General features: G+C 37.4%; 1 protein-coding gene and 3 pseudogenes across 1 annotated transcript; 2 read left to right on the plus strand and 2 right to left on the minus strand.

Moving 5' to 3' along the window:
• Positions 22,487-23,433, plus strand: Olr626-ps (olfactory receptor pseudogene 626; annotated as a pseudogene).
• Or4c31f-ps1 (olfactory receptor family 4 subfamily C member 31F, pseudogene 1) lies at positions 31,890-32,801 on the plus strand (annotated as a pseudogene).
• On the minus strand, positions 52,992-53,872 carry Or8i7-ps1 (olfactory receptor family 8 subfamily I member 7, pseudogene 1; annotated as a pseudogene).
• On the minus strand, positions 66,350-67,300 carry Or4p18 (olfactory receptor family 4 subfamily P member 18). Its single transcript, NM_001001058.1, is given in 1 exon segment — positions 66,350-67,300. A coding segment is annotated over 1 exon segment (951 nt).
• Between the last annotated feature and the right edge of the window lie 4,789 nt (positions 67,301-72,089).

Here is a 72,089-nt window from a genome sequence, read left to right on the forward strand (position 1 = left end):
GCATAAAAACAAGGCTCAGGGAATCATAATGAAAGACATTATACAAAGATTGGAAGATCCAGAGGATTTAGACAATTTCTGCAGAATAGATTTTATAGATAGGACAAGGATGCTGCTTTTATGAATGCTTGACAGTATAGCTGCCTATAAAATACCTGAAAAGATTATACCAATCAAAATGTCAAAATGAATGGAGAAATTTTTTTCAGAAGGCCATTCACCAAGAAGAAAATGTATAAGGGACTTTCGTGCTGCCTTGCTCTCTTGCTCCTCTCTTGCTCTTCCTTTCTCCCCCCTCCTAATTCTCTTCCCTCTTTCTCTCCATATGTTCATGTCTGGCCTTTATTCCGCCCCTCCTCTACCTCCTCCTCCTCCTCCTCCTCCTCCTCCTCCTCCTCCTCCTCCTCCTCCTCCTCTTCTTCTTCCTCTTCCTCTCTCTCTCTCTCTCTCTCTCTCTCTCTCTCTCTCTCTGCCTTTCTCTGTTCCTACTACCCTCTTGACTTTCCTCCCCTGAATAATCTCTATTCTAAACTAAAAATAAAGAAAATCTATAAGGTATCAGTAGCTGATAAAAGAGGGAAATTCAGTATTTTTATTCCTCCTTCAGGCTGTAGAACTCAGTGTTAAAGAACCAATTCTCTCTCTCTCTCTCTCTCTCTCTCTCCATATATATATATACATATATATATATATATATATATATATATATATATATGAAGTAAAGGAATGAAAATTGAAATGTGAGATTAAAATAAGGAGGTAGAATAATAAGTTCATATGATTATAAAAATGGTGTTTTAACCTTTTTAAAAATGTTTTTTTATTTCCTTCAAACCTTCTCCCTGATGTCCTTCAAATTCATGACTTTGTTTTTTTTTTTACAGTAATCACTATGGCATGCATACATGTATTTGTATATCCATAGTCCTTCTGAAATGTAGCCTATTGATTCCACATGCATGTTTTCATAGGTGAATGTTTGGCTTTGGCCACATTTTGAATACAGATATCAAAAGCATAGGAATGGGAGATGTTTTGATGGTTAAAGTGCTTGTTGTACCAGCATGAAGAAGAAAGTTCAAACCTGAAGAATTCAAGGAAACATCTAGTATAGCAGATCTCCTAATTTCAGTCTCAGAAAGAAGAGAAAATGAATCCCCAAATACAACTTGACCAGCAAGGCTAATGACATCTCAATCTAATAGAAATGTTTCTATTTTTGTGTAGAAAAATTCAGTAGCAATCTTGGATGATTCCTAAAATTAACCAATTGTTTTCAAATGTACACTCAGTAGTCTACCCAGACAATGTAAAACAAGCACACATACTTGCTTACACTATGTATACATAACATGAAAATGACAAAATTAAGAATAATATAAACGCATTAGTAGTAAAAGAATAAAAAAATCCAGAACAGTGGACCAATAACTGCAGAATCTTAATAGTAAAGCAGTTTGTAGGCGCTGGCTATGCCTGGAATTGAAATGAACTGAACCAGCAGCTTCCTGCACCCAAATCCTGTGGGAGAGAAAGCTGAACAGTCAGAAGTTCAGATAATGCTGAGACCACAGGACAGTATCCCATATCTGCCCACCTCTCCCACCTGGCCCAAGAGAAAACTGCATAATGCCTCTGGATACAGGAATATAGGAGCACTCAGTGGCAGGTGCCTGCTGGGTCCAGCCTGCACGCAAAACTGAACTGAACCTGTCACACATCTCCCTGCTCCAAAATCCCACAGGGGAGAAAGCTGTACCCTCAGAAGTGCAGACACTTCTGAGAAATCAGAGAATAATACTATCTGCCCACATTTCCGACCCAAGAGGAAATTGCCTACTGCCATCTGTGCCCAATGGACACAGGCGAAGTCATGAGCAGGACTCTTCAGATTTCTGCCTGAGCTATAAGCTGAAAACCCTTTTGCCGGAGTGCCTTCACACCTGAAAGCAGAGCTCTCTGTTCCCAGATAAGGCTGAAAGAAAACCGGTCTACAGCAGTGCTGACATACAGGCCTATAGAAGGATGAAGCCACTGTCAGAGGCAGCAAGGCATACTAACACCAGAGACAACCAGATGGTGAGAGACAAGCTCAGGAATCTAAGCAACAAAAAACAAGACTACTTTGCATCATCAGAGCACAGTTCTCCCACCAAAGCTAATACTGGCTATCCAAACACACCAGAAAAGCAAGATTTAGATATAAAATCACATTTGATGATGAAAATGGAGGGCTTTAGGAAGGACACAAATACAGGGCAACACAAGTAAACAAATAGAAGCCTCTAAAGAGGAAACACTAAAATCCCATAAAGAGTTACAGGAAAACACAACCAAACAGGTGACAGAATTGAACAAAACAGGATTAAAAAATGGAAATATAAATAATAAAAAAGCACAAAGGGAGACAACCCTGAAGATAGAAAACCTAGGGAAGGTTTCAGGAGTCATAGATGGAAGCATCACCAACAAACTACAAGACATAGAAGAGAGAATCCCAGAAGCAAAAGATGCCATAGAAAATAATGACACAACCATCACATATAATGTAAAATGCAAAAAGCACCTAGCCCAAAACATCCAGGATACCCAGGATACAATGAAAAGATCAAACCTAAGGATAATAGATATAGAAGAGAATGAAGACTCCCAAATTAAAGAGCCAGTAAAAATCTTCAACAAAATAATAGAAAAACAAAACAAAACAAAACAAAACTTCCTTAACCTAAAGAAAGAGATGCCCATAAACCTGCAAGAAGCCTACTGAACTCCAAATAGATTGGACCAGAAAAGAAATTCCTCCCCATCACATAAGACTTAAAATAAAATGCACAAAACAAGGGAAGAACAATAATCGCATAAGGGGAAAAGTTCAAGTAACATATAAATTCAGATCTATAAGAATTACAATAGACTTCCCAAAGAGACTATGAAAGCCAGAAGATCATGGACAGATATCATAATGACCTTCAGAGAATACAAAGGTCAGCCCAGGCTACTGTATCCAGCAAAACTCTCAATTAACACAGGTGGAGAAACCAAGATATTCAATGGCAAAACCAAACTTACACAATATAGTTCTACAAATCCTAACCTACAAGGAACAATCAATGGAAAACTCCAACAAAGGAGGGAAACTGCATACTAGAAAAAGCAAGAAAGTAATCTTCTTGCAATGACACCAAAAGAAGAGAGACACAAACATAATTCCAACTCTAACAACGAAAAAAAAAAAAACAGGAAGCAACAATCACTATTCCTTAATATCCCTTAAAAACCAATGGACTCAATTCCCCCAATAAAAAGTCATGGACTACCAGACTGGATAAATAAAGAGGATTCAGCCCCTTGCTTATACAGGAAACACACATCAGAGACTAAGACAGACACTACCTCAGAGTGAAAAGCTGGAAAACAAATTTCTAAGCAAATGGTCTGAAGAAACAAGTTGCCGTAGCCATTCTAATATTAAATAAAATTGGCTTTCAATGAAAAGTCATCAAAAAAGATAAGAAAGGAAAAATCCACCAAGAAGAACTCTCAATCCTAAATACCTATGATCCAAAAGCAAGGGCACCTATATTCAAAAAAGAAACCTTATTAAAGCTCAAATCATACACTGCACCTCACCACAATAACAGTAGGAGATTTCAACACCCCACTCTCATTAATGGAGAGATATTAGAAACAGAAATTAAACCAAGACATAGAGAAACTAATAGAAGTTATGAACCAAGTAGACTTAACAGATACTTATAGAACATTTCATCCTAAAACAAAAGGATACATTTTCTTCTCAACACCTCAGGGTACCTTCTCCAAATTTGATCATATAATTGGTCACAAAACAGGCCTCAACAGATACAGGAAGGTAGAGATAATCCCATGAATCCTGTTGCATCACAAGCATTAAGGCTGGTCTTCCTTAATAATAACAATAGAAAGCCCACATATATATGGAAGTTGAACAACACTCTACTCAATGATAACTTGGTCAAGAAAGCAATAAAAAAATTTAAGGCTTCTTAGAATTTAATAAATATGAAGTCACAAAATACCCAAACTTATGGGACACAATGAAAGCAGTGCTAATAGGAAAACTCATAGCTCTGAGTGGCTGCAAAAAGAAACAAGAGAGAGCATACATCAGTAGCTTGACAGCACACCTTAAAGGCCTAGAACAAAAATAAGGAAAGACATCCAAGATGAGTAGAAGACAGGGAATAATCAAACTCAAGGCTGAAATCAAGCAAGTAGTAACAAAAAGGACTATACAAAGAATCAACAAAACCAGGAGATGGTTCTTTAAGAAAATCAGCAACATAGATAAACCCTTAGCCAGAATCACCAGTGGGCACAGATAGTGTATCCAAATCAACAAAATCAGAAATTAAAAGAGAGACATAACCATAGAATCTGAGTAAATTCAAAAAATCATCAGGTCCTACTATGAAAGCCTATATTAAATAAAACTGGAAAATCTGGAGGAAATGAACAATTTTCTAGACAAATACCAGGTACCAAAGTTCAATCAGAAACAGATAAACCATCTAAACAACCCCATAACTCCTAAAGAAATAGATGCAGTTATTAAAAGACCCAAGGGCCAGATGGGTATTACACAGAATTCTATCAGACCATCATAGGAGACCTCATACCGATACTGTCCAAACTGTTCCACAAAATAGTAACAGATGGAGCACTACCCAATTCCTTCTATGAAGCCACAATTCCACTTATAACTAAACAACATAAAGACCCAACAAAGAAATAGAACTTCAGACCAATTTCACTTATTAATATAGACACAAAAACACTCAATAAAACAAAATGTCACAAACCGAATCCAAGAATTCATCGAAATAATCTCCATCATGAACAAGTAGGCTTGTTCCAGGAATGCAGGGATAGTTCCATATAAGTAAATCCATCAACATAATCCACTATCTAAACAAACTCAAATAAAAAAAAAAACATGAACCATGATCATTTCATTAGATGGTAGGAGAACGTTTGACAAAATTCAACACTTTTTCATGATAAACGTCCTGGAAAGATTAGGAATCCAAGGCATATACTTAAATATAGTAAAAGCAAAATGCAACAAACCAGTAGCTAACATAAACTAAATGGAGAGAAACTTGAAGAAATCCCACTAAAATTAGGAACTAGATAAGGCTCACAACTCTCTTCCTGCTTACTCAATATAGTATTTAATGTCCTAGACAAAGCAATCAGAAAAATAAAAGAGGTCAAATGGATAGAAATTGGAAAGGAAGAAGTCAAAATATCACTATTTGCATGTGGTATGAGAGTATACATAAATGATCCCAAAATTTCACTAGAAAACTTCTAAGCCTGATGAACAACTTCCGCAAAGTGGCAAGGTACAAAATTAACTCAAACAAATCAGTAGCCTTCTTCTACACAAAAGATTAAAATGCTGAGAAAGAAATTAGTGAATGATACCCTTTACAATCGTCACAAATAATATAAAATTCCTTAGTGTGACTTTAACCAAGAAAGTGAAAGATCTGTATGACAAGAACTTCAAGTCTCTGAAGGAAGAAATTGAAGATCTCAGAAGATGGAAAGACCTCCCATGCTCGTGGATTGGCAGGGTTAACATAGCAAAAAGGGCAATTTTTCCAAAATCAATCTACAGATTCAATGCAATCCTCATCAAAATTCCAACTCAATTCTTAATAGGGTTAGAAAGAACTATTTGAAAATTCATTTGGAATAACAAAAAACGGAGAATAGGGACAACTGTATTCAACAACAAAAGAACTTCTGGGGGATTCACCATCCCTGACCCCAAGCAATATTACAGAGTAATAGTGATAAACACTGTATGGTATTGGTATGGAGACAGGTAGGTAGACCAGTGGAATGGAATTGAAAACCCAGAAATGAACCCACAAACCTATGGCCACTTGATCTTTCACAAAGGAAGCAAAACTATCTAATAGAAAAAAGATAGTGATTGCATTTTCAACAAATGGTGTTGGTTCAACTGGAGGTCAGCATGTAGAAGATCCTTTTTTATTAGCCCTGTACAAAGCTTAAGTTCAAGTGTATCAAGGACCTCTACATCAAACCAGATACACTCAAAAAATAGTAGAAAAAGTGGGGGAAGTGTCTTGATCACAGGGGCATTGGGAAAATTTTCTGAACAAAGCATTAGTGACTTATGGAGAGGAGGGGAATACCATATAAAAGGGGAGGGGGAGAGGTTAAGGGGATGTTGGCCCAGAAACCAGTAATGGGAATAACAATTGAAATGTAAATAATAAACATCCAAGTTAATAAAGATGGAGGGAAAAAAGAATTGATAAATGGGACCTCATAGTACTGCAAAGATTCTGAAAGGCAAAGGGCCCTGTTATTAGGGCAAAATGGCAACCAACAGATTGAGAAAACATCTTTACCAATCCTATATCTGATAGATGGATAATATCTGAAATATACAAAGAACTCAAGAAGTTAGACTCCAAAGAGCTAAACAACCCTATTAAAATGGGGTGTAGAATTAAACAAAAAATTCTCAGCTGAGGAATATTGAACGCCTGAGAAGTACCTAAAGAAATGCTCAGCATCCTTAGTCACCAGGGAAATGCAAAGCAAAACAACCCCTCAGTTTCCACCTCAAACCAGTCAGAATGGCTAGGATCAAGAACTTGGGTGACAACAGATGCTGGGAAGGAGGTGGAGAAAAAGGAACATTCCTCCATTGTTAGAGGGATTGTAAACTGGTACAACCATTCTGCAAATCAATCTGGATGTTCCTCAGAAAACTGGAAATTACACTACCTGAAGTCCCAGCTATACCTCTCCTGGGCAGGTAATCCAAAGATGTTCCAACATACAACAAGAACACATGTACCACTATGTTCATAGCAGCTTTATTTATAATAGCCTGAATCTGGAAAGAACCTAGATGACCTTTAAACAGAGGAATGGTACAGAAAATTTAATATTTAATCAATGGAGTTTTACTCAGCTATCAAAAAAATGATTTCACAAAATTCCTAGGGAAATGGATGGAGCTAGAAAATATCATCCTAAGTGAGGTAACCCAATCACAGAAAAACCCACATGGTATGCACTCACTGATAAGTGGATATTATCCCAAAAGCACAAATTACCCAAGAAACAATCCACAGACCACATGAAGCTCAAGGAGGATGAACAAAATGCGGATGCTTCGCTCCTTCTTAAAAGGGTAAACAAAAATATTCATAGGAGGGGATATGGAAGCAAAGTTGGGATCAGGGACAGAAGGATCACTCATTCAGAGCCTGCCCTACATGTCGCCCACACATAAACAGCCACCAAAACTAGATAAGATTGATGAAGCTAAGAAGTGCATGCTGACAGTAACCAGATATAGATGTCTCCTGAGAGACACAAGCAGAGCATGTCAAATACAGAGGCGAATGCTACAGCAAACCACTGAACTGAGAATGGGACCCCAGTTGGAGGAATAAGAGAAAGAATTGAAAGAGCTGAAGGGACTTACAACCCCACAAGAACAACAATGCCAACAAACCAGAGCTCCCAGGGGCTAAAGCACTATCCAAAGTCTATACATGGACTCACCCATGGCTCCTTCTGCATATGTAGCAGAGGATGACCTTGTTGGGTACCAATGGAAGAAGGAACCCTTGCTCCTTCCAAGGTTGGACCCCCCAGTGTTGGGGAATGTTGGGGGGTCGGGATGGGGAACACCTTTTTAGAGGAAGGGTAGGGGAATGGAATAAGGGGGCTTATGTACAGGAAACCAGGAAAGGGAATGACATTTGATATGTCAGTAAAAAAAAAAATCCAATAAAACCAAAGAATTGATGGTAAAAAAAAATAAGTTGGAAGGCACAGGTTCAGCTTTCTGCACAGTTAACGGTAAAATACAGAAAAATGTCAAAGAAAATATTTTTACATACTCACTAATTAAGTTAGCTGTCTCTTACTATCCAGCCGCAAACAATGCTTCATTCAAAGGCTCTCAGAAGATTTACCAAGAAACAGCAAAGTTTGACTCATGAGACATGCTTCAAATATTTTAAAAGACTTTTTGACCTGAATGTAATTCAGTAACATTACAATGAATCCTAAGACATACTCAAAACTTAGAAATTATGTATTTCTAAATTGTCCAAATGTTCAAAACCAAATCAATCTACATATTCACTGTAATCTCCATCAACATTTGGACCATTCTTTACAGAATTTGAAATGATGAGTCTCAATTTTTTTATGGAAAAGCAAAACAAACAAAGAAAATACAACATAACTATAACAAACCTGATTAGTTAAATAACTGTCAAAGTTATACTACAGAATTATTGTAATAAACTATATGATATTGGCATAAAAACAGATATAATCATCAATGGAATCAAATTGAACATCCAGTTATACATCCAATATTTTATTTTAAAAATGCCAGAAATACACACTGAAGAAAAAATATATCTTCAACAAATTATGTTGATTAAACTGGATGGCTGCATGTAAAATAAATGCAAATAGATACATATTTTTCACCCTTCACAAAACACAAGTCCAACTGGATCACAGACTTCAATAGGTACCTCAAAAACATGATAGAAAAGAAAGTGTGGAACACCCTTTAACTGATTTGCACAGGAAATGACTTCAGCATAGAACAGCAGGCAGTAAGAACAATTAATTCGTAAGAGTTCATGCATCTTAAAAGCCTCAAAAAGGCAAATGATATTGCAATTGGCACAAAGTGACAACCTACATAAAGGAAAAATATTTTTGCCAACAGTACTTCCCATGGAGGACTAATATCCAAACTACTTAAAATAACTCATGAAACTGTATATAAAACGACAAAAATGTCCAATTAAAAATGGGGTACAAATTTAAACAGAAAAGTCTCTTTAGAGGAAACACAAATTGCTGAAAAACTCTTAAATAATTCTCATCAACATTAAACATCGGGGAACTAAAAGTCAAATTACTTTAAAAATCCATCTTGTACCTGTCAAAATGGATAAGACCAATAGGTTTTGTTAAGGATGTTAGTAAGGGAAAGAGTCCTCCATTCCTGGTAAAAATACAAACTTGTTCAGCGACTGTTGAAAACAGGATGGGGGTTTCAAAGAAAGTTGGTAATTGATCTACCTAAAGATGTACTTATACCACTCTTGATTATATACCCAAATGAAGCCACATCTTATCACAAGCATACTTGCTTACCTATGTTTTACTGCTCTATTGAAAATAGAATAGCCTGAATCTGGAAACAACCTAGAAGTCATTCAACAGAAGAGTGGATAAAAAAAATGTGATGCTTTTGTACAATGAAATATACAGCTCTTAAAAAAAGAACAACCTCATCATATCTGTAGGCAACTGTATAGAACTAAGACAAATCATTCTGAGGGAAGTAACACAGAAACAGAAATATAAATGTGGTAATTAAATAATATGTGCATAATTGTCATAATTGTCAAACTACAATTCATGGAACCAGATTCATTAGGTACAGAGGAATGCATTTGGCATGATGAGGGGTTGCACATGGAGCTTTATGGGAGCAGAAAATAGAATATTTATTATGGATATATTAGGAGATGATGAGGTCATGAATAAGTATGGGGAGGGAAATATAGGTATGAAAGAGGGCATAAAAGGAAAGACAGCTAGAATTTAGGGGTATTTGAAGGAAGTTATGGAAATCTAGCACAGTGGAAACTCCCTACAATATATGAAGATGATCCTAGTGTTGTTTCCTCATAATGTAGGTGACAAAGCCACAATTGGCCATTTCTTGTCATAAAGGAGTCATCTAGTAGCAGGGCAGGGTTGCATTGTATTTAGTTGTTGAGTAAGGGGGTTCCATTGATGGATGTCTCTAAATATCTCAAGCTGCTTTTTCATAACAATGAATTACTCTCAGAAAATTAATTATAAGTCCCCATTGCTGAGGACAACACCAGCGCAAGTCATTGAACATGGAGATGCCAAGCTGAGGACCACATGGAGACTTTACTCCTAGTGTCTTTGGTGTGAGAAATTAATCTACAGAATAAGAAAAGAGAAATACCAAGCCATAAAACATTTTACATACAATGTGTTCTGTGTTAAAGATATACTAGGAAACGTGTGGCACACAATTTGTAGGGATAGCCCACCAATTATTTGAGTCAAGGATCACTACATGAGAAGGAAACATAAATGTTATTGTTTGGGTGAATGAGAACTAGAGAATAGATAATGAAATAGTTAAAAACCAAATACTTTTTTAAAAACTAGTAACAAAATAACCCCTTATGATATTTTGTTATAAGCATTTTTAAAACACTCTCTTTAATTAGCTACTTCAATGAAAAGAATAGCAGTGCATATCCACTAATACTATTTTGGTAAAATCCATAGATGGGAGTCGATTTCAACCATCACCAAAGAAGCTTTCTCCTTTAGCAGATGAGAAAGAGTGTAGAGACCCACACACAGATATTATGAAGACAGAGAACTTAGAACACACAGCTTTAAAGAGAAGCCTCCATCAAATCCCTCCCCACAGAACTCAGAGAATCATGCAGAAGAGGCAGAAATACTGTAAAGCCTGGAAGGAATGGAAGACAATATGGAAACAAGGGAATCAAGTGAGCAATATTCACTTGAACTCATACAGACTGAAACATCAGGAAATACACAGTTCTGTGCCAGTACTTTGTGTGTGTGTGTGTGTGTGTGTGTGTGTGTGTGTGTGTGTATAAAATTCTTGTGCCTGCTCTTGGTATTTTTTTCTTTCTTGTAGTTCTCTTGTTCAGCTTTAATATTTGTGTTTTCAAATTATGCTTTCTTTTTTCATGTTTGGTCATTATCTCTTATAAGCATGTTCTTTTCTATTGAGTGACAGAAAAAAATGGATCTGGAAGGGATAAGAAGCAAGAAGAGACTGTGAGGACTAGAGGCTGCAGAAACTCTAATCACAATAGATTTTATGAGGACAGAATCTATTTTTTAAAAGATTTCCTTATTATGTATAAGTACACTGCAGCTGTCTTCAGACACACCAGAAGAGGGCACCAGATCCCATTACAGATGGTTGTGACCCACCCTGTGGTCACTGGGATTTGAACTCAGGATCTCTGGAAGAACAGTCAATGCTCTTAACCACTGAGCCGTATCTTCAGCCCAGAATCCATTTTTAATAATGAAAAAAAATCAAAGAAACAAAAGGAAATCAAAACAATATTTTTCTTATTTTTTTCTGTTTATTTTGCAGTATGTTTCCTCTAAGATTAAATCCTCATACCTTTTTCCATATCCCTATGTACCCAAGTAATGTTCTCACTCTCTGCTCTCTGTCCTATAAGGTGAGGTTATAATACTAAATTCTAGTTCCCTAATTGGTTTTTAATTTTTCAATAAAGAAGTCCAGGAGACAATTGCTGGGATTCAGCCTGTAAAAGGTGGCATCTTTTTCTTTTTAAATTTATTGGTTATTTTGTTTATTTTGATTTATAATATTCTTTCCAGTTTTCCATTCTGAAAACCCCCTATTGCACCCCTCCCCCTGCTTCTATGAAGGTGCTCCTCAAAACAACCACCCACGCACCAACCCACTCCTGTCTCACTGCCCTAGCATTCTCTTACACTGAGGTATCAATCCTTCACAGGACCAAGAGCGCCCCCCCACTTGTACCAGACAAGGCCATCCTCTGCTACATATGCCTCTGCAGCCACCGGTCCCTCCATGTGTACTCTTTGCTTGATGGTTTAGTCCCTGGGAGCTCTCAGAGTTCTGGTTGGTTGAAATTGTTGCTCTTTCTATGGAGTTGCAAACCACTTCAGCTCCTTCAATCCTATGTAGCAATATCTTATTTTCAAACTTCATGAAACACTCTCCCTCTTTCAAAAGAAAATAATCTCCCCCCGCAACCACCCTAAAATTAAGCCAAACTAACTACAAACAGAAACAACTACAAACAAAATACAGCACAACAACAACAAAAACAGTAGACAAGAAATACCAACACAAAGCAGCAAAAGAAATTGTCCTAAAAATGAAATGAAAGAAATTTTCACTTAATGTAAATTAAAAGTGAATTCAACTGCTGGAACGCTAATCAGCTTGACAAAAGTCCATTCAATATTAAGAATATCGATATTAAGAATAAGATGCCAGGACTCTATTCTTTCTGTTTGTAGCTTTGATATGAGGACAGTTGTGAGAAGAATAGGGCTGCTGAGAACAGAGTCTATAAACTCAGGATGTGCCTATAACAACATCCAGGAGTTGTGATCTTGCTGCATGCTTCCCTAATGAAGAAATTTCTCTCCTATCTTATCTATCGTGCATAACCTTCTCTTATAATTGTCCTGCTGCATTCTTGAATCGTATTCCAGGTTCCTAGAGTATTTATTTTTTAATTAATTTTTATTGAATTTTTTATTTACATTTCAAATGTTTGTCCCTTTCCCAGTTTCCTGTCCATAAGCCTCCTCTCCCCACCACTTCCCCATTCTTCTATAAGAGTGTTATGCCCCCCAACCAAACCCCATTCCCAACTCTGCACCCTGCCATTCCCCTATAACTGTCTTAGCAGGATCAAGGACTTCTTCCATTGCTGCCCATTAAGGCCCTCTTCTGCGACATATGCAGCTGGAGTGATGGGTCTGTCCATATGTACTCTGAGTAGTTGCTTAGTCCCTGGGAACTTTGCTTGGTTGGTATTGTTGAACTTGTGTGCTAGTAAGCCTCTTAAGCTCCTTCAATTCTTTCTCAAAGTCCTCCAATGGGGACCTCATTCACAGTTTAATTGTTTGCTCCTAACATTCACTTCTATATTTGACTCTGTCTGAGTCAGTTATATCAGGCTCCTGGAACATGAACTTCTTGGCTTCATCAATATTATCGAGGTTTGGTTGCTGTATGTGAATGGGCTGGATACCCAGGTGGGGCAGACTCTGAATGGCCATTCCTTCTGTCCCTGATTCAAACATTGTCTCCATATCTCTTTCTAAGAATATTTTTGCTCCACATTTTAAGAAAGGCTGGAGCATCCACACTCAAGTCGACCTTCTTGAGCTTCATGTGTTCTGTGGATTGTGTCTTGAGTAATTTGAACTTTTGAGCTAATGTCCAACTATCAGTGAGTGCATAACATCTGTGTTTTTTGTGATTGGCTTACCTCACGCAGGATGATAATTTTTACTTCCATACATTTGTCTATGTATTTCATGATAGCTGGGTAGTACTCCATTGTGGAGATTTACCATATTTTCTGTATCCATTCCTGTTTTGAAGAGCATATGGGCTCTTTCCAGCTTCTTGCTGTTATAAATAATACTGCTATGAACATAGTAGAGCATGTGTCTTTGTTGTATGTTGGAGCATCATTTGGGTATATGCTCAAGAATGATATAGCTGGGTACTTAGGTAGTACTATGTCCAAATATCTGAGGAAACAAAAGACTGATTTCCAGGGTGGTTGCAATCCCACCAACAAAAGAAGAGTGTTTCTATTTCTCCACATACGTGCCAGCATCTACTCTCACCCGAGTTTTTGATCCTAGCCATTCTGACCTGTATGAGGTGGAATCTCAGAGTTGTTTTGATTTGCGTTTTCCTGATGACTAAGGATGTTGAGCATTTATTTAGGTACTTCTCAGCCATTTGATATTCCTCAGCTGAGAATTCTTTGTTTAGCTCTGTGCCCCATTTATTAATAGGGTTATTTGTCTCTCTGGAGGCTAACTTCTTCAGTTCTTATAAATATTGGATATTAGCCCTCTATTGGATGTAGGATTGGTAAAGATATTTTTCCAATCTGTTGGTTGCCATTTTGTCCTAATGACAGTGTCCTTTGCCTTACAGAAGCTTTGCAGATTTATGAGGTCCCGTTTGTTGATTCCTGATCTTACAACATAAGCCATTGGTGTTTTGTTCAGGAAATTTTCCCCAGTGCCCATGTATTCAAGGCTCTTCCCCACTTTTCCTTTTTTTAATTTGAGTGTATCTGATTTTATGTGGAGGTCCTTGATATGCTTAGACTTAAGCTTTGTACAGGGTAATAAGAACGAAGCCATTGACATTTCTTCTACATGCTGACCTAATGTTGAATGAGCATCATTTGTTGAAATAGCTATCGTTTCTCTATTGGATGATTGTGGTTTCTTTGTCAAAAATCAAGTGACCAAAGGTATTTGGGCTCATTTATGGGTCCTCAATTTGATTCTATTAATCTATCTCCCTATGTCTCTATCAATACCATTCTGTTTTTTGCCACTGCTGTTCTGTAATGCAGCGTGAAGTCAGGGATGAAGATTCTCACAGAAGTTCTTGCATTCGTGAGGATACTTTTGACTCTCCTGGGTTTTTTGTTATTCCAAATGATTTTGCAAACTGCTCTTTCTTACTCTATGAAGAATTGAATTGGAATTTGGTTGGGGATTACAATGAATCTGTAGAAAGCTTTTAGCAAAATGGCCCATTTTGCTATATTAATCTGGTCAATCCATTTGCATGGAAGGTATTTCAATCTTCTGAGATTTTCCCTTTCTTCAGAGACTAGAAGTTCTCGTCATACAGATATTTCCCTCGCTTAGATAGAGTAAAACTGAGATATTTTATGTTATTTGTGAATACTGTGTAAGGTATCATTTCCCTACTTTCTTTCTCAGCCTGTTTATACTTTAAGTAAAGGAAGGCTACTGATTTGTTTGAGTTAATTTTATACCCAGACACTTTGCTGAAGTTGTTTATCAGGTTTAGTAGTTCTCTGGTGGAAATTTTGGGGACACTTAAGTATACTATCATATCATCTGCAAATAGTGATATTTTGACTTTTTCCTTTCCATTTGTATCCCTTTAACCTCCTTTTGTTGTCTAATAGCTTTGGCTAGGACTTCTAGTCTATGTTGAATAAGTAGGGAGATAGCAGACATCCTTGTGTAGTCCCTGACCTTAGTGGGATTGTGTCGTTTCTCTCCAATTAGTTTGATATTGGCTACTGGCTTGCTGAATATTGCTTTTAGTATGTTTAGGTATGGGCCACGAATTCCTGATCTTTCCAATACTTTTAATATGAAGGGGGTGTCAGATTTTGTCAAATGCTTCCTCAGTTTCTAAAGAAGTAACCTGAGTTTTTTTTTTTTTTTTTTGTTTTTTTTTTTTTGTTTGGATATATTTCTTTATAAACATTTCAAATGTCATTCGCTTTCCAGGTTTCCTGTCCATAAGCCCTCTAATTCATCCCCCCTCTCTCTCCCATAAGGGTGTTTCCCTCCCATCCTCCCCCTCTTACTGCCCCATCCCCTATCTCCCCCTTCACTGGGGTCCAACCTTGGAAGGATGAAGGGTTTCTCCTTCCACTGGTATCATAGAAGGCCATCATCTGCTACATATGCAGTTGGAACCAAGGGTCATTCCATTTATAGTCTTTGGGTAGTGGTTTAGTCTCTGGGAGTTCTGTTGGTTGACATTGTTTTTCTTAGGGGGTTGTAAGGCCCTTCAGCACTTTTATTCATTTCTCTAATTCCTCCAGCATGGTCCTGTTCTCAGTTCAATGGTTTGCTGCTAGCATTAACCTCAGTATTTGTCATGCTCTGGTTGTGTCTCTCAGGAAACATCTATATCCAGTTACTGTCAGCATGCACTTCTTAGCTTCATTAACGTTATCTAGTTTTGGTGACTGTATTTATATGGGGCACATTCCTTCATCCTCTGCTCTAAACTTTGCTTAAATATCCCCTCCAATGGATATTTTTTGTTGCTCTCTTAGGAAGGAGTGAAGAAGCTGCATTTTGGTCATCCCTCTTCTTCAGCTTCATGAGGTCTGTGTATTGTATCTTGGGTAATTCAAGCTTCTGGGCTAATATCCAATTATCATGTTTGGTTTTCTGTCATTGTGTTACCTCACTCAGGATGATATTTTTTAGTTCAATCCTTTTGCCTATGAATTTCACAAAGTCATTGTTTTTCATAACTGAGTAGTACTCCATTGTGTAGATATACCACATTTTCTGAATCCATTCCTCTGTTGAAGGACATCTGGGTTCTCTCCAGCTTGTGGCTATTATAAAGAAGGCTGCTATGAACATGGTGGAGCATGTGTCATTGCTCTATGTTGGAGCAACATTTGGGTATATGTTCGGGAGAGGTATAGTTGGGTCCTCAGGTAGTGGAATGTCCAATTTTCTGAGGAAACTCCAGAGTGATTTCCAGAGTGCTTGTAACAATTTATAATCTCAACAACAATGGAGGAGTGTTTCTCTTTCTCCGCATCATTGCTAGCATCTTCTGTTGCCTGAATTTTTTATCTGACCCATTCTGACTGGTATGAGGTGGAATCTCAGGGTTGTTTTGATTTGCATTTACATAATGGATTAAGTTCATGGATTTCCATATATTGAACCATCCCTGCATTCCGGAGATGAAACCTACTTGGGGGATTGGGGATTTAGCTCAGTGGTAGAGCACTTGCCTAGCAACCGCAAGGCCCTGGGTTCGGTCCCCAGCTCCGGGAAAAAAAAAAAAAACAAACAAACAAAAAAAAACAAAAGAAGAAGAAACCTACCTGGTCATGATGGATACTTGCTTTGATGTATTCTTAGATTTGGTTTCTGAGAGTTTTATTAAGTATTTTTCTTTGATATTCATAAGGGAAATTGGTCTGAAATTGTCCTTCTTTGTGGGATCTTTGTGTGGTTTAGTTATATGCATAATTTTGCCTTCATAAAAGGAACTGGGTAGTGTTCCTTCTGTTTCTATTTTGTGGTATAGTTAGTACCCTATTGGTATTAGGTCTTCTTTGAAGGTCTAATAGAGCTCACCATTAAACCCATCTGGTTTTAAGTACCTCCAAAAAGAAACCTGAGAGAGCAGACATTAGGAGCTTGACAGCACACCTAAAAGCTCTAGAACAAAAAGAAACAAATAAACCCAAGAGGATTACATTTCAGGAAATATTCAAACTCAGGGATGAAATCAACCAAGTAGGAACAAAACGAACTATACAAAGAATCAACAAACAGATTCTCTGAGAAAATCGTCAAGATAGATAGTCCCTTAGCCAGAATAATCAGAGTTCACAGAGACAGTTTCCAAATAAATAAAATCAGAATGGAAAAGGGAGACATAACAACAGAATCTGAGGAATTTCAAAAAATTATCAGGTCTTACTTCAAAAGCCTATATTCAACAAAACTGGAAAATCTGGAATAAATGGACAATTTTCTAGACAGATTCCATGTACCAAAGTTAAATCAGGATAATATAAACTATCTAAACAGTCCCATGACTCCTGGGATATTTATGATGGGTATCTTCTTGGTGCCTTTTGGAAAGAATCCAGCAAAGTTTGAGATTTATCCATTTTATTGAATTATCATTTCTATTTTGTTTCATTTTTCCTCTTTATTTTCTTTTTTTATTTAATTTAAATTTTTTCATTATTTTTCCATTTCTTTCTTTGATATAGTACACATTTTGGTGAACTCACAGTTGTAATGAGTTTCTAAGGTAAAGGTTTTTATTTGTATATTCATTTATAAATGCTGACATAGCACCATCCTGTTAATTAATATATTTATTTTATCTCATATGAAAGTACAAAAATTATTCTTCATTTTCTTCTCAGAATACTAAATGACTTAGAAGTTTATTATATCAATTTTCAGATTTGAATATTTTCTAAAATCTATTTTAACATTTATATTTTAATTATATTTTGGTCAAATAACCTTATCTGAAAGTTTGAACCTTTATTAAGAATCTGAACTTTGGGTTCTTGCCAATATGCTGAGTATATCTTGGCAATATACTGAGTATATTTGAACCATGCGCACAGTAGTAACTTGTACAATTTCACATGACAAATAAAGCCAGTTGATATTTAGTTAAGAGTAAATGTGCTAAATTATATTAATGTCTATTTATTCTTTAATATTATTTATTATTTTTGTGAATATTATACATCATTTCAATCCACTGTGCTTCCTCTTCAAGTTCCTCACACACACACACACACACACACACACACACACACACACACAAAGAAAGACAGCTCAGTTCATTTACTGTTCCTCATGCATATATATTTTTAGGGCTGTCTTCACAGTATTAAATCAATAATTAAACACTCATCAATGGGGAACGATGACTTTCTCCTAGCAGTCACTAATTGTCTGTAGTCCTTCTTACTGAATTCGGTAATTTCATAAAATATCAACTGTTAATATGTCTACTGATATTATCATTGTACAGTCTTATTTAGTCAAATATGTTTTTGAGATTTCAGGTGCAGCTTCTCTGTCATATTTAGAAGATGTTATCTTATGGTAGATGCCCTGGCCTCTATTGATTAGAATATTTTTGAGTCCTATTCGGTAATGTCCCTTGAGCCTTCCAAGTATTCATTTTGCTGTAGATATAATAACAGGGAATAGACAGTCCAAGTTCAAAAGCTTTCTGTGTTTGATCAGTTATAGATTTCTATATCAGTCTCTATATAAGGCAAAAAGAAACTTCTTTGCTCTGCTGCTATACTTTTCTCTGGAACCCCATAGAGTCACTGCGTGAAGGAAAACATCACACAATGTTAGTTTTGGATTAACAGGTAACACAATCACTGTGTGCAGAACCTAGCATTGTAATTTTGTAAACTACACTATGTAAAAAATCCTCTAATGTTGAAACCTGGTGGATCCACTTGAACTAATAGCCTCCCATTTTCTACATTATACCTCTATCTCTCTGCAGGCCCAAAGGGTGTTCCTTTCTTCTGCCTTCCCTCTTCCTTTTCCTGACCCAGAAGTTCTGCATACTCACCCAGTGATTGCTCCCTAGTAATCTTTACTCATTAGGGGAAGGTTCTGCCATACAAGTAAATTGATTTCCAGAGAGTGGTTGTACAAGTTGGTACTCCCACAACAAGGGAGGACTGCTTCCCTTTCTTCACATGCTTGCCAGCCTATGCTGTTGTTGATCTTAGGCATAATGATTGATGTTAGATGGAATTTCAAAGTTGTTTTGATTCGCATTTCTCTGATGACTAAGATTGTTCAACATTTCTTCAAGTGCTTCTTGGCCATTAGAAATTCTTCTGTTGAGAATTCTCTGTTTTTCTCTGAACTCCATTTTTTTTTAAAATGGGTTATTTGGTTTGTTAGAGTCTAACTACTTGTGTTCATCATGTATTTTGTATATAAGTCCTCTGACAGAACCAGGGTTATTAAAGACCTTTTCGTAATCTATAGGCTGCTGTTTTGTTCTACTGAAAATGTTCTTTGTCTTATGGAAACTTTGAAGTTTCATGAGATCCTGTTTATCAATTCTTTATCTGAGGCCTGAGCCATTGGTGTTCCCTTCAGAAAATTGTCTCCTATACCAATGTGTTCAAGGCTATTTACCTTTTTCCTTTTATAGTATGTACAGTTCCATGTTCAAGTCTTTGATCCACTGGATTTGAGATTTGTACAGGGTGATAAATATGAAATCTATTTGTAGGCTTCTACATTAAGACATTCATTTGTTGAAGATGATTTATTTTTCATTTTATAATTTTTGCTTTGTTGTCCAGAATCAACTGGCATAACTATGTGGGTTGATATCTGGGGCTTTGATTTTATTCCATTGATCAACCTGTCTATTTAACGTACCAATACTATGCAGGTCTTATCACTACTGATCTGTAGCAGGGTTTGAGATCCTGGATATGGATTCCTCCAACACAGGGACAAGACAAGGTTGCCCACTTTCTCCCCATCTATTCCATATAGTACTTACAATTGTAGCTAGAGCAATAAGTAGGTCAAGGGAATACAAACTAGAAAGACAGAAGTCAAGGTATCACTAAGTTCAGATGATAAGATAGTATACATGAGCAACCCCCAAAGTTCTACCAGAGAACTCCTACATCTGATAAACTACTTCAGCAAAGTGGCTGTATACAAAACTAAGTCAAAGATATCACTAGTTCTCCTTTACAAAAATGAAAAAGGGTGGAGAAAGAAATTAGGGAAATAGCATCCTTCATAATAGCCACAAGTAATATAAAATATCTTGGTTTAACTGTAACCAAGCAAGTGAAACACCTGCATAACAAGAATTTCAAGTCCAAGGAGAAAGAAACTGAAGATATCAGATAAATCTTTAAAAACTTGGGTTTAAAAATAAATAATTTCTCAACTATCCAAAACATTAGGATACAATATAAATTGTGAGGGTCTTTACAAGTCTAAATGAGCAAGCACAACTACTCTGTGAAGCAACTTTTCAGAATGATACCAAGATAGGCAGATTCCTGAGTTTGAGAACAGCCTGGGACAGAGTTAATTTAGGTCCAGGCATTGTAGAAATGCTGCTTTCCGGTTGAGGCCCTACCCAGCTAGTTTATTATCTGTGCTTAACATAGGCAGGAAGATCTCTGAATTCTTTTCCATTTTAAAAGAAAATATGTGCTTGATGCATTCTAAGAACAAAGGACTGGGAGCACAGGATACTAATTCATAGGATAATCAAAAGGAAACCTGAAATTAATGACTGGATTGTTACATAGAATAAAAGACTGGGCTTGTGATCTGTAAGGCATGAACTATTCAGAGAATATTTTAGTACAGCAAGGGAAAAGAGCTTGGAGAACTCTCTAGAGCAGAATGTAGAAAGAACTATATGGCAATCCCCAGAGAAAGCATATCAGAGTAAAGGAAAGCAGGTCTGAGAGAAAGCAAGCTAAAAAGCTGTCTTGAGCAGAGTATGAAGTATAACCTTCCAGGTTTGATTCCCAATTTCACTTCAAGTTGTTTATTTTCCACCATTCCCAGATACCCCCTTTTCAGTACCCATCTCCAAGCAAGGCTGATCCTCAGCAACTTCTGATCCAGATATTTAGGCTGAAAGACACACACAGGCTTTTGATATGGGTCTTGAGCAATTATAGCCATGAAAAGCTTAGGCCCAAACATGGTGGTATATAATTTTAAACCTTGGTGAAAACACTAGCAGATTTATGAGCTCAAGGCCATCCTGGAACAGACCAAGTTCTAGGTGAAAGAAAGCATAAATCCAAGCATGGTGGTAATTACCTTTTAATCTCAGCATTCAAGAGACAGACACATGCAGATCTCTGAGTTCAAGGCCTATCTACAGAGAAGTTCCAGGACATCCAAGCTTAGAGAGTGAAGGAGTTGGAAAACATAAAACCTGGGGATAATATAATAGAACAGTGGGCCCAAGGTCCATCCCTAACAAGCAGCAGAATTCACCAGATTTAGCCATGTGGCCCTGTCTTAGTGTCAAGGGGATAAGGTCATAAAAATGCTGATTTCTCATCTAATCAAAAGGAATCCTGAAGAAAAAGAGATTTAATTGATATTTTATTCCTTAGGAAATATCTTATGCAATATGCAAAATAAAAGACTGGGCTTTAGTCTTCAAAAGAGAGCTATCTAGAGTAGAGGTCTATCTCAAGTCGAGTGCTATCTAGTGCAGAATGCCATCTTGAGCAGAACACAGACTTGTCAGCTTGAAATCATCATTGACTGAGTCATTCATCCTCAAGCACCCTCCCTCAGGATCCCGGACCAAGCTCCGGGGCATGGAACTGCACTGAAATTTGATTTGTATAACCCATGAGACACACATGACAAAAGCTAAACTCTTAATTGATCTTAGATAATAATATGTGCAAATTCATATCTCATGACACAGGTAATATTGAAAATCAGATTGAATATTTTTATTTGGTTATTCATCATTTAGACTGGCATACCATATTTTGGCAGAATTAACTTATCTGCTTTTTCTCACCTGCTTGTACTATTAATGATACTAGAGTTATATATCTGATTAATGTTTTAACTAATATTTAAATAAGAGAAAATATTTATTTTTTTCAAAATATTAGAAATCGAATTACCACCGTACTTTTATGGCTTTAAATGCCTCCTTACATTTTGAAACTATCAATCAATTTCTCATATATCCATGTTTTGGTCACCATATTAGTAGATGATTTTAAAATCATATAATATATAATTCTGTTAATATAAATTTCAAGGTACATATCATTAAAACTATCCCTAGAAAATTAAAATGCTTTCATATGTTCTGAGAAAAAAATTATCAGAAAAGTAAAATTATGGCATATATAAGTTTTATAATACAGTTTGTCAGTGAACTAATTCTTAAGCATTATTGATGTATTTTACCTTTTTCATATTAGTATATATAAAGGAAATACAACTGAAGAAATTTACTATTTATAGCATATCTTTAAATGTTAAAACATCTTAGTATTATCAATGGAGGAAATTTGGAAATACTAATAAAATCTATTGAAAATAAAATATAATTAAAGAAACTACATAATCGATTTATTGAATTAAATATCTTCTAAGAGTAAATAAAGAAATATCTATAATTTGTCAGTTATGTTTATATGGTTGTGATTAAGTTTCAATTGTTGTTTCTGAAATTCTCTTTTTCATACATCAGTATTCTTGCACAGAGAATAATAAAGGGAATGCCAGAGGACTCTTTATCATGCTACTGTCTTCTAAGTAGATCATTTAAGTGTGTTGGTTCATGTTCTGCTCATTCTGTTACTTTGCCATCATGTAAGGGAATTTGCTGATCTTTCACTTAGAAACAGTTTTCTATTTAACCAGTCAACATATCATTTGGTCAGTCATTTCATCTTCTATGGATATTTTCTAAGCCTCTGGTGTGACATCCAAACTGATTGGAAATCTGCTAGTGAGAAAAACAAACATCACTTACACAAACTGCATATAGCATGTCTTTGCTATCACTTCTGCAGCATTATTGATGACTTAATCCTAGAGTCATGGCTTGTGACTATTGTGTGACCATCTGTAGGCTTCTTCATGATATGGTAATCATAAGCAGTACCCAGGTGCCATGTCCTGACCTGGTCTTACTGGGTTGTTGGGGCTGAGCAGTCCTTTTCTCAGTTTTGTTTGATAGTTTGTTTATTTGTCTGTGACCATCTTGAAATAGATCGCTATTACTGCGACATTTTCCCTTTTTTGAACATTGCCAGTACTGACACCTACTTTACTAGAGTTCTCAATGTTGCCAATTTAGCAATTGTTGACTTTGTAATCATGGCTCTCTTTTTTGTTTCATATGTAGTTATACTGTTTACATTAAAGAATTACTCGGCAGAGGAGAGACAGAAAGCTCTTTCAACCTGTGGATCCCATTTCTCTGTGGTTATATTATTCTTTGGACCTTCTATGTTTTACTACCTTAGACCACCTACTACTTTTCCTGAGGACAGAATTGTTACTCCAGTTTACACCATCATTGTTCCTGTGTTTACCTTCTTTATATATAAGAAATATAGAGATAAGAATTGCTACAAAAATCATATGACATCAAAGATATTTTCAGAAGAGAAACATAGCTTATTTGAAATATGTTAAACAAATTCATGTAGTACAAGAAAATGTACAAGGATTTAGCTACTGAATATCAATTACTCATTCATAACCAGAAGAGTAGATGAAATGAGTGAGTCCCAAATGAAAATGTGTTTTCCAATTAAGAATGAATAATGTCTTTCATATTAAAATTTGTGGGGTGTTAGAAGGGTGACTACAAGCTATACTAATATTTTTGTAATATTGCAGAACCATCAAAGTTATTTTATTTTGATTCTTACATGATGTTCAAAAAATTTCAGCATTATTTATAAACAAAATACAGTTTTCAAAACACTTTTTATCTATATCTTTTATATTCTGATAATATTATGTAAATCAATCTTGCATGGTGACAGTCTTAACTAAATTATATCAAGGTCTAATCAAACATATTCTCCCTGTGGGGTAAACATATGAGGTTTTATTTCTTTTGAGTAAGCATTTATTAGTTTCAAGACTCTAAGACCACATATTTGAGTAAATCATTTCATACAGAATAGTTCTGAAGTATACACATGAAAAGTAAATTCATTCACTTTCTGATGTATACTCCTAAGAAACTCTTTTCTCAGAAAAAATAAGTTGGTTGTTGTTTTGGTCTTACTTATTGTATTAAAAGGTTTTATTTGGATGCTTTTATACCTGGATGCCTCTATGTTCCTTTTTCTTCCTTTGTTCTTATTTATTTATCAGTTGTGTTCTCCTCTGTCCTGTCTCCCCTCTCAATGTTTCTTTCCTCCATTTAAACTTTCTATCTATAGTCACATGAATCATATTCTATAACCTTGTAGACATATATGGTCAACCTTTTTTCTCCTTTAGTGAGGGGAAGCCCAGAAGTCATACAATAAATGAGAAAAAATGCTTCTTGGTTTGAAGAGCTCATGTCAAAAATACGTAGTGAGTTGTTGGCCAGTACTGTCCAAGAGACTCTCAAAATACACATCATCTTGCTATTGTTCTAGTTTGCTCCAAGAGGTGAAATGTAACTGCTTATTGGTGAAGGAACCATGTACTTCTGAAACAGTCCCGAAGACCCCTAAACAGGATAACACTGAAATGCCTCCTCCTTCACAATTACCTTTCCTGGTTTCAGACAGAAAAATGAAAAACAAAACAAACAATTAAACAAACAAAAATGCTTCAAAAGATGGAAGCAAGCAACACTTCTACTCAGCTCTGAATCACATCAACAACTAGCACCACCCAATAACATAAAGGATAGAGTAGTGGCATGTATACCTTGGCAGTAAACAGCAGCAATGTAATAGAGGATAAGACCAACACCTTAAGAAGAAAGCCATGCTTAACACTGGAAACCTATCTAACCGCTCAGTTCTAGTCAACTCCTAGATATTGAGAAGTTCCAGAAACTATTATTGAACTAAAACAGCATAGTCTCAAACAACAATCTGAATTTACCCTTTGTATACACAAGTAACTGTAGTCTTTAATCTTCAGCAAGGAAACACTCTGCGAGTTTTGGAGGTAATTACTGAAAATTACTGGCAGTCAAAATTCAGAGTTATGGAGTCATCTCTCAATAGATAAACCTAAAAATCACTTCTACACCTAAGGCTTGGGAAACATTATGGAAAGGGATTTGAAATATTGCAAGAGCCAGTAAATTAGAGTTTTCTGTGATATGTTATCTACTGAAAAATTCAGAATATAGTATAAATTCTCACCAATATAACTGCCTAAACATTAGCAAATTATGTGCAACTACAACAGACATAGTAAAATGGATAGGGAGAAAGGAGTGGTAGTGTACCCAAGTCTCAACATTCCATAAAGAACTATAGGAAATTTAGGAACATTTAGAGTATGAAGAATTGTCTATACCAGGGAAAAGCATACGTTTTGGTCATCAAATATCAATGGCCACCACTATAAATATACATGTAAGTATCATTATATTGTCTAAGTAGGTTTTATTTGGGAAAATGTGAATGCATACCCATGCAATATAAATTAATAAAAAAGAGGTCATCAATTTGAAAGATAGCAAGGGGAGTTGTATGTGAGGGTTTGAAGGAAAGAAAGGTGAGGAAGAGATGTACTTATGCTCTCAAAATAGAAAGAAAACTGGAAATATTTTTTAAAAAATTAAAAATAATGATCAATATATAGAGAACAACACACTGTAGTATTCAAGTCAAAATGATACATTGCAAGCCATAAACACAAGATTCAAGGGACACCGTAGAAAGTTAGACGGAAAAATTTTAAGTGTCAGAAGACCAGGACATAAGCTTTTAGATAAGAGATTCTATTTATTACAGGGAAATTATCTTCATGATATCTTAACAATCTGCTCCATTAAACAAGACTTGTACAAGCATAACAATATCTGACATGTCAATAAAGATGGAGGGAATATCACAAGGACCCACCATTGATAAAGAACTATGGAAAATTAATGGTTGCTAGGATAGTAACTGTGCTACTCTCTAAGGAGTGAGAATTGGTGTCTACAATACACAGAGAACACTAGAATATGAGTTTTTCCTCTCTCCATAGTTTTGAAATCTGAAGGTCAGAGTAGATGAATCCAAAATACAATTTAGGCTGTTAAAACTCAGGTCTCCAATTTACATGGTGCTGATTTTCTTGCACATGATTCATGACTGCAATGAATCAAAACTGAAAGAGTAAACTATGAGCAATGCATTGGAAACAGTCTTCATCTCCAAAGGAATGGGTAAGTTTATAAATCTAATTAAACTATTTATCTTTTCTCCTATTCACAATTAGTTCATCTTCATTTTCAGTTCTCTAAAAACTAATATAACCCAATCATGTTTTCTACACTGATAACAAAGTAGTAATAGTTTGTTTTTCTTTATCTTATACTGTTCTCTAAGAAACTAGACTTTGCAGATTTATTTGCAAAATGAGAGTTCAGGAAAGAATAGATACGGGGCTTGAGGATAGGCAGTCAGTTTGCACCAAAGCTTCTGTGACAGAATCGGATATTGATGAGACCAATGTTAGGTTAGCATCCAGAATAAATTTCTGTTTATAATTCAGCCTGTGTATTCAATGTAAAAGCTAATACAAGGAAAAGAAAAGACCAACTAACTGAACAAACACAAAACCTAATTCGAATTTAATCATAAAATACTCTATAGTCCTTCATTAACTTTTCCTTAAATTTGCCCTGGCTTGTCTCATGACCTTCATCCTGTGACCCTTAGTGACAATGACTTTATTTTTCTTGTGACATGACTCTTCTCAAAAGTATAATAGCAATTATAAGGCAATTGCTGTAAGAGAGATAGGGGTTAGAACACTTTGAACACAAAGGCTTGAGTTCTGTTTCTGGGTCTTCTCTGTCTGTTATTAGATAAATGAAATATGTTTTTATACTATATGCAGTCTAGAAGAACACCAATTTGCCTAACTGGGTGCAATAAAACTGAATAAATTAACAATGCTCGGACAAAAATGAGAGGAGGATATGCTAGATGTGACATAACTCAACAAATACACACAAAGCTTGCAAAGAAGTTTATTAGTATTAGAGGCACTCTCCTGTGTAGTTCCTCAGGCAGTGCTGAGGAATTGATATTTGCATTGGGCTCTCTGTCCATAGACAAAAATGTGGGATACGTGCTTTTCAAGAGGAAATGTTATTAGGCTGCACCACGTGGAAGTTTTAAAGAAAGAGTCTGTCTAACACAAATGTTTTACATGGAGTGAACGAAGGGCCCATAGTGATCCATGGCTGGAACAGTGATGTTGAGAGCCATAATGAGTACCTCAACCACTGTGTTAGGTAACAATAATAATCTTACACTATGTGACTCCTCTCATTTCACATGCGCACTTGTCCATTTAGAACAATGATAAGAAGAGACAATGGCGATGTGTGTGTATGAAAAGTGAAGGTAAAGGAAAAGTTAACAGTTGGTTCTTACTTTCTGATTAAACACATAAGCTAGGCAAATTCCTAAAGGTCATTGGTGGTTTTCTCAAGAACCCTTAGGATCCTTAAATTTGTTTTCTGTGTGATTTAACAAATTTGGTTATATATACATATATATGATAATATATATCTTATAGCAATTATGTCTTATGTATGTATATAAAGAGAGAAATATACATAAAGATGATATTCCTGATAGAGATAGAGAATGAGAAAAAGAAGTGGAGATAGAAACAAGTATCTTTGTATGCATACATCCCAATAAGATTTATTGTATTTCTTTTATGAAATTTCATGAAAATTTAAATTATAATAACTGTAAACTATGGGGCCCAAAACATAGTCAAAACAATGCAAATTTTTTATAAAACAGAGAAAATAATTGCATTTTGATATTCCTTTAGAAAATAGTCATTCAGATGAGAACTTCCAGTCCTTCTCTATGATGGGGGCTCAAGGGTGAAAGTCAAATATGGGATATCCTACAGGGTCAGTCTGCATCTTGTGGCTTTTGGCTTCAATGTTACTAATAGAATTATATTATCAATTTTCCATGTGTGTATTTTTCATACTGTTACAGTCCACAAGGTCTAGTAAGGCAAGTTATATATTTCCAGTCATCACACATGACAAGAACTTGCTTGTTTATCACATAGCAGCCAGAGATCACCCTGAACCTAAAGCCAAGCATATGTGCTCCAAGTCTAATAAACCCTTCAATTTCACAAAACAACATTAAAATACAATTTTATTTCTTGATCTCAAATGATGACTCTTCTCTAATTTTTACATTACTGGGTAATATACTATTACAGGAGTTCTATTTCAGTTTTCCCTTCATTACCAAAATCCTGTTGTGAAGATGCTCTTTAGTTTTGATGTTCGTGTTTTTAGAGTTAGTAATAGCCTCAAATATATTTTCTATCTTATGGCCACCATAGGAGTGCAATTAAAATCATTAAGGATGGTTTTAATACACCCACTTTTGGAAGAAAATTTGGATTTAAAACAGTATAATAATTTAACAAATAAACAACTTGAAGTCTTATGAAAGAGAAAGCTGTGATCTAAGAGTCAGTAATGAAAGTCACCAAAGCCATGGCACAGGAGGGGACAGTCACATGTCTGCATACTTTGTTTAAATTGAGTGAACTAACATTTATAGCAACCCAATAGAATGAGATTGTTGAATCATACGTAAATATGTGTAGCCAGTGTGTTGCTCAAGTTTTATATTTCTTTTCCTTTTTTAAAATGGATTTTTTTAAATTTACATTTAAAATGTTTTTTTGAGTTTTCAGAGCTCTTTGTTTACTCCACATATCAGATACATGGTTAATAAATGTTTTCTCCATTAAAAGAATTGGATTTTCATTTCTAATACTGCTTTTTACAGCACAAAAGTTTTAGGTTGTGATGGAATCCATTTGCCTAGGAATAAAGTTGTTATTTGTCTTCATATCTTAAAAGGTGTTATAGATCCGTGGTCAAAATATGTATACCTATATTTTCCCCAAGAATTTCAAATTTTTAACTGTCTATTGTATGCTTCTGATCTATTTATGGATACTTTCAGTGTATAGTGTAAGCTAGGAGTCAACTTCATTACTGTATGTAAATATCCAGTTATCCTAGTCCATTTGTTAAATTTTTTTCCCATGGGATTCTCAGGGCACAAATGTCAATGTTATCCCCTTTCCTGGTTTCCCTTCCATAAACCACCTATCCCATTCCCCTCCCACTTCTATGAGAGTGTTCCTTCACCCAGCCACCTACCCTTTCCTGTCTCCCCAACCTGACATTTCCCTACACTGGGCGGGGGGTGATCCAAGAGCTTCTCTTATTGGTGCCCAACAAGGTCATCCTCTGCTACATATGCCGCCGGAACCATGAGTCTGTACATGTGTACTCTCTGGAGTTGTTCTTATGGGCTTAAAAGTACCTTCAGGTCCTTCAATATGATCTCTAACTCCTCCAATGGGGACTCTATTCTCAGATCAATGGTTGGATGCAAGTGTTTACCTCTGAATTTGTCATGCTCTGGCAGAACTTCTCAGGTGACAGCTATATCAGGCTCTGTCAGCATGCACTTCTTGGCATAAGCAATATTGTCTGAGTTTGGTGGATATATGATATGGGCTAGATTTCCAGGTGGGTCAGACTCTGGATGGAATGGGCAGAGAAGGGGAGTTTGAGTCACACTAATCAATGTGACACACTTCTCTAACTCTGTATCTCACTATATACATTGAGAATCTAAATGGAAACTGACCTATGTCCCTTGAGGTTTTAATTTATCTGTTTAAATAATTTCAATTGCCTCAATATCTGAGCACTATATCACTATCTGAAGATGGTTTCTGTTCTAATGATACCAAGTACAGTCTTAAAATTTAACTATTTCATTTACACTTATCCTTTTTGTTAAAAATAGATTTGTACAGACAGGGTATTTTGAATAGTTTTACCTTCTCCAATTCTTTTGATTCATCCACTGACACTAAAGACAATTATAGAAAAGTAAACAATGACTTCTACAATTAAAATAATATTGTGTAGGATTAAATTAAAATAGTGAACTGACAAATTTTGCTATGTGGCATATAAAGATTTCACAGCAAAAGAAATAATCACAGACAAAAACAAACATCTTTCTAAATTTACAAACACCTCGATTTTGCTAGACTGAAATCTGATCAAGAAAATTTCAGGACTAAGAATGCTTCAGAAAGGTTAGTGTTTCTATAAACTAACTCATATAAAATTAAATTACAAGGTATCTTTTCCATAAATCTTACCTTTTCTGAAAAGTCCTCAATCCTATAACTCAGGCCATTGTTGTATATAAGATACATACAAGACCACAGTACAAGTGCAAACAAAACTCTCTGGAAGCATAGAAGAAGTGAGAAGTCAAATCCAGTTCTCTTTTAATTCTCCTCCAATACTTTGTTTGTCTTGTTGTTTTCATTAAATAATTAATAGTTAACAAAGTTATATAAATTATTGAAAACAGCTAATATGTAACAATAACAACGATTCCTTTATCATTGGGTAAATTTATGTTGTAGAAATTATATTTTATAAAACTGTTATTTATAAAGTAAAAATAAGAACTATTATAAGTGTTGCCAAATATATATATATAATTTTAATTTAAATTGATTTTTATGATTTTGAAGTATAAAAATTTGACCACTGAAATTTATCATCAGTTAAAGAATTGCTGCTTCCATCCCAAACAAACTGATATCTAAGCACTGGGCCCATATGTTTGATGGAGGATAGCGGTTCCTCTTGCATTCACATAAGTGGGATGTGTGAGTGCACACAAAGAGACTCACACACATACACACACACACATACACAAACACACACACACAAGCACACACTTACAGGAGTGAGAGAACAACCCAGAAATATAAAAGAGTTTAATAATAATAATAATAATAATAATAATAATAATAATAATAACAATAATAACAATAATAGTAATAATAGGAATTCTAGGTCAAAGGGATGCAGTGAAATTAAAGTGAGGACTTTTTCAATCCCATAAAATACAAACATTTCAATACATAATTGAAAGAAAAACATAAAACCTAGCATTGCAACAAAGGAGTTTTTCACATAATATTGAAAAAAGAGTGATAAGTCTGAAGACATGCTTACATACACGTAAATACATATATTTGTATATATTATTATTTTATACAATATTTTTCAAGATTAAAAATCAAAAATCTCTAAATATGCTAAAACTTACATGTAGGAAATTTATCTAATGTAATAAGCCTAAATGTTATAAAAACATTATAATACATATTTCTTTCTTCGTAAATACCTTAAAGTATATTTTAAATCCTTATTTTTTCATGTCCACAGTAAAAAGATACATGGATTATAAGAGTTGCTATTAAAATGATTAAATGAATTTTTGAAGGGTAACATTAAATGAGAGAGTTACAATAAACACAATGATGAGTGATTTGTTTGAGAATTTTGTTAGAATGGAATCATTAATCCTAGTGGTTCATTTCATTATTGTTCTCATACACTAGAGCACAGGGAAAGAATGAGCAATGGGATCAACAGGCATGTGCGAATTTATACATGGACAAAAAATTATCTTTTCAAACTGCTAAGAACTGTTAATGAAAATGTTTTGGCTTATAACCTTCCAACACACCCTACAGACTTATATGAATTTTTTCTACATTTCACAAGTTTTCTAATCATTAAATCACTTTTTCAAAGAAAGAACAAATTAAACACTTCAGAATATCAAGAGGAATCAAGCATCTGAACAGTATTCATACTTTTGTTCCTCAAATGTAAAAGATATTACCAAGTTCAGTTAGCTTCAAGTTGTAATTTATAAAGATTCGTCGGGGATTTCAAGGAGAACATTATGGTGTAGAACCAAGGGATTTCAATTTCTTGACATTTGTCCCAATATGTCCTTTCTTTGTCTGCAGGTTAAACAATTATGACCATCCTCTTATCTATTATAGCCATTGATAAGATGAATAACAACACCGTGACAGAATTCATTCTGTTAGGATTAACACAGGATCCAGAAAAACAGAAGGCAATATTTGGAATCTTCTTGATTCTTTACCTTATGACATTATTGGGGAATTTTCTCATTGTGATAACCATTAAGATGAGTCATACACTTGGAAGTCCCATCTACTTTTTCCTCTTCTATTTGTCTTTTGCTGACGCTTGCTTCTCTACGACTACAGCACCTAGCTTGATCTTCGACTCCCTCACCCAGAAAAAAATTATTACCTACAATGAATGTATGACTCAAGTCTATGCACTTCACTTCTTTGGGTGCATGGAGATCTGTGTGCTTATCCTCATGGCCTTTGACCGCTATGTAGCAATCTGTAAGCCTCTAAGGTACACAACTATAATGAGCCAACGTATCTGTGGTTTACTAGTGGTTCTTGCCTGGGTAGGGTCTTGTATTCACTCTACAGCACAGATTATCTTGGCCTTAAGATTACCATTCTGTGGCCTGAATATAATTGATCACTATTTCTGTGATTTACAGCCCTTGCTGAAACTTGCCTGCATGGATACCTATGTGATAAATTTGCTAGTTGTGTCTAATAGTGGTGCCATATGCACAGTAAGTTTCATAGTACTGCTTATCTCCTATATTGTAATCTTATACTCTCTGAGAAACCACAGTGCAGAAGGAAGACCAAACGCCTTGTCTACATGTACTTCTCATTTCATTGTGGTGGTTCTATTTTTTGGTCCCTGTATATTCATATACACTCGCCCACCAACCACTTTTCCAATAGATAAGATGGTATCTGTGTTTTATACAATTGGGACACCTTTGCTCAACCCTCTTATTTATACTCTAAGAAATGCTGAAGTAAAAACTGCCATGAAAAAATTATGGTGTGGTAAAGTATGACTAAAGAAAATAAATAATATAGGATAATGCTATATTAAAGATACTTAAGAGGTATGATACATAGGGTGGAAGTATACAGTATTTCTGAAAGTAAATAATCAAAATACATCTCCTGTGTATGTCTGTAGACATAAAATCCTGGGACCAGTTATATAGCTTAATGGTATGATGTGTTTGCCACCAAGCCTGATTACTTGAGTACAGACCCTGAAACCATCCTGTTTGGAGAAGAAAATAGTTCCCTCCATGTATACTCATTGGTTGGTGGTTTATTCCCAGGTAGGTGGGAGCATTCTCATAGAATCAGGAGCAAGAGTTATGGGAGAAGATATATGCGAGAGGGAGGAAATTGGATAGCATTTGAAATGTAAATATATAAAATATCCAAAAGAATAAAATTTAAAAATAAATGAGAAAATACATTTCTGAAATTTCTCCTCAAACTTCATGTTAATCACATAAAGAAAAATATATTTATATAAATAAATGCATGCAGTAAATATTTAAGTCATAATCTGATACAATCCTCATACATAGGCAGAAATTTAAAAATTAATTATGTATATATATACATAAAAATAGGTAAATAACATATGGATAACTGTATTTCTGTGAAAGAGTGTATATAAATTACTTTTAAAGATTTTACTTCTATTTTACTTCTATTTTGAATATGTTCATAAAGATTATTCATGTGAAATCATACAAGAAAAAATTTTGATCTTGCCAAGCTAAGAATTAAAAGAATGATCTTAGAAATCTAACCTTTTTGCCTCTCTGGGGGATTTATAGTAATATATAATTGAAGTAGAACAAATACTTGAAAGTACAACCAATATCTCAACCCATGCTGAAAAGATAATGAACATCCTGAGGATGGAGATAGAAGAAGGAGTCCTGCTTTTTCTCGACATCTTAGTGGGTCTGCAGTGGCTCACACTACTTTCTGAAAAGAAGGAGAATGTTAGAAAGTTGGTCAAAAAGAAGTGTTCCAAAGGCAAAGTTCAGGACAAATTGAGCAATCTCAACCTGTTTGATAAAGCTACTTATGACAAACTTTGTTAAGGAAGTCCCCAACTATCAGCTTATCACTCTAACTGTGATCTTTGAGAGACTGAAGATTCAAGATTCCTTGGACAGGGCAGCTCTTCAGAGTTGCTTAGTAAAGGACTTATCAAGCTGGTTTCAATGCATAGAGCCCAAGTAATTTATACCAGAAACACAAAGGATGGCGATGCCCCAGCTTCTGGTGAAGATGCATGAACACATTCAATCAGCTGTACATTTGGGAAAATAAAACTTCATTGAGTCAAAAGAAGAGGAGGAGGAGGAGGAGGAGGAGGAGGAGGAAGAGGGGGAGGAGGAGGAAGGAGTCTTTCACTTGAGTCTGAACTGGAGGTCTTTCTCATTGTCGTTGGAAATGGAGGGGCAGGAGAATTGAAATTCCGACAACTTGAATATGCTGGTCAAGAAAAAAGGCAATTATGTAGCAGAATGAGAAAGAGGCAGACATAGGGATAGAGAGAGGATATGAGGAGACACATAAAAATTCTGATTCTCTCTGGGAGAAGAGAAGGAACATTACCATACTTATTTGTTTCAGCCATGTGAATATTTGGAGGAATAAATCCTCTGGAAATGAATATTGTTAACTTGGAATAGGTTAACTTCTTAGTACTCTACAAGCACCACACAGAAATGATCATAGGGAAGAGGATATTTTTTGTGATGGATTTAGATAGTACATAAAAATTTAGAATTCACATTTTCAGGACTGAAAGTAGGAGCTATCCCCATTAGAGTTTCACCTATATGAGTGTTTAAATGATAGGAATTAATATCCCAAAAGCATATATCTCAGGTTTTAGTCACTTATTCACCAATGTAAATCTTGTCTATACCATTGTCAGATGTATATCTATATACTTCATTATCATGTGTCTTTGAGTTTTGATTTTAATACATATGAAAATTTATAAATATAATTTTAATTAATTAATTAATTAATTTATCATGCACTGAACTCCCTCCTGGTCCCCCTTCACAGAGACCCTACCCTGTACCCCTTCCTCTTCTCCTCTGAGAGACTGGGCAAACCCTGGGTATCCCCAAATCCTGGTGCATCAAGTCTCTGCCAGATTAGGTGCCTTCTCTCCCACTGAATCCAGACAATTGCAGCCATGTTGGGGACCCCAGACCATAGTCAGACTACACCTTAAGGAGAGACTCTGCTTCTGTTGGTGGGGGACCAACATGGAGATTGAGGTGCATATTTGTTGCATACATATCAGGGTACTCAATCCAGAACATGTGTGTTCTTTTTTGTGGCTTAGTTTCTAAGAACTAGGTTAGTTGACCCTGTGGTGTTTCCATTCCCTTCAGGCCTCCAATTCTTTCCCCATCTCTTAATCAAGACTCATAGACATCCATCCTATATTTGCCTTTGGGTATCCTCATCTATTTCAGTTAGCTATTTGATAGAGCTTCTCAGAGAAAAGTTATATTAGACACCTTTTTGGAAGCATAACAGTATAACAGTAGTGGGCTCACTCTGTGCTCCAACAGGTTGCACACTCATACCTAGGCACAACACATACAATCCTTCCTCTCCTCTACTATCCCTGAGTTAACATTCTTAAAATATGGGTTTCATCTCTGCTACCACACACCCAAACAGGGCAGGACCACTAGAGCCACTTACCTGAATTATTACATGACTTATCCATCATACAGCCCTCTCACCATGATTCTCCTCCTCCTCTCCCACTCTCCTCAGCCCAAGAATACTAAAAGTCCTACCTCTGTCTGTTCTTCCCAACCATTAGCTATTGGCATTTTTATCTACCAGTTGAAGCCAAATCAGTTCCAAGTCTCTTAGTGTCTTAAGTAGAGATACTAATTAAGCAGCTTGAAGGACAAAACTAACATTAGAACATAAGCATTAGACCAATCCCACTTCAAAAACAGAGTAAGACTAGTGGCACGGACTGCATTTGCCCAAGAGATGGGTTTCAAGTTGGGACAGTTATTACCATTCATTAGTCACATCTCCATCTTGTCCTTGTATTTCGTTTAGATGGAACAGATTTTAGGATTAAATTTTGCGGATTGGTAAGTGTTCTATCTGTCCATTATGGGTCCTGACTGGTTACAGGAATTGGCCTCCTTAGGTCCCATTTCCCAACTGTTAGGCATGTCAACTAAGGTCATCTACATTGACTTCTTGGAGCCACAAACACATCTCAGGTCTCTGAGTCTTCCTAAAGAAATCCTCTACTTCCCAAACTCTGGTAGCTACAGATTTCAATTATGTCTCTGGGCCTCTCTTCTGTCTCTCTCCACACAGCTCTGCATTTTCCTTGTGCTCCCTTCTTCAACCACTTCCCTCCCCCTTCTTCCTCCTATGACTATTTTGCTCCCCTTTTTAAGTGTGATCCTTGATGGGGCATTCTAGTTAAATATCTTTGGCTTTGTGGGGTGTAACATGGATATTTTGAGTTTTAAATAACTGCTTAATATTCCATTGTACAAATGAACTGTGTTTTCTATATCCATTCTTCAGTAGAGGTATATATGGTTGTTTCTAGTTTCTGGCTATTACAAATAAAGTTGCTATGAACAGCGTAGAGCATGAGTCCTTGTGATATGCTGGAACATCTTTTGGGCCCAAGAGTGTTATAGTCTTTTGGTAGAACTATTTTAAAATTTTCTGAGAAATTAAAAGATTGATTTCAAGAGTGGTTGTACCAGGTTCACTATAACATCAACAACGGAAATGTTTCCTTTTTTCAACATCCTCACCTGCATGTGCTATCACTTGAGATTTTTTTTTAAATTGGCTATGTTGTTTATTTATGTTTCAAGTGCTATCATCTTTCCTGGATTTCCTTCCAAAAAACGCCAATCCCATCCCCATTCCCCTTTCTTCTATGAGGGTACTCCCCCAAACACTCACCTAGATACTCTCTCCTCCCTGCCCTGGCATTTCCCTACAATAGGGCATCAAACCTTCCAGAAACCAAGGGCCCCTCCTCCCACTGATGCCAGATAAGGCCATCCTTGACTACATAATCATGTGTACTCCATGTGCACTCTTTGGTTAGTGTTTTATTCCCTGGGATCTCTGGGGATCTGGTTGGTTGATATTGTGCTTCATCCTATGAGGTTGTAAACCCCTTCAGTTCCTTCAATCTTTCCACTAACTCCCATTGGGATCCCCATGCTAAGTCCAATGGTTGGCTGCAAGCATCCTCATTTGTATTTGTCAGGTTCTTTCAGAGTCTTTCAGGAAACAGCTATATAAGGCTTCTGTCAGCAAGCTTTTCTTGATGTTTACAACAGTGTCTGTATTTGGTGTCCAAATAGGATGGATTCCTAGGTGGGGCAGTCTCTGGAGGCTTTGATTGTAGCTATACTTGTTGGTGTAAAGTGGAACATCATGGTCATTTAATTTGCATTTTCCTGGTGATAAGAATGGTGATTCTTGTCTCTGCACCCAAATCCCGTGGGAGGGAGAGCTAAACCTTCAGAGAGGCAGACAAGCCTGGAAACCAGAAGAGACTGCTCCCTGCACACACATCTCGGACGCCAGAGGAAAAAGCCAAAGACCATCTGGAACCCTGGTGCACTGAAGCTCCCGGAAGGGGCGGCACAGGTCTTCCTGGTTGCTGCCGCTGCAGAGAGCCCCTGGGCAGCACCCCACGAGCAAACCTGAGCCTCAGGACCACAGGTAAGACCAAATTTTCTGCTGCAAGAAAGCTGCCTGGTGAACTCAAGACACAGGCCCACAGGAACAGCTGAAGACCTGTAGAGAGGAAAAACTACACACCCGAAAGCAGAACACTCTGTCCCCATAACTGACTGAAAGAGAGGAAAACAGGTCTACAGCACTCCTGACACACAGGCTTATAGGACAGTCTAGCCACTGTCAGAAATAGCAGAACAAAGTAACACTAGAGATAATCTGATGGCGAGAGGCAAGCGCAGGAACCCAAGCAACAGAAACCAAGACAACATGCCATGATCGGAGCCCAATTCTCCCACCAAAACAAACATGGAATATCCAAACACACCAGAAAAGCAAGATCTAGTTTCAAAATCATATTTGATCATGATGCTGGAGGACTTCAAGAAAGACATGAACACACTTAGGGAAGCACAGGAAAACATTAATAAACAAGTAAAAGCCTACAGAGAGGAATCGCAAAAATCCCTGAAAGAATTCCAGGAAAACACAATCAAACAGTTGAAGGAATTAAAAATGGAAATAGAAGCAATCAAGAAAGAACACATGGAAACAACCCTGGATATAGAAAACCAAAAGAAGAGACAAGGAGCTGTAGATACAAGCTTCACCAACAGAATACAAGAGATGGAAGAGAGAATCTCAGGAGCAGAAGATTCCATAGAAATCATTGACTCAACTGTCAAAGATAATGTAAAGCGGAAAAAGCCACTGGTCCAAAACATACAGGAAATCCAGGACTCAATGAGAAGATCAAACCTAAGGATAATAGGTATAGAAGAGAGTGAAGACTCCCAGCTCAAAGGACCAGTAAATATCTTCAACAAAATCATAGAAGAAAACTTCCCTAACCTAAAAAAAGAGATACCCATAGACATACAAGAAGCCTACAGAACTCCAAATAGATTGGACCAGAAAAGAAACACCTCCTGTCACATAATTGTCAAAACACCAAACGCACAAAATAAAGAAAGAATATTAAAAGCAGTAAGGGAAAAAGGTCAAGTAACATATAAAGGGAGACCTATCAGAATAACACCAGTCTTCTCGCCAGAAACTATGAAGGCCAGAAGATCCTGGAGGATGTTATACAGACCCTAAGAGAACACAAATGCCAGCCCAGGTTACTGTATCCAGCAAAACTCTCAATTAACATTGATGGAGAAACCAAGATATTCCATGACAAAACCAAATTTACACAATATCTTTCTACAAATCCAGCACTACAAAGGATAATAAATGGTAAAGCCCAACATAAGGAGGCAAGCTATACCCTAGAAGAAGCAAGAAACTAATCGTCTTGGCAACAAAACAAAGAGAATGAAAGCACACAAACATAACCTCACATCCAAATATGAATATAACGGGAAGCAATAATCACTATTCCTTAATATCTCTCAATATCAATGGCCTCAACTCCCCAATAAAAAGACATAGATTAACAAACTGGATACACAACGAGGACCCTGCATTCTGCTGGCTACAGGAAACACACCTCAGAGACAAAGACAGACACTACCTCAGAGTGAAAGGCTGGAAAACAACTTTCCAAGCAAATGGTCAGAAGAAGCAAGCTGGAGTAGCCATTCTAATATCAAATAAAATCAATTTCCAACTAAAAGTCATCAAAAAAGATAAGGAAGGACACGTCATATTCATCAAAGGAAAAATCCACCAAGATGAACTCTCAATCCTAAATATCTATGCCCCAAATACAAGGGCACCTACATACGTAAAAGAAACCTTACTAAAGCTCAAAACACACATTGCACCTCACACAATAATAGTGGGAGATTTCAACAACCCACTCTCATCAATGGACAGATCATGGAAACAGAAATTAAACAGTGATGTCGACAGACTAAGAGAAGTCATGAGCCAAATGGACTTAACGGATATTTATAGAACATTCTATCCTAAAGCAAAAGGATATACTTTCTTCTCAGCTCCTCATGGTACTTTCTCCAAAATTGACCATATAATTGGTCAAAAAACGGGACTCTACAGGTACAAAAAGATAGAAATAATCCCATGCGTGCTATCGGACCACCACGGCCTAAAACTGGTCTTCAATAACAATAAGGGAAGAATGCCCACATATACGTGGAAATTGAACAATGCTCTACTCAATGATAACCTGGTCAAGGAAGAAATAAAGAAAGAAATTAAAAACTTTTTAGAATTTAATGAAAATGAAGATACAACATACTCAAACTTATGGGACACAATGAAAGCTGTGCTAAGAGGAAAACTCATAGCGCTGAGTGCCTACAGAAAGAAACAGGAAAGAGCATATGTCAGCAGCTTGACAGCACACCTAAAAGCTCTAGAACAAAAAGAATCAAATACACCCAGGAGGAGTAGAAGGCAGGAAATAATCAAACTCAGAGCTGAAATCAACCAAGTAGAAACAAAAAGGACCATAGAAAGAATCAACAGAACCAAAAGTTGGTTCTTTGAGAAAATCAACAAGATAGATAAACCCTTAGCCAGACTAACGAGAGGACACAGAGAGTGCGTTCAAATTAACAAAATCAGAAATGAAAAGGGAGACATAACTACAGATTCGGAGGAAATTCAAAAAATCATCAGATCTTACTATAAAAACCTATATTCAACAAAATTTGAAAATCTACAGGAAATGGACAATTTCCTAGACAGATACCAGGTACCGAAGTTAAATCAGGAACAGATAAACCAGTTAAACAACCCCATAACTCCTAAGGAAATAGAAGCAGTCATTAAAGGTTTCCCAACCAAAAAGAGCCCAGGTCCAGACGGGTTCAGTGCAGAATTCTATCAAACCTTCATAGAAGACCTCATACCAATATTATCCAAACTATTCCACAAAATTGAAACAGATGGAGCCCTACCGAATTCCTTCTACGAAGCCACAATTACTCTTATACCTAAACCACACAAAGACACAACAAAGAAAGAGAACTTCAGACCAATTTCCCTTATGAATATCGACGCAAAAATACTCAATAAAATTCTGGCAAACAGAATTCAAGAGCACATCAAAACAATCATCCACCATGATCAAGTAGGCTTCATCCCAGGCATGCAGGGATGGTTTAATATACGGAAAACCATCAACGTGATCCATTATATAAACAAACTGAAAGAACAGAACCACATGATCATTTCATTAGATGCTGAGAAAGCATTTGACAAAATTCAACACCCCTTCATGATAAAAGTCCTGGAAAGAGTAGGAATTCAAGGCCCATACCTAAACATAGTAAAAGCCATATACAGCAAACCAGTTGCTAACATTAAACTAAATGGAGAGAAACTTGAAGCAATCCCACTAAAATCAGGGACTAGACAAGGCTGCCCACTCTCTCCCTACTTATTCAATATAGTTCTTGAAGTTCTAGCCAGAGCAATCAGACAACAAAAGGAGATTAAAGGGATACAGATCGGAAAAGAAGAGGTCAAAATATCACTATTTGCAGATGACATGAAGTATATTTAAGTGATCCCAAAAGTTCCACCAGAGAACTACTAAAGCTGATAAACAACTTCAGCAAAGTGGCTGGGTATAAAATTAAATCAAATAAATCAGTTGCCTTCGTCTATACAAAAGAGAAACAAGCCGAGAAAGAAATTAGGGAAACGACACCCTTCATAATAGACCCAAATAATATAAAGTACCTCGGTGTGACTTTAACCAAGCAAGTAAAAGATCTGTACAATAAGAACTTCAAGACACTGAGGAAAGAAACTGAAGAAGACCTCAGAAGATGGAAAGATCTCCCATGCTCATGGATTGGAAGGATTAATATAGTAAAAATGGCCATTTTACCAAAAGCAATCTACAGATTCAATGCAATCCCCATCAAAATACCAATCCAATTCTTCAAAGAGTTAGAACAATTTGCAAATTCATCTGGAAAAACAAAAAACCCAGGATAGCTAAAGCTATCCTCAACAATAAAAGGACTTCAGGGGGAATCACTATCCCTGAACTCAAGCAGTATTACAGAGCAATAGTGATAAAAACTGCATGGTATTGGTACAGAGACAGACAGATAGACCAATGGAATAGAATTGAAGACCCAGAAATGAACCCACACACCTATGGTCACTTGATTTTTGACAAAGGACCAAAACCATCCAATGGAAAAAAGATAGCATTTTCAGCAAATGGTGCTGGTTCAACTGGAGGGCAACCTGTAGAAGAATGCAGATCGATCCATGCTTATCACCCTGTACAAAGCTTAAGTCCAAGTGGATCAAGGACCTCCACATCAAACCAGACACACTCAAACTAATAGAAGAAAAACTAGGGAAGCATCTGGAACACATGGGCACTGGAAAAAATTTCCTGAACAAAACACCAATGGCTTATGCTCTAAGATCAAGAATCGACAAATGGGATCTCATAAAACTGCAAAGCTTCTGTAAGGCAAAGGACACTGTGGTTAGGACAAAACGGAATCCAACAGATTGGGAAAAGATCTTTACCAATCCTACAACAGATAGAGGCCTTATATCCAAAATATACAAAGAACTCAAGAAGTTAGACCGCAGGGAAACAAATAACCCTATTAAAAAATGGGGTTCAGAGCTAAACAAAGAATTCACAGCTGAGGAATGCCGAATGGCTGAGAAACACCTAAAGAAATGTTCAACATCTTTAGTCATAAGGGAAATGCAAATCAAAACATCCCTGATATTTCACCTCACACCAGTGCGATTGGCTAAGATCAAAAACTCAGGTGACAGCAGATGCTGGCGAGGATGTGGAGAAAGAGGAACACTCCTCCATTGTTGGTGGGATTGCAGACTGGTAAAACCATTCTGGAAATCAGTCTGGAGGTTCCTCAGAAAATTGGACATTGAACTGCCTGAGGATCCAGCTATACCTCTCTTGGGCATATACCCAAAAGATGCCTCAACATATAAAAGAGACACGTGCTCCACTATGTTCATCGCAGCCTTATTTATAATAGCCAGAAAATGGAAAGAACCCAGATGCCCTTCAACAGAGGAATGGATACAGAAAATGTGGTACATCTACACAATGGAATATTACTCAGCTATCAAAAACAACGAGTTTATGAAATTCATAGGCAAATGGTTGGAACTGGAAAATATCATCCTGAGTGAGCTAAATAGTCACAGAAAGACATACATGGTATGCACTCATTGATAAGTGGCTATTAGCCCAAATGCTTGAATTACCCTAGATCCCTAGAACAAACGAAACTCAAGACGGATGATCAAAATGTGAATGCTTCACTCCTTCTTTAAATGAGGAAAAAGAATACCCTTGGCAGGGAAGGGAGAGGCAAAGATTAAAACAGAGACTGAAGGAACACCCATTCAGAGCCTGCCCCACATGTGGCCCATACATATACAGCCACCCAATTAGACAAGATGGATGAAGCAAAGAAGTGCAGACGGACAGGAGCCGGATGTAGATCGCTCCTGAGAGACACAGCCAGAATACAGCAAATATAGAGGCGAATGCCAGCAGCAAACCACTGAACTGAGAATAGGTCCCCTATTGAAGGAATCAGAGAAAGAACTGGAAGAGCTTGAAGGGGCTCGAGACCCCAAAAGTACAACAATGCCAAGCAACCAGAGCTTCCAGGGACTAAGCCACTACCTAAAGACTATACATGGACTGACCCTGGACTCTGACCCCATAGGTAGCAATGAATATCCTAGTAAGAGCACCAGTGGAAGGGGAAGCCCTGGGTCCTGCTAAGACTGAACCCCCAGTGAACTAGTCTATGGGGGGAGGGCGGCAATGGGGGGAGGGTTGGGAGGGGAACACCCATAAGGAAGGGGAGGGGGGAGGGGGATGTTTGCCCGGAAACCGGGAAAGGGAATAACACTCGAAATGTATATAAGAAATACTCAAGTTAAAAAAAAAAAGGAAAAAAAAAAAAGAATGGTGATTCTTTATTTAGTTGCTTCTCAACCATTCGAGATTCCTCTGTTGAAAATTTTCTGTTTTGCTCTGTATCCCACTTTTTTTCTCTTTTACATTTTTATTTAGCTTTTTAAACTCTAGATTTTTTTATTGGATATTTTATGTATTAGCATTTCAAATGTTAATCCCTTTCACCCCTCTTCCATCCCCCCTCCCTCCTTCCCCTGCTTCTATGAAGATGATCTCACTCCTACACACCCATTCTAGTAACCCATTTTTTATTGGATTATTTGGTTCATTGAAATCTAACTGCTTGAGTTCTCTCTATATTTTGGATATTAGCCTTAAGCCAAAAGAAGGGTTAGTGAAAATTTTCCCAATCTTTAGGCTACCTAAAGAATTGATCACAGCACCATCTGGTTTACCACAAAAGTAGCTATACTTTCCAGGACTTGCTTTCTGTTCTTTCTAGGATCATTTTAGTGAAGAGCTAAATTTATATAAAGAAAATAACACAAAATTGAGGTAAGTAGGAAGGCAAGAGTATATGTAAGAATAGATAAGAATAGTTAAAGGTGTACATGATCAAAATATAGTGAAGTTCTTAAATATTTGGAATTATTAAACTGATAATATAATATGAAGCATAATATTAGAGGTTTTGGTAAGCTCAGACAGCCTTGACAATGCATTTTGACTTGTATACAAGGAGACACTCACAGAACATTTAAGGTATTCAGACTCCTTTGGCATCAGAGACACAGGCATCTATCATTTCAATGAAATGATAAAATAGTTCTACAATATTTATTTTATCAACTAATGCATAGACAAAAATATAGAATTGTAGGGAAAATGGTGACATAGAGAATGTGGCACAGGTAGAATATCAAACTGAACTATGTAATTCAAAGGTAGTTTTCACCTCTAGAATTACCTTTATTCCCCTCATCTTTGCAAGTTTATTCTTTTCTAAATATCTCTGTAAACTTAATGGTTTAAATAATTTCCCCATAACAAGTGTATTTTAACTATTGAAAGTATACCTTTAATGCAATTTGCAAGTGATTGGGGTCAAGGAAATGAATAATGGCCAAGGATTCAGATTTTGCAGGAACCAGAGTGCAGAATCTTACTCTAGGACCTGTTCCACTGTTACAACATTGATTACAAAATTCACAGTATGTAAGTTAACAATATGTAATGTTTACCTTTTTCTTACTGGACAACAAACTGCTTCTTGTATTTTACTAATTGAATTTTCCCAGAAGATTAACTTGAAGAGATGACATCCAACCAAGGAAATACTTGTTGACATGTGAAGGCTATATTCTCCCATAATTGGAAATATCCTCTTGTTTTCATGAGTTTTCTAGCCAGTGCATTGTGCTGGACTGACATTAGTTCAGCAAATCTCATGAAAAAATTTATTCATGTTAAACTTCTGAATTTTAAATAATAAAAACATTAATATAATATCTTAAATTAATGTACTTAAACTATATGTGTGAAAGGAATGATGCCAGGTTCTGGTTACATTGCCTACTCATGATCCTCTTGCAGCAGCCTGAAATTAGGGATTAAAGTACTGAATCACTATCTTCCACTGTAAATACTTTCTGATTTCTGTTTATTTACATTAATATACTAAGAAGAATAATTATGAAGGGTATTTGGCACATATTTTTAACCATAAATGGAACTGGAAGAATAATTTTTAAAAAATAGAAACATAAAAGTGTAAATACATATAAACAAACATCGAGAAAACAATATTCATAATTTTATATTCTTATAATTAAGAGTTTAATCATGGCACTTGGATAGATGAAACAACATTTAAGAGCACATACTTCTATTGCTAGTTCAAGTTCTAGCACTCCAACTATCTGTGACTCTGGTCTCTCAAAGTACAAGCACCCACATGTACACATCCATACACAGACAGATTTGTTGGGGTCCGTGAATCACCACACAAACCACACATACATCTATCTCTGCCCCCACCAGCGGGGACCTAGTTATTTGTGGGGGTCGAGGGGACCCATACCTGCAGGAGAACGGGCAAGAAAGAGGAGCAAGACCAAGCAGTGTCCTTGTCAAGGTCTGTTTATTGAGAGGAATGTACAGTAATTAAAGCTCTGAAGCAGGAATTGAAGCTTAGGGTGGGGGGAGTACTAGGAAGTGCCCAAGGACATAAGGTGAATCATTAAACTGCAAGATATTCTCCTTAGACAAAGAGGCCACAGTCTTCCGGCTTTCTTTGAAAAGGTCAAGCCCTTCTCAGGAATCTGCTCAGGGTAGGGTTCTAGGTTTGTTTAGTCTGGCAGTCCGTCCTGGTCCCCAACATCTCCACCTTTCCTTAACTATCAGCGGGAGGAACTTCTGTCTATATGGTGTGCATTCACAACCAGCACCTGGTCGGTGTAGCCTCGTGTCTTAGTCTACACAGGTTGCCCCCACGTCTGGCACTCTCACTTAGGTTTCATTATATCCTCCAGGGTGGAAGTAGTGGTCTGAGATAGATCAGACATGCCTCACAGAGTGCCCAGCTCGGCCATGGCGAGCCACTCTTGCAGTTAGGACTGCACCCCAATGTATAGGAACGATCTTATGCTTTAACACACCATTCTGGGTTATACGTGTGTGTTTTGTGAGAGTGGGTAACCCAGATCATGGACCCGTGCTAATCCCGTCATAGGGTTACTCCACAGAGGTGAAGTGTGCGCCTGGTATGTGGCACAATAATATTCCCGTCATTGACACTTACACCAGCAACTGATTTTCCAGCCTGAGTTACAGGCTGTATTTACGGTGGAGAAGAGGAGGCCAGTCATGGGCAACCCAAGGGGAGTATCACACTCCCCAATTGTCTCAACCTCCTCACAATGGAGGTGGTGGTAATGGACTGAGACCTGCTTGGTAGCTGAATCCACCTGGGCCTTGATAAAATCAGTTAACGTTCTAAGCACCCATGGACCAAAGGAGACAATTAGCAGGAGTCCTATAAAGGGACCCAGGATACTGGGTAGAAGAGTGGTGAGCAGGGGAGAGGCAGAAAACCAGTTTTTATACCAGGCTTCACTCTTTTCTCTTTCTCTTTGTCTCTTTTGTAGACTTTCTCTTACTTTTTTAGGCTGTTTTCTACTAATCCTGTCTTATCACCATAAAAGCAACACTCCTCCTTTAGGGCCGCACAAAGCCCTCCCTTTTGGAGAAAGAGAAGATCTAATCCCTTCTTTTTTGTAGAACAACCTCAGCCAAGGAAGCGACTGAATCTTTAAGATAGGTTATTCCTTGTTGAAGCTCACTGATGTCCCTGTCTATGGTGGCACTGAGCTGATGATAACTCTGTTGGGAGGTGATCAGGGAGGCAACCCCAGTTCCTGTCCCCACAGCTGACAGGCTGTGAGGATAGCTTGAAGCTCTACCAGCTGAATGGAATCTAAAGGGGTAGAGAACTGTTGTATTTGATCATCAATGGAAAATGCTGCTTGTCCATTAGAGGAGCCGTCTGTAAAGACAAGGTGAACTCCTGACATAGGGTGATCACGTATTACCTTTGGAAAGACCACTGCGACTGTAATTTTGTGAAAAAAAAACTGTATCAACTTACCTGAGGGGTAATGATTATCTATCTTACTCTGAAAGGCAATGCATCTAACTGTCCATTTGTCTACCTGTTGTCTACCTGTTGACTGAGCCAAGAGACCTGGGAGGGGCTATAGGGTAATATTAAAGCATCGGATCCCTTCCAAAGAGCTTATGGGACTGTTCTCTTCCAAAACATATGATTTGTGCCACCTGCAAGGGAGAGGGGGGAAGGACCCTAGTTGAGGATGCAAGTAAATGTATCCAGTAAAGAGGATATTGCTGCCATAAACTGCTGTTGGGGAAAAGGGGGTAGGAAGGACATCATTGGAAAATGTCGAGAATACCAGTGAAAAATCACAAGGAGGGGCTTCCTGTTTCTCAAGATTGTTTAACTTTATGGTCTGCTAGTTCCTGGGAGAAGCTTCCTGCTTCTCAAGATTGTTCTCTATGATTTTAATCTAACTTTATGGTCAGCTAGTTCCTGGGAGAGAGTTGTTGAACTGGCTGATGTAAATTACCCATTCTATGGTCCTAGGAGAAACTTCCCGGAACACACAATTCCAGGGCCTACCCAGTTATTTTCTTCTACTCAGAACCTTTGTCTAGTGGGAGAGGCAACCTTAAAATTTCTACCTTTCATTCCCCACTTCTTCTAGTGGCTAGTTCTAATCATAGAACTAAATTAAAACATGATATTGCTGACGTAACATCAAACTCTGAACAGCACTTACTCTTTCTCTAATGAAGGTAACTAGCTTTTAACACACATGGACTTATAATCAGAAACAGAAACAAAATTAAGAAGAGTCCCATAAGGGAAGATATCAGAGTAGTCATCCAAGGAGATCTATTAAACCAGCTCTTGGACCATCCCTGATGGTCTCTGTCTCTCTGTCTTTTGTCCTCCTGAATGGTCTACATAGAAGCAACATTCTTCTTTTAGTGTAGCACACAGACCTCCTTCTTTAAGGAATATCAGGTCTAATCTTTTATTCTGAAGGACTATCTCTGAGAGGGGGGTTAGGGATTCTTGGAGGTCAGCTAAGAAGTCTTTTTTTTTACTCTTTTTATATCTAAGTCAATGGCAGTTCTGAATTCTCCATAAGCCTTGTGTTGCAAGGCAACAGCAGATGTCCTTGTAGCTGCCCTTGCAGCACCTAGACTCAGCCTTAAGATAGCCCTAAGTAATTCTCAACTCTCTTTTGTGTCTTACTAAGTCTTTAGCATCAGGATTCCAATCTGGACACTATCTGAACCTACACACCAAGGTCATGACTGCCTTTTAGAACTTCTAAACTTATACAGGTTGTGATCCCTGAGGCACAGTCCCAAGAAGTGTTAGTAGTACTAACATATGCAATGTTACATCATTTGCAATAGAAATCAAGCCTATCCCCACACCTATCCCAATGGAACACGGGGGAAACATGAAATTCTTGTTTCGAAAGCACACTCCTCAAGTGAGCATTGTAGATTTCCTGTAACAGCTACTAACAAGCATCTCAAGTGGGATGGTGAGAAAACAAGAAGAGAGTCCAGAAAATAGAGGTCCGCCGAACTGGACAAAAGCATTCAGTCACACAGAAAGACAATCCAAAGATTAACAGACAAAAACAAAAAAAAAAAAAACAAAAGTGAGCACAAAAACAAAAAACAAGCGGCCTCCACAAGATTGCCACAAAACTGAACTAATTCAGATGAGAGCTTCCATGAGCTCAGCAAAGAGAGATGAAGGGGAGCGGATTCCACATCACTCCACCTTCCCAACCAGAATCTTCCCATTGTTAAAGTCACAAGTAACACAAAACAAAGACCTAAGACACACAAAGACCACTCTGGAAATACAGACTGTGGGAGGGAGGGTCTTTTCTCCAATTCAGGAGAATCACTGAATCCTCAATGGCACTGGAATCTCCCAGGTGTCCCTGGGGTCCCTCACCTCCTGGGATGTCTCCCAGGGTGTAATCCGTGAGCCCCTGGCACATCTACTTCTCACATTCGCATCTCTCCTGAGACATGAGCCTCCATCTCAGCCCGAGATAGGGGCAACTGCAAAACCAGAACTCCAGAACTCAATAGCAAATACAGACCCAGAGTAGCAAATACAGACCCAGAGTTTAGCCGGCACAAAACACAGAGACACAAAGGCACAGACGCTATCTCCTAAATTGGAACCACCTTAGATCCTTTTTCTTACAATAAGTCACTTAAACACTTTCCAACCTTGTCCCAACTATAGAAGCTAATTTCTGGTCCTTCAATAATAAACCAAGTACAAGTTTCTGACACAAAGACAAAAAAAAAATTAATGAGATCCTTTTTCTTAACTCTTACTCCCCTTACCCTGAGAGAAGCCTTAAGGTCTTTGATAAAGACTGATTCCTTAGACATTTTTTGCCCATTCTCAATTAGACAGAAAACTCTTACCTGCTACGTCTTTCTCTCATGAGTGATGAGAGCATGCAGCTATGAACACCAGATCGGCGCAGCTACTTTCAGTTTATCTGCATCAGTTTCTGGACTAAAACCCTGGGTCCTCAACTTCGTTTTCTGTCCGGTGAGGGTTCGAACCTTGAGCCCCACGTAGGGTGCCACTTGACCCCACCAGCGGGGACCCAGTTATTTGTGGGGGTCGAGGGGACCCATACCTGCAGGAGAACGGGCGAGAAAGAGGAACAAGACCAAGCAGTGTCCTTACCAAGGTCTGTTTATTGAGAGGAATGTACAGCATTTAAAGCTCTGAAGCAGGAATTGAAGCTTGGGGTGGGGGGAGTACTTGGAAGTGCCCAAGGACATAAGGTGAATCATCAAACTGCAAGATATTCTCCTTAGGTAATGAGGCAACAGTCTTCCGGGGGCATGTTCTTTCTTTGAAAAGGTCAAGCCCTTCTCAGGAATCTGCTCAGGACAGGGTTCTAGATTTGCTTAGTCTGGCAGTCCATCCCGGTCCCCAACATGCGTCAGTCAGACAGGAATAATTAATTGCATATTCATCCTCCTACTGAATGATCAGGGCTATAGACTAGACATGGGTGCTGAGTTCAGCCTCACATATTTCTCAGGGCAGTTTACGAAGGCAAAAACCACAATGATCTCATGTACAGGTTCAAGAAGAGCTGCTGATGGTGGACTCTACGTCAAGGTACTTTGGCTAGCAAGACAAAACATTTCTTTGTGGCCTTTATCCTAATTGGTTCTAAATGGAGTTTATGGTTGTGGAATTTTGTAGGATTAACAAACCTCACAATATAACAAACTATGGTCAGCTTGACCCTGCTCCACTCCAAGTCTAGCTACCTTTTTGTGTCAGTAACAATGTGAAATATCTGGCAAACATGAAGCATAGCCAATGAAGCTATGCTGAGGAAGTAGGTTTCAACAATACACACACAAACACATAAATAACAATGATAAAAATAAATAAACCTTAAAATTACTGAATCAATCTCAAAATGAAGTTGTGTTGATGCTTTGAGTAAAAATTGTTAATAAACTACATAATCTTTGATTATCACTGTCTTTGATTTTAAAAATCCTGTAAATCAGTAAGAATGTATAAAATATCTGCACATGCCTTAGCATATCCACACACATCTCTCTCTCCTCCTCCCTTCCTCTTTCTCCCTCTCCCTCTCTCTCTCTCCCACTCTCCCTCCCCTCTCTCTCCTCCCCCTCCCCCTCTAACCCTCCCTCTCTCTTCTCTCTCTCTTCTCTCTCTGTCTCCGCCCCTCTTTCTCTCTCTCTCTCTCTCTCTCTCTCTCTCTCTCTCTCTCTCTCTCTCTCTCACACACACACACACACACACACACATTTTCACTTCTTTAAAAAATAGTTGAACTATATGAAGTCCCACCTCCTGCCAAACCCCTCTATAGCATCCTCCTTCATTTTTAAATGAATATGATCAAACAACTGTCAATAAACCTTAATAAAAAATTTCCTCTGGTATCCTAAATCTCTATTGGTCATAAGGAATTAACTTATTCTTTAGTTTTTAAAGATATTTTCAGTTACCTGAAAAAGTTAGCAAGAGGTATGTTTCATGTATATGTGCTGTACCACACATATAGAACTTTCTGAATGATTTATTTTATGATATAATATGTATTTAGATATCTTCAAATCTTCTCATGTTTTGACATTGTTTGCCCATCAGAATTGAATAATCCAGTCAATACGTTGTACATGTACCAGGTAATTAACAGGCATGGCAGTAACTTTCAGTTTAGGCCAACTAAGATACTATAAAAACAAACGTGCCATCACATTATAGTTTTTTTGTTTCTTTCTTTTATTTGGATATTTTTATATATTTACATTTCAAATGTTATGCCCTTTCCTGGTTCCTCCCTCTCTCATCTTTCTTCTCCCTGCTTCTATGAGTATGCTCTCACTCACACCCTACCCTACCCCTCCCACATCAACACACTGGCATTCCTTTTCACTGGGGAAATGAGCCTTCACCGTACCAGGACTTCTCCTCTTATTGATGCCAGACAATGCTGTCCTCTGTTACATATGCAGCTAGAGGCATGTGTCCCTCCATGTGTAATCTTTGGTTGGTGGTTTTAGTCCCTGGAATCTCTGGGGTGGTCTACTTGGTTGACATTATTGTTCTTCCTAAGTGGTTGCGAACTGTTTCAGAATCATCAGTCCTTCTCCTAACTCCTTCATCGGGGTCCTCATGCTCAGTCTTATGTCTAGCAGCAAGCATCTTCAACTGTATCAGTAAGGCTCTGGCAGAGCCTCTTAGGAAACATCCATATCAGGCTCCTTTCAGCAAGCCCTTCTTGGCATCAGCAATAGTGACTGGGTTTGGTAGCTGCACATGGGATAGATCTCCATGTGGGGCAGTCTCTGGATGGCCTTTCCTTCAGCCTCTGCTCCACTCCTTTTCATTGTATTCTTCCTGTGAGTATTTTGTTCCCCCTTCTAAGAAGGACTGTAGCATTCTAAAGAATATTTTATTTTTTCTTTGTGACTTTTACTCATTTTAGCAAAAAGGTCCTTTATGTCTGATTGAATCACTAATAATTTACTTGCAACTTGTGGGTGTAATGGAAGAAAGGTAATGTAAATATTATAATTAGACTTCTTTTGTTTATTCTTTGTGTTTTTAATGGAAACACTTTTAACTTGTCAAGCAAGTTTATACCCATTACAGGACATTAAGCTACACAATGAAGCAGCAGTAGACAGTATTGTTGTTAACAAAAATGGAAAGATGTGAGATAAACTAGACAATTTCACACAGATTGTAAAGAGAAAACTTTGTTTACACAGTCCTTCATTGGAGTTTCAAAACCTTATGAGTTTTTAAGCTTTAATTATTCACAATTTTAGTTCATTCACAATAAGAAGAAAGTATTTGAAATTTTTTCATGATATCAGGGACCTGAAGCAAAGTACAAAAGTTGGTGTGATTAATGGACAACCATCACCTCTTTTCAAATTATGAATTATTGCCTCCCACTTTCTTTTCATATTTCTTCAATGATAAGTCTAGGTGTTGACTCAAGATCTAATTTATTTCCAAATAATGTCATATTGATTTCCCTACCCCACAGATACTTTATGAATACTACTAGATGATGAAGATTATGATATCGTATCAAAACTTTAAAATGTAGCATTCAATAATAAATTTAAAATTTTCCACAATCATGAAATATCTGAAATTTTATTAAGCCCTCAATGTGCAATAGTTTTATCAAGTCTTAAGAATACGTTACTGATGAATACAGAAACATTTACTCACTTCAGTTCATATTTTCAATGCAAGTAATCCTGCTTCCCTGAGTCAGTAGTCTGAAAAATTGATGTTTTAATACTGTTTGTGTTGTTATAAATTTAAATAAATTTTATTGTCCACATCCATTCCGCAGTAAAACATATAAGATAGATGGCATAGTTTCTAGCTATTTAAATACATTTACAATTTTCTATTTTAAAGTCATACACCCTAATTTCTGTAGGTAAATAAAATCTTTATTGCATTTTCATCTCTCAATTTCTCAGCTTGTAAATTGGTGGATTGACATAGGAACAGCTATGGTATAAAACATTGCAAGTACAATATCTTCAGGGAAGGAGGTAGGAGGTTTAAAATAGGAAAAGATTTGAGGTCTGAAGACTAAAATTTTCAGGGTTATTTGAATGCCACTTGTAACCTTGGCTTTTCTTCTTCCTTCTGCTAAGTGTGTTCTTAAGGTGAATAAAATAATAACATTAGAAGCAAACAAAACCATAAGAGCCACTAAAGTGACTATACCTGAATTGGCCAGAACGGTAAGTACAGAAAATTTTGAACAGATTTCACAGAAGTAGTGCTCAATTTGGGGTGTCAAAAGGGCAACAGGATTGCAATAGAAAACTGAGCGAAGAAGTGTGCTGCTCCACTAGCCAAGCTGCTCATATTAGAAGTGACATTTTGTCCTGTTAATGATAACCATGCTGTGACAACTCTGCAGAAGAACACACAGCAGTCACAGAAGATGCCTGTCATGATAAAGATTTCAATTATTCAAAGAAATGCATAGCAAAGAACTATAGCATGCATTTAGGATAGGAGATGACTTTTCTCATTACCAGCAGGTTGCCAGTGAATTTTGGAGTCACACAAGAGGGAAAGTATAAATCTATAAAAGTTACATTGCTGAGGAAAGAGTATATTAGTAGATGAAAAAAAAGAAGGCTGCATCAAATCCAGATAAATAATGCAGTTTTTCCTACCAAAAATGACATATAACAGACTAAGAAAAGAATAAATCAAAGTACCTGTATGTTATGGTCATTAAAATGTCCAAGCAGAGTGAATTGTGAGACATTCTTCTGGTTCTCCATCTATTTCTCTGTCTCATATTATATTTAAAATGAGAAAAATTAAAAATCTGAATATTAAAGAAACAAAATCTCCATAAAATGAGCAAGTAAACAATTATGGAAACTGAATGACAAACAACAAAAATGAATTGACGCAATACAAAAATAACATTAATCATCTCTGTTGTACAGTAACTCTAATATGTTAATCACTGTATCTCTTCTATAGAAGGCTTTTGAATGATTCTGCAGTGAAAAACCTATATTTTCTCAACACTCTCAAACATAAAACAATAATTTACCATATTTTGAAAGTGTCTTTGTTCACAATGAATAAATATATCTATTAACAATGTTCAATAATTTCCTGGTTGCTGCCGCCGCAGAGAGCCCTTGGGCAGAACCCCGCGAGCAAACTTGAGCCTCGGGACCACAGGTAAGACCAACTTGTCTGCTGCAAGAGAGCTGCCTGGTGAGATCGGGACACACAGAGGCAGAGTTCATCTAGGACCGGGCACGTCCTGTGTTTGCCGGAGGTCCCACGCCCGTGGATCCCAGGCCCGCAGCAGCTCTCTGCTCCCAGACCCTATGGGAAAGAAACCTCACCGCCTGATCAGGTGGGCACTCCTGAGGCTGCAGAGCGGAAGAGACCACCAACACTGCCCACCCCTGCCCACATCCCTGGCCCAAGAGGAAACTGTATAAGGCCTCTGGGATCCCGTGGGGGAGGGCCCAGGAGCAGCAGGACCCCTGCCTGAGACACCGCCGGAACCTGAGGGAAACAGACCGGATAAACAGTTCTCTGCACCCAAATCCCATGGGAGGGAGAGCTGAACCTTCAGAGAGGCAGACAAACCTGGGAAACCAGAAGAGACTGCTCTCTGTACATACATCTCAGACGCCAGAGGAAAACACCAAAGGCCATCTGGAACCCTGGTGCACTGAAGCTCCCGGAAGGGGCGGCACAGGTATTCCTGGTTGCTGCCGCCGCAGAGAGCCCTTGGGCAGCACCCCGCGAGCAAACTTGAGCCTCGGGACCACAGGTAAGACAAACTTGTCTGCTGCAAGAAAGCTGCCTGGTGAACTCAAGACACAGGCCCACAGGAACAGCTGAAGACCTGTAGAGAGGAAAAACTACACGCCCGAAAGCAGAACACTCTGTCCCCATAACTGAATGAAAGAGAGGAAAACAGGTCTACAGCACTCCTGACACACAGGCTTATAGGACAGTCTAGCCACTGTCAGAAATAACAGAACAAAGTAACACTAGAGATAATCTGATGGCGAGAGGCAAGCGCAGGAACCCAAGCAACAGAAACCAAGACTACATGCCATCATCGGAGCCCAATTCTCCCACCAAAACAAACATGGAATATCCAAACACACCAGAAAAGCAAGATCTAGTTTCAAAATCATATTTGATCATGATGCTGGCGGACTTCAAGAAAGACATGAACACACTTAGGGAAACACAGGAAAACATTAATAAACAAGTAGAAGCCTACAGAGAGGAATCGCAAAAATCCCTGAAAGAATTCCAGGAAAACACAATCAAACAGTTGAAGGAATTAAAAATGGAAATAGAAGCAATCAAGAAAGAACACACGGAAACAACCCTGGATATAGAAAACCAAAAGAAGAGACAAGGAGCTGTAGATACAAGCCTCACCAACAGAATTCAAGAGATGGAAGAGAGAATCTCAGGAGCAGAAGATTCCATAGAAATCATTGACTCAACTGTCAAAGATAATGTAAAGCGGAAAAAGCTACTGGTCCAAAACATACAGGAAATCCAGGACTCAATGAGAAGATCAAACCTAAGGATAATAGGTATAGAAGAGAGTGAAGACTCCCAGCTCAAAGGACCAGTAAATATCTTCAACAAAATCATAGAAGAAAACTTCCCTAACCTAAAAAAAGAGATACCCATAGGCATACAAGATGCCTACAGAACTCCAAATAGATTGGACCAGAAAAGAAACACCTCCCGTCACATAATAGTCAAAACACCAAATGCACAAAATAAAGAAAGAATATTAAAAGCAATAAGGGAAAAAGGTCAAGTAACATATAAAGGCAGACCTATCAGAATCACACCAGACTTCTCGCCAGAAGCTATGAAGGCCAGAAGATCCTGGACTGATGTCATACAGACCCTAAGAGAACACAAATGCCAGCCCAGGTTACTGTATCCTGCAAAACTCTCAATTAACATAGATGGAGAAACCAAGATATTCCATGACAAAAACAAATTTACACAATATCTTTCTACAAATCCAGCACTACAAAGGATAATAAATGGTAAAGCCCAACATAAGGAGGCAACTATACCCTAGAAGAAGCAAGAAACTAATCGTCTTGGCAACAAAACAAAGAGAATGAAAGCACACAAACATAACCTCACATCCAAATATGAATATAACGGGAAGCAATAACCACTATTCCTTAATATCTCTCAACATCAATGGCCTCAACTCCCCAATATAAAGAAATAGATTAACAAACTGGATATGCAACGAGGACCCTGCATTCTGCTGCCTACAGGAAACACACCTCAGAGACAAAGACAGACACTACCTCAGAGTGAAAGGCTGGAAAACAACTTTCCAAGCAAATGGTCAGAAGAAGCAAGCTGGAGTAGCCATTCTAATATCAAATAAAATCAATTTTCAACTAAAAGTCATCAAAAAAGATAAGGAAGGACACTACATATTCATCAAAGGAAAAATCCACCAAGATGAACTCTCAATCCTAAATATCTATGCCCCAAATACAAGGGCACCTACATATGTAAAAGAAACCTTAATAAAGCTCAAAACACACATTGGACCTCACACAATAATAGTGGGAGATTTCAACACCCCACTCTCATCAATGGACAGATCATGGAAACAGAAATTAAACAGAGATGTAGACAGACTAAGAGAAGTCATGAGCCAAATGGACCTAACGGATATTTATAGAACATTCTATCCTAAAGCAAAAGGATATACCTTCTTCTCAGCTCCTCATGGTACTTTCTCCAAAATTGACCATATAATTAGTCAAAAAACGGGCCTCAACAGGTACAGAAAGATAGAAATAATCCCATGCGTGCTATCGGACCACCACGGCCTAAAACTGGTCTTCAATAACAATACGGGAAGAATGCCCACATATACGTGGAAATTGAACAATGCACTACTCAATGATAACCTGGTCAAGGAAGAAATAAAGAAAGAAATTAAAAACTTTTTAGAATTTATGAAAATGAAGGTACAACATACCCAAACTTATGGGACACAATGAAAGCTGTGCTAAGAGGAAAACTCATAGCGCTGAGTGCCTGCAGAAAGAAACAGGAAAGAGCATATGTCAGCAGCTTGACAGCACACCTAAAAGCTCTAGAACAAAAAGAAGCAAATACACCCAGGAGGAGTAGAAGGCAGGAAATAATCAAACTCAGAGCTGAAATCAACCAAGTAGAAACAAAAAGGACCATAGAAAGAATCAACAGAACCAAAAGTTGGTTCTTTGAGAAAATCAACAAGATAGATAAACCCTTAGCCAGACTAACAAGAGGACACAGAGAGTGCATCCAAATTAACAAAATCAAAAATGAAAAGGGAGACATAACAACAGATTCAGAGGAAATTCAAAAAATCATCAGATCTTACTACAAAAACATATATTCAACAAAACTTGAAAATCTTCAGGAAATGGACAATTTCCTAGACAGATACCAGGTACCGAAGTTAAATCAGGAACAGATAAACCAGTTAAACAACCCCATAACTCCTAAGGAAATAGAAGCAGTCATTAATGGTCTCCCAACCAAAAAGAGCCCAGGTCCAGACGGGTTTAGTGCAGAATTCTATCAAACCTTCATAGAAGACCTCATACCAATATTATCCAAACTATTCCACAAAATTGAAACAGATGGATCACTACCGAATACATTCTACGAAGCCACAATTACTCTTATACCTAAACCACACAAAGACACAACAAAGAAAGAGAACTTCAGACCAATTTCCCTTATGAATATCGACCCAAAAATACTCAATAAAATTCTGGCAAACCGAATCCAAGAGCACATCAAAACAATCATCCACCATGATCAAGTTGGCTTCATCCCAGGCATGCAGGGATGGTTTAATATACGGAAACCATCAACGTGATCCATTATATAAACAAACTGAAAGAACAAAACCACATGATCATTTCATTAGATGCTGAGAAAGCATTTGACAAAATTCAACACCCCTTCATGATAAAAGTCCTGGAAAGAATAGGAATTCAAGGCCCATACCTGAACATGGTAAAAGCCATATACAGCAAACCAGTTGCTAACATTAAACTAAATGGAGAGAAACTTGAAGCAATCCCACTAAAATCAGGGACTAGTCAAGGCTGCCCACTCTCTCCCTACTTATTCAATATAGTTCTTGAAGTTCTAGCCAGAGCAATCAGACAACAAAAGGATATCAAGGGGATACAAATCAGAAAAGAAGAAGTCAAAATATCACTATTTGCAGATGATATGATATTATATTTAAGTGATCCCAAAAGTTCCACCAGAGAACTACTAAAGCTGATAAACAACTTCAGCAAAGTGGCTGGGTATAAAATTAACTCAAATAAATCAGTTGCCTTCCTCTATACAAAAGAGAAACAAGCCGAGAAAGAAATTAGTGAAACGACACCCTTCATAATAGACCCAAATAATATAAAGTACCTCGGAGTGTCTTTAACAAAGCAAGTAAAAGATCTGTACAATAAGAACTTCAAGACACTGAAGAAGGAAACTGAAGAAGACCTCAGAAGATGGAAAGATCTCCCATGCTCATGGATTGGCAGGATTAATATAGTAAAAATGGCCATTTTACCAAAAGCAATCTACAGATTCAATGCAATCCCCATCAAAATACCAATCCAATTCTTCAAAGAGTTAGACAGAACAATTTGCAAATTCATCTGGAATAACAAAAAACCCAGGATAGCTAAAGCTATCCTCAACAATGAAAGGACTTCAGGGGGAATCACTATCCCTGAACTCAAGCAGTATTACAGAGCAATAGTGATAAAAACTGCATGATATTGGTACAGAGACAGACAGATAGACCAATGGAATAGAATTGAAGACCCAGAAATGAACCCACACACATATGGTCACTTGATTTTTGACAAAGGAGCCAAAACCATCCAATGGAAAAAAGATAGCATTTTCAGCAAATGGTGCTGGTTCAACTGGAGGGCAACATGTAGAAGAATGCAGATCGATCCATGCTTATCACCCTGTACAAAGCTTAAGTCCAAGTGGATCAAGGACCTCCACATCAAAGCAGACACACTCAAACTAATAGAAGAAAAACTAGGGAAGCATCTGGAACACATGGGCACTGGAAAAAATTTCCTGAACAAAACACCAATGGCTTACGCTCTAAGATCAAGAATTGACAAATGGGATCTCATAAAACTGCAAAGCTTCTGTAAGGCAAAGGACACTGTGGTTAGGACAAAACGGCAACCAACAGATTGGGAAAAGATCTTTACCAATCCTACAACAGATAGAGGCCTTATATCCAAAATATACAAAGAACTCAAGAAGTTAGACCGCAGGGAAACAAATAACCCTATTAAAAAATGGGGCTCATAGCCAAACAAAGAATTCACAGCTGAGGAATGCCGAATGGCGGAGAAACACCTAAAGAAATGTTCAACATCTTTAATCATAAGGGAAATGTAAATCAAAACAACCCTGAGATTTCACCTCACACCAGTGAGAATGGCTAAGATCAAAAACTCAGGGGACAACAGATGCTGGCGAGGATGTGGAGAAAGAGGAACACTCCTCCATTGTTGGTGGGATTGCAAACTGGTACAACCATTCTGGAAATCAGTCTGGAGGATCCTCAGAAAATTGGACATTGAACTGCCTGAGAATCCAGCTATACCTCTCTTGGGCATATACCCAAAAGATGCCCCAACATATAAAAAAGACACGTGCTCCACTATGTTCATTGCAGCCTTATTTATAATAGCCAGAAAATGGAAAGAACCCAGATGCCCTTCAACAGAGGAATGGATACAGAAAATGTGGTACATCTACACAATGGAATATTAGTCAGCTATCAAAAACAACGACTTTATGAAATTCGTAGGCAAATGGCTGGAACTGGAAAATATCATCCTGAGTGAGCTAACCCAAACACAGAAAGACATACATGGTATGCACTCACTGATAAGTGGCTATTAGCCCAAATGCTTGAATTACCCTAAATGCCTAGAACAAATGAAACTCAAGACAGATGATCAAAATGTGAATGGTTCACTCCTTCTTTAAAATGGGAACAAGAATACCCTTGGCAGGGAAGAGAGAGGCACAGATTAAAACAGAGACTGAAGGAACACCCATTCAGAGTCTGCCCCACATGTGGCCCATGCATATACAGCCATCCAATTAGACAGGATGGATGAAGCAAAGAAGTGCAGACTGACAGGAGCCGGATGTAGATCGCTCCTGAGAGACACAGCCAGAATACAGCAAATACAGAGGCGAATACCAGCAGCAATCCACTGAACTGAGAATAGGACCCCCGTTGAAGGAATCAGAGAAAGAACTGTAAGAGCTTGAAGGGGCTCGAGACCCCATATGTACAACAATGCCAAGCAACCAGAGCTTCCAGGGACTAAGCCACTACCTAAAGACTATACATGGACTGACCCTGGACTCTGACCTCATAGGTAGCGATGAATATCCTAGTAAGAGCACCAGTGGAAGGGGAAGCCCTGGGTCCTGCTAAGACTGAACCCCCAGTGAACTAGAGTGTTCGGGGGAGGGGGACAATGGGGGGAGGGTGGGGAGGGGAACACCGATAAGAAAGGGGAGGGGGGAGGGGGATGTTTGCCCGGAAACTGGGAAAGGGAATAACACTCGAAATGTATATAAGAAATACTCAAGTTAATAATAAAAAAAATAAAATAAAAAAAAACAATGTTCAATAATAAGTTTAATTTAGGTAACCTAAATTATTTTAACACAATAATAAATGCAAATGTTTCATTACAAGTCCTATTTAGGTAGTGTAGAATCGTGAAACAGTTTAATTATATATGTGTTTTATTCATTGCTTTACATTTTCTTCTTTTTGGTCTGATTGGGAGAAATGTCCTAAATTATATGTTTAGTCACAGATATATATTTATTTAAAATTCATCAACACAACTATTTAACATATGTGAAAAATGATCACCATTCTCATGTTGAGTCATTATCATGAAGGGACATTAAAAATGTCAATAAACATACAAATATTCAAAATAAAAATTCAAAGTACAAAATAAAATTTTTAAAAAATAAGTACATTCATTCTCATATTCAATTTTACATGATAAAAATTATCTTATCAAAATGTACTTGACACTTCTTATGAAAATATCAAAAATATAAAGCCATAACAAAGCCAAGAAAAGCTTCAAAGCCTGTACCATTCTTTCTTTTAGATAATGAACAGTAAGTTTTTATGGAACTAAAAATATGTCTAAATGTAAGAAATGAAGTCTATTTAAATTTATCATTCAAATTCATCAAGGTGGCAAACAAACAAAAAACAACACTGTGCTCCTGCCCTGATATCTATATTTCTGTAACCTACATCATAGTTATTTATTTTGTTGTTGCCATTTAAAAGCAAATGTAACTGCTGCTTATAGAGTTCAAAAACCTTACAGTGTCAAAACTAGAGGTTAATAAGTTTTGGTTTTATTTACCAAGTTTGTTCTTGTCTTTATAAAACTAAAGTTGCTTCCATTTTGGAAACGACTCTCTGCTTCTTTATGAGAAATATCTTACCTATAATAACTTAAAAGAAGATAGTGAGAACACTACATGAATATAACTCTGGAGAGCTGGAGCCGTGGTTTTTCAGGAATGCAAAGAGCTAAAAACCTTCTTCTCAGGTTCAGAAAACGTGATCTGTGGCTACTAAGTGCCATGGAATGTGGTGCTCTCCCTTTTTAGGAATGTATCAGTGATTCTGAACCAAGCATAGGAGTAATGAATTCTGAGCAGTATAAAGCATTTTGAATTCTCATCTGTGTGGAAAATAACATGAAAAGTAATAGCAGACCACACATTGGCTGTTCTGAATATCCATAAGTTGCATCTTTTATAAACATGTTGTTATAAAGAAATATATGAGGTTTTTTAAAATATTCTATTTAAATGTTTCCTTCAGATTTAACAAAATATATTTCTTAAGTTAAAAGTGCTTTAAATTAGGCATCTGCACTTTCTATTGATAATCCTAAGTGTTTAGTACCCAATATCTTTAAAATTATATTTTGCACACTGAGAGAATAATGCCATAAACATAATCAGACCAGAGGTAAACATTGAGATTTTGTCTTTTGCTACATATTATAATGTTAAATACCGCTTCCCAACACCTGGTTGTTCCTAGGTATAAGCGAATCCCCATGTATACACTAATGTAGCTATGTAACAGTACCCACCCACAATAATCCCTAATTGGTCCATAAATGTGCCTATAGCCTATAACTAGGCAGAAGAGAAGTAGATTATGTAGATTGAGGTCTAGAGGCAGGTAAGGGCAGGCACAAGATAAGGCAAAGCCTGTGTTTGGGCAGTGAAAAATGAAGGTGGGGACAGAGTTTTTGAAAGGAGAAAGAGGAGAAAAGGGGAAGAGAAGATGGAGGAGGAAAAGGATGACCCATCCCTGTATGGATTTAACTAGCCACAGGTACCTATGAATATTGTATTGAAAAGTTCTCAGAGAGAACTTTCCCTCGGGAAGGAGACCCTCAAGCCCATTGACCAGACTGAGACCACTGGATGCAATCAGCAAGAGGGTTTATTATCAGGATACCCAGGCACCTGTGGGCGCTTCAGTCAACTCGGGGGACTGGCACGCCCCGCGGAACCAGGGACGGGTTTTTTATAGGGTTCTGGGGAGCAGAAGCAAGCATACAGAAGTAGATGCATGGTTACAGGGACATAATTGGTGGATTCTAATGAGGTGAGTGTTCAGCCCAGGGGCAAGTTCCCTGGCCGCCTTCCTGGAACATAACGGCTGACTCGGCCCTCCACTAGGGCGTGGGACCTCTCCTGGGGCTTTTCATTTCTCCCTTTTGTTGTCAGGCGCTCAACTACAAACATCCTGTTTGGCAGCCTCCATGTTCTCAGTGTTCTGACCTTTCCCTGAACAAGTCATCTAAGTACAGTCTTGTAAAATGGCGTTACTGCTGCTAAGCCCGGGTCTCTCAGAATAAAGGGTGGATTATTATAAGATAATTTGTCTTATGTAGGTGGGTAGTTTATATCAATATCAATTGGCTCTGAGTTATTGTGCAGATGCTTTGCGGAATCAGAATTTACTGATATAAATCTGATTGATAAGTTACAAGCTTCTAGAGTTTTGATTTTAATGGGTTACTGGGAGTTGTGACTATAACCACAAGGGGCAATTGCTGGAAATATTAGCAGAGTCCACAGCAGAGAGCAATGAGGTAGACAGCTGCTGATAGGGCTAGCCATGGAGGTGGACAGACTGACAAGGACAGAGAGTAGCAGGAGGCAGAATGACATGGTGTCTGCATCACATTTTTATTTACCACTACGAGGTGATGTTTTAGATTCCCAAGTTTGTGGTCAGAAGAAGGGCACCACAAGAGTGTAGGAGAGAAGGTGGAGAGATGATATTAGGTAGGAATCATGAAAATATAACAATCATTATGGAAATAAGGAAATCGATCTGGTAGTTCCTCAGAAAATTAGAAATAGTTCTACCTGAGGATGCAGCTATACCACTTGTGGGCATATACTCTGCAGATTCTCCAGAAGTACATGTATGTTACTATGTTTGTGGAAGTCATATTCATAATCATCAGAATTTGGAAACAACCCAGATGTCCCTCAGCTGAAAAAGGATACAGATAGTGTGGTTCATTTACACAATAGAATACTATTCAGCTACTATAAAAAGGACATCAAAAAATTTGCAGAAAAATATGTGGAACTAGAAATTATCATCATGAGTAGGTTGCCCAGACTCAAAAGTACATGCATAGTATATACTCACTGATAAGTGGTTATTTGCTGAAAAGTACAGAACACCCATGATAAATCTCACAGACAGTAAGAAGTTTAACAAGAAGGAAGACCAAAGTGAGCATGTTTCAATCCTTCTTAGAAGGGGAAACAAAATAATCACTGGAGGCAGAGGGAGGATGGGACCTTAATAGGAGACTGGATGTGGAGGAGAAAGGGGGTCAGGATCAGGTATGATATGAACCAGGAAAGAAGCTGGGGGGAGAGAGAGAGAGAGAGAGAGAGAGAGAGAGAGAGAGAGAGAGAGAGAGAGAGAGAGAGAGAGAAATTTGTACTGGGTGTGGTGGGCAGGAAATCTGGGTGTGGTGGGCAGGGACAACCTGTAGAAAAATCCCAGTAAAATCTTACATCTTGGGATTTAAGAAGCTGTATAAGGGTGAACTTAGCCAAAACGCCCAACAGTTAGGAGATGGAAGCTGAAGAGGCCACTCTAGTAAATAAAGAGGGCCCGCAGTGGAGGGATGGGGTAACCAAACCACGTTCAAAATGTTTGACCCAGAATTATTCCTGACTAAAAGAAATACAAGTACAAAAATGGAGTAGAGGCTGAAGGAAAGGTAATCCACTGACAGGTCCAATTGGGGATTTATCCTTTAGTCAGGCACCAAATTCTCACACTGTTACTGATGCTCGACAGAAGTCTAGCATGAAAGTCCTCTGAGAGGGTTTGCAAGCACCTGACTGAGACGGATATACATACTTACAACCAACAATTGGACTGGGGTCAAGGACCTCGATTTAGGAGGAGAAATGAAGGAGCTAAGGGGATGGCAACACCACAGGATGATCAAAAAGTGTTCACTAACCCAGACTCCTGGGAGCTCCCAGAATTGAAGCCACCAACCAAAGTGCATACATGGGTTGTTCCATGGCCTCTGGCACATATGTAGCAGAAGATTGCCTTCTCTGGCTTCAGGGGAGCAGGATGCACCTAACCCTTTAGAGACTTGACACCCCAGACTTGATGCCCCAGGGAAAGGGGGAAGACCAGGGTGTGATGGGGGTGGGGCTGTGCACCCTCTCAGAAGCAAACAGGAGGGAGGATGTTTTGAAAAACTCTGCGTGGGTGAACCAGGATGCAGGACAACATTTGGAATATAAATAAATAAAATAATCACTGTTGTTTTTAAAATGCAAGGATTGGGGAAAAGCTGAATGAAGTTGAGAAGGAGGGAGTCTCATGGGATGACCAGCAGTTTCAACTGACCTGGATTCCTGAGATCTCTTAGACACTGAGCCAGGCGGTATACACTAGCTGATATGAGATCCTGACACATATACAGCACAGAACTACCTGGTGTGGCCTCAGTCATAGAAGATGCACCTAACCCTCTAGAGATTTGAGGCCCAAGGTAGGGAGTGGGGTAGGGTGGTGGGAACATCCTCTTAGAGATGGAGGGGGGTACGGAAGGGGAGCAGTCTGGGGATAGACCGGGAAGGGGATGAAGTCTGGACTGTAAAAATAATGATTAAAAAATAGAAACAAAAATAATAATAAAACACAACCTAGAATCTTTGCTTTGGGAGCTAGCCTGCCCCTTAAGAGGATCGTACAACCCACAAGGCTTGTGTTGGTATATGACACATAGATTTCTACTAAAATCTATGCATATAAGGCTGTCCTGGCACTGTGTGCAGACTGCAGCTCATTTCTACTGTGCACGGCTTAACTTGTGTGAGTAGCATCTGCCATAGCATGTGTCAGGAAAGAAGGAGCTCCTTCTTGAGACTTTAATGTGGTGGAGTCTGAGTCTTCGTACTTGCAAAGTAAAGGGGTTTATTGTGCCGTGCACAAAGTCATGGGCTCAGAAAAGGTTAAGTCCACACTTCCTTGCCGTCTCACACAGAGATTCTCTTCTACCTGGTTTAGGAAAAGCCTAAAACAGGGATGTGAATATGCCATTCCATTACCTCACCTCCTTCAGTGAACTGTTTCTTTCTGTGTTAGTTTAGACACCAGACACTTACACGCGTATAAGTGGTTAATGATCAATTCAGTACTTTGGCAGCACACATAATGGAAGCCCCGATGTAGTATTCTTTTCATAATGCTCACATGTTGAATGTATATATACATATATATGCATGTTAAGTGCATATATAAACAAATATTTATATATGTATATATGAAAGCTAAAAATATAACACACAAGTAACACTGTAACATGTAATGTTGAATCTTATTAAAATAAATTTTTAGCAGTCACAATTGATGAATATTAATAGTAAATGTAATAGTAATCTTTAATCAAGGAGATAATATTTGCAATTAGTCTATGGGATTTACTATTGTTTTTATTATTATTGATAAAATATTGAATTTTATACCATCAAATGCTTTGAAATTTAAGAAGACAAACATCCAATTTTAGCTTTTTCATGCTACTTTAGCAGTGGATATCATAAGATTCTCTTTCAAATAAAAATAGCTTGTGGCACCAAACTTTTCTCAAGGCATTCTTCATCTCTGTGTTTCTCAGTGTGTAGATCAGAGGGTTGAACATGGGAGCTAAGATGGTGTAGAAAAGAGCAAACACTTTATCTTCTGGATAAGTGGTTGCTGGTCGGATGTAAATAAATAGTACAGGCACAAAGAATAAGATTACAACAGTGACATGAGAACTGCATGTGGAAAGAGCTTTTCTGCGGCTCTCTGCAGGGTAAGCCCTAATAGTGTATAATATGAAAGAGTAAGACCACATCAAGACTAAAAATGTGACCAGTCCCATCATGCCTGAATTGGCAACCACCAGAAGTCCAACTCTGTATGTATTGGTACAAGAAAGAGTCAGCAAAGGGTAAATATCACAGAAATAGTGATCCATCTCATTGTGGCCACAAAGGGGGAGGCTGATAGCAAGGAGGTTCTGGAAGAAAGAATGTACAAAAGCGCCAGCACAGCAAGCAGTGACCATGGCTTGACACCTCCCTCTACTCATGATGATGGTGTAGTGCAATGGCTTGCAGATGGCCACATAGCGGTCATAGGCCATCACTGTGAGTATGAGGATCTCAATCCCTCCAAAAAAGTGCATGGTAAAAAGCTGAAGCATGCAACTGGGATATGAAATTATGTTCCTTTCTATGATGAGATCACTGAGAAACTTGGGTGTCACTGTGGATGTATAGCAGAGGTCTGACAAAGCAAGGTAATTAAGAAAAAAATACATTGGTTGCTGAACTAGCTGGCTATATGTGATAGAAATCAAAATGATCATGTTTCCTCCCAAAATAGCTATATAACAAAACAAGAACAACAGAAAACATAGAGTTTTAATTTTCTTGTTCTGGCAAAGTCCTAACAGTATAAATTCAGTGATGTTATTGGTACTTTCCATATTCCAAAGAAATTGCCAGTCAATGGCGTTAGCTGAAAGGAAATGACAGAGAAGGATTAGGAATACTTATTAATCATGGTATGATCATAGAAAATATGATAAGTAGTATACTCATTTACCAAAATTTGTTCACATCTCCTTTTCTCTTTCAGTATATATATATATATATATATATATATATATATATATATATATATATATATGTGTGTGTGTGTGTGTGTGTGTGTGTATGTGTGTGTGTAAGTGGGTGAATATGTATTTGTGTCTATTTCTAATTCTTACATTCTACACAAAATTTTCATCATATGAAATAGTCATTTCATTCACATTATTTTATTAAAACTGCATAAAATAAAAAATCATATTAGAAGAAAATATAATCAAAGATGTACCATTATTTTATACAAATGATTTTAGGGGGCATAATATCCTTATCACTGTATAATTGGCCCTTTGGTAGCTTAGAATTGTGAGACATAAAGTGAAGGAAGAAGCACAAATAGTAAAATATAATATTGTTGTAGAATTGATATTTGGTGTGAATTTTTACTTTTGATAGTGAAACACTTGTTTATTAAATTGTGTGTGGTCATGGAAAGACTTACAGGTGCCAAATACAATCCTGATCATGGCTTGAATAGTATCATATACTTGTGAATGCTATATGAAGCAGGACCAAGAACCTCATATTAGGTGAAGGTTAAGTAGTTGTACTATATTAATTTCTTAGATTAAAAATACTATTCCTTAGATGATAAAGAAACAAAACAGTGTTCCCACATTCTCTTTGAACACTGGTAAAAAAGCAGTGTACAAATCCAGGAATAGTACCAACAAAAGCCAAAAGTTGGGTTGGGGATTTAGCTCAGTGGTAGAGTGCTTGCCTAGCATGCGCAAGGCCCTGGGTTCAGTCCCCAGCTCTGGGAAAAAAAAAGCCAGAAGTTTGATCATGTTTACATGAATATTTAGAATTAAGAAAGCTCTGATTTTGTAGAAATAACTGCCTAAAAATAAGCATTAGCCTGGATTTTTGTAAATCATATAGAAAGTTTTTAGTCTCTTTGTCCATTTTCTTTAAACTTTAAAATTCTAGGTTTTTTTTTCCATTGAACTCAAACATACTTTGTACTGAACCCAGAGTCTCCTCCATGATGAACAAGTTATCTCCATGTGGCTTCATCTCTAGACCTGTGACTCAATTAACCCAGGCCTGCTCAGTGTTCTTCCACCTTTAGTAAACTTTGCTACCCTTTGTATTATTGTCCATGTCTGCATCTCCTCTGATTCCTAAATGATTACAAAAGTACTGTTGTTATATCTTCTGTGTATCTTCAAGGCGGTTATTCAGACAATCAACTACTGTTTCTTACGTTCTTGCTACCATGATTTGCTGCCATGATCAATTTATTTCAGTGCATGACTTTAATACTGAGACAGAAGTTCTGGCCATATTTTAATAGACAATGGAATTAACCTCTGCCTTTCTTACCCACTGTTCTTTAGTACAAGTATGTCTACTTTCAATCTTCCATTATCACAAAGGTTAAATTGGCTAGACTTCATTTGATAAAAGTGTTAGTAGATAATTTTTCTTCCCTGATACAAATATATAGTGTTTACACACTAGATATTAAACAGATTACCTACAGTATATAAACATTTTAATCTAAAGATTGCCAGTTACATAAAATATTATTTATGTATTTCTCATGGCAACAAGAGTAACGACAATAATAACTAGTACGTGATTACTTTTTACACTTTTCCCAGAATACTATCTCAAGTGTTCTATATTAAATTTATTATTCATATTACAAGAGTCCATGATTCTTCTCTCTACTTTTCAAAACTGGAAACAGATATTGGCATTGTAGATACACACATACTCAAGACTCTTTATATAATCTTTTTTAAATTTTTTCTTGCTATTTGAATCCTCAAAATCTGCTTTACATTACTTATTTTCTAATTTTATATTGCTTTGTTTGTAATTGTTTATCAAAACATATTAAGTCAAAGTCATTGATCCCCTGTTTATATCACAGGATCTCACAACCAATATAGAAGCTTTTCTTCACAGAGGATGGGGATTAATATAGAGACCCATAATTGGCAATTGTTGAATGCTGCAGAGTACTTAGTCTTACAATAGACATCCATACCTCACTCTAAGAATCAGAGAACTTTGCCAAAAAGAAACAGAAAAATATTTAAGAGGTGGTCAAAGCTAGAATGTTTTCCCAATACCACCTGAAAGTGACACACAAGAAGTAACACTGATTGCAACATGCCCAAGACCTGTGCAAGCTCTAACTATACAAAATACCAGCATGGAGAGTGCACAGTGGGTATAAAATCCAACCACTAGATGACAAGCTATTTACATTTGATGGCTTCTAATGGGGGGGTAGATCGATGATTTGTTTTAATGCTGTTACTTACCCCTTGTATTCTGACCATACACCAGAGCAGACTCCAGTCTCAAAGCTAGTTGAGCAACACATATGGAACTTGAAGGGGAAAGAGGAAAAGAGTCAAAGTAGCAGTGATCTCAATGTTGGGTGGAACAAAGATTGGAGGGTTGAGAAGTGGTATGTAAATGAGTTGAGGGGCAAATATGTCCAAGGAACAAGGTATGAAAATTTAAACAAATTAAAAACAATTTTTAGAGTAAAGGTAAATAACATGTTTACTCCAAAATTGAATCATTGTCTCACATAAAATTCTGAATCTCCATTAATTTAATTGTAATTTGTCTTTAACTTCCTTTTCACTCTGATATCTATCCATAAACTGTGATCCTTATGATGTTCATAATACTTTGACTCTGATTCAAATCTTAACATTTTTCAGTTTTTTCACCATTCACTTTGTTTTTATCTCAAAAGAAGACAGAAAAGAAAAAACGAATTTGTGTTCTAACAGATTCCATTAACTTTTATTCACTTTACCTTATATTTCTTCATTATTCTGAATAATAGTTCAGAAATCTCTCAATACCCTTTATTTATACCCTTCTTTGAAAAGTAATAGCTAAAATGTTTTCAAATTAGTGAAAAAAGGGAATTATAAAATGGGTATGAACACACGTACATGATTTATACTGTACAATGTAGGCAATTCAATCTCTTATTTTTGTGTGGCTATCACTTCCATCTGGATGACTATGTTACATACCATGTAATCCATCAGTCTAGATGTGTCTGGCTCTAGGACTTCCCTGAGAGAAAACATATTCTTCCACAACAAAACGATGACTGAGCCTTGTGGAAATAATTTTCATGTTTCTGTCTTTAAGAAATATATCCATTGTGGTTTTCGAGGAGGTAAATATAGTTATAAATTCTCTGGTTAAATTCCAAGATATGTAAAGTGTATTGCCTGGGAGATTAGATCTCAAGGTGTCCTCTTCCTTTTTTTCTGAGGCATAAGGTATATCCCCAAAGAACATTGGGCACATGTGCAACTTTAATGACTTAACTCCTCTCAGACCTACCCTTCAAACTAGTAACCTTCAAATTCTGTGTTCTATGTTGACACAAACTCCAGAGAGCTGTTAAAGCCTTCTGAGTGTCAAATGGCATGACCTTAGAAATTTTGAAGCGAGATAGTAAGAGCAATTTCCGTGAGTTTGATTTGAACAAAACAAAAACATTTGTTTAAAGAATAGGAGAAAGGTTGTATTTTATTACTTCAAATCTAACATGTTTTCTGGCTTAAAAACCAGGTCTGTGGTTTATTCTAGAAGAGATTCAGGAGCTAGATCTTATGTGAGCAAGTGCCAAACTAGGGTTTATAGGGGAGAACCTAAACCCTTGGTCTGGAGGAGCCTCTGCCCTGATTGATATAAAAACTAGCTTAAAACATGGGATAATTAGGGAATCTCTTCAATGTTGAAGGTGGTATTTTCACATAGGAAAGCTTTTGGCCTGATAATTGAGGATAGCTACATGGTCACACACTCTGGAATTTTGTCTTAAGGGCCTAACAGGCTTTGTGGAAAAACTTAACACAGAACATAAGGATATGAAGATATTTGTTTCATCCTTCCTGGAATCTAAATCTGTTGCCTAAGCTTTTAGTGTTTAACCTGGTCTAGCATGCACAAGGCATCAAGAGAGACTCATTCTGCAGCATGTATTCTGGAGCCTTGACCATGCCAAATAATGGCTTTTCCTGTGTTAGTCACAGAATTAGTGAGCCAATTGAGATCTAGTGTACACTTTTCTCCTTCTACATAATTTCTTCCCTGCTTTGCTACCTGGTGTCAATGTGGATGGGGGAATTTGAAAATTCCCTCCTCCTGCTGCTTTTAGCTTTACCTTCTTTTTCTGCTGCATTCAGAATCTTTAGTATCTTCTCTAATCTTACATTTTGGTGCATATGTAGATACTCAATTAATGCATTTTGGGAGCTGTGACATCTAATGCCCAAAAACAAACAGGAGAAAGATAGAAAGAATATAAGAGCTCAAAGATGAGCTCTATCCTGGAGATAGACAATGTCTTCTACACATGATGCAGATGCTGCCTCCATGAAATCTCAATAATATCAGTTATTGAAAGAGCTGAATTATTATACTCACTACCAGTAAACATGCCATTTGGATAGAGGATTTTTTTTTTTTGCTATTTTCATATCACCTATTTCTTTCTTTTTCTTTCTTTTTTATTGGATATTTATTTACATTTCAAATGTTATTCCATTTTCCAGTTTACTGTACATAAGCCCCCTATCATCTTTCCTTCTTATTCTCTACAAGGGTGTTCCCTTCCCCATCCACCCACTC

Source organism: Rattus norvegicus, chromosome 3, assembly GCF_021556685.1.
Source record: "Rattus norvegicus strain SHRSP/BbbUtx chromosome 3, alternate assembly SHRSP_T2T, whole genome shotgun sequence".
Taxonomy (NCBI): domain Eukaryota; kingdom Metazoa; phylum Chordata; class Mammalia; order Rodentia; family Muridae; genus Rattus; species Rattus norvegicus.